Source organism: Homalodisca vitripennis, chromosome 5 (assembly GCF_021130785.1).
Source record: "Homalodisca vitripennis isolate AUS2020 chromosome 5, UT_GWSS_2.1, whole genome shotgun sequence".
NCBI lineage: Eukaryota > Metazoa > Arthropoda > Insecta > Hemiptera > Cicadellidae > Homalodisca > Homalodisca vitripennis.
The window spans coordinates 77,962,694-78,023,641 of NC_060211.1; the positions used below are offsets into that span (position 1 = coordinate 77,962,694).

The 60,948-nt window shown below is 32.2% G+C and overlaps 1 protein-coding gene across 1 annotated transcript; it reads left to right on the plus strand.

The window, feature by feature from the left end:
* Positions 1–12,885: 12,885 nt before the first annotated feature.
* LOC124362387 (glutamate dehydrogenase, mitochondrial-like) lies at positions 12,886–60,674 on the plus strand. The gene is made up of 9 exons (XM_046816828.1): positions 12,886–13,435; positions 39,597–39,797; positions 45,437–45,523; positions 47,550–47,737; positions 49,881–49,997; positions 52,049–52,210; positions 54,457–54,661; positions 58,366–58,520; positions 60,471–60,674. Exons 1-9 carry the CDS (start codon positions 13,030–13,032, stop codon positions 60,585–60,587), a joined length of 1,638 nt encoding a protein of 545 aa, XP_046672784.1. The 5' UTR covers positions 12,886–13,029; the 3' UTR covers positions 60,588–60,674.
* The last annotated feature ends 274 nt before the right edge of the window (positions 60,675–60,948 follow it).

Sequence of the window (60,948 nt, forward strand, 5' to 3'; positions counted from 1 at the left end):
GAGGAAATGGATGTTGAGGAAATGGATGATGAGGAAATAGATGTTGCAAACGACGAATTCCAGCCAGGCCCTTCATCCCAAGCAGATACGGTAAACCCTACATTTGATATCAGCGTCTGTTTCATCTGTGAATTAGCCATCGACAAGATAATGAAGAAAGGTGGGAAAAGACTGTTACCCGTATATACGATAAAGAAAAGTACAGTAAAAGAACGGCTGATTAATTTGCTATCATTACACCAGAATGCTGATAGTTTAAGGATACTCTCCAAGATCAAAGATGTTGATCTAGTCCAAGTTGGGGCTAAGTACCACCCGTCATGCCTTCAAAATTTAAGCAGAAAGAAAAGTCTAGTTCAAGGACAGACAGAGCACATTATGTCATATGTTGATGTTGCAATGGAGCACATTTACTCTTACCTTGAAAATTCCGACGACTGTCAGTTTTCTATAAGACACCTTGCTGAACAAATTCAAAAAAAGGATCGCCCTAGTGAAAGAGTCATTTTAGAAAGAATTCAATCGAAGTACGGCAATGAAATTCTGACATACCAAGTACGTGGGACGGGATCAATTATTTGCTTCAAAGACACCGGACGTCAGTTACTGTCCGATAATTGGTATAAAAATAGGTCGACTGACAATACCGAAGATCGAAAAAGAGTTGTGCGCGAGGCAGCAGCTATAGTTAGAGAAGAAATTCGTTCTCAGCTGTATTCAGCAGATGAGTACCCTGCGACTACTGAATTTTTAGTAGGTGCTGAAAGTGACGTCCCTGAAAGTTTGTCAATATTTCTGAATGATGTCATTATTCCTGGTAAAAGAAGAACATCGATAGATTATTGGAAAAAGCAGGTCACATCCATAGCACATGCGATTATAAAAGCAACTCGTCCTAGGTGTTTCATTTCCAAAGTTTTGCTGGGAATCGGATGCTTCTTGAAAAAGAAATTTGCTTCAAGATTTTTAGTTGATTGTTTAGCATCTATTGGATTTTCGTGCTCTTATTCTGAAGTCGAACTCCTTGAGTTATCATGCATTTCAAGGCAGCAACCACAAGTTCTATCCAGTGCTTTCTCTCAATGGGTTGCTGACAATGCAGATTTCAATATCAATACCTTGGATGGACGAGGTTCATGGCATGTAATGGCAATGATACAGTGTGTCACCCCAGATATGTCGATCAAGGTCGAAGGTCCAGTTACCCGAAACTATCGAGAAAGAAAATCCATCGATCCAGCGGAGATAGGGCACATTGAATTAGTTCCATGCGACAAACCCCCCTCTGTTGGCTTAAACGCTATCAAAGTTATGGATTTGAACAAATTGTATCCAATTCCAACATCAATCGTACCATCATTCATTGACTTGCTGTGGATGTATGGAAAATGGACTTGCGATGTATCACTTCCTGGCTAGAACAGTTTTATGGAACAGGTCACAGAAATGAAACCATTTGATTCTTCGAAGATATTATATCTTCCCTTCATAAATGCATCACCCACTGGCAATGCAACAGTACTGACAACTCTGCTTCAAGCCTGCCAAGTTAGTGAATTGAGCGGTCAGGACACGAAGTTTGTAACCTTTGACCAGCAACTCTACTGGAAAGCGAGAGACATCGTTGCAACAGCTCCTCCCGAATTAAAAAAAGTTGTTGTTCGTCTTGGTGGATTCCATCTCATCATGTCCTTCATGGATTCAATAGGCAACATAATGTCCGGTAGCGGATTGGAAAATGCGTGGACAACAATTTACGCCGAGGGATCGATACCGCAAATGCTTCTCGGGAAATCATATGCAAGAGCTGCAAGGGGTCACATGTTGACGAATTTGTCTCTGGCAAAGATTATCATCGACTCCTTGGATGAAGAGGAACCGGATTTCCTCGAAACACGTGAATTTCTAGACAGCATTTTAGGAGAATTGGATAGAACTTATGCCTTGGACCCAATTCACAAAACATCTGCCACATCGTTTTTGGAATCATTTGAAAGAAAACTGAATCAATTCGAACAGAGGGGACCAACAGCAAAACTTTGGGTCCAATACTTCAAGATGACATGTCTGTTAAAGCAGTTTCTTGAATCCGAGCGTTCTGGAAATTGGGATTTACATGTATCAACAATTAGAAAAATGCTCCCCTTTTTTCATGCTAGCGGTCACTTTAATTATGCGAAGTCAGCTCATCTGTACTTGCAAGATATTGCTTCGTTGGAAGACCAAATGACACCGGACGAGTACCACAAGTTCATTGATATGGGATACTTCACGATCAGGAGAAGCAAAAAATACTTCGCTGGGATATCCCCTGATCAAACAATTGAACAAACTGTTATGCTCCTGGCCAAATCGCGCGAGGGTGTCACAGTACCCGGACGTGGCATCACAGACAATGTCACGGCAAAATGGGCTTTAACCATGTTCAGCCTCGTTAACATTTGTGAACAGTTTGAGAAATACTGCGACGTTTACAGTACCAGTTCAGAGCAGCATGTAAGTAGCAGAGCAGCTAGGATAAGAACAGATAATGAGGACACTGAAAAGTTGGACACCTGGTTCTCATTCCACAATCCGTTCCCTGTCATTCAGGAATTAGTATCCATTGGTTCGGGAATTGTAGGCGACGAAACCATTGACTGCCACAAAGCTGAAGAAAAGGGCACCGACATGATGAACGCGATTGTAAACGATACGTTTGGTTTCCTAAAATTCGAAAGAAAGAAAACTGTAAAACCCCTATCTACTATGAAAAAAAAGTTGACAGTGAAAGACACTGTTGTGTCAATCGATCCGATGCTTTTGTTTCACAGGATAGTCATTTCCCAACCGTCTACTGAAGAATTAAAGGAGTTTCTCAAGTACGAGCTATCTCCTTACCCGATGTCTCTGTTCGACGAATGTGGCATGAGAAAGGGAAAGAAATCTGCTATCTATGACGCTTTCACCCCGCTGACTGCTGCAGTTCCTGACAGTCAACATCGTTTACATGTTTTCGATGGAGGTTTTCTTCTCCACAAAGTGAAGTGGCACAAAAAGACTTCGATTACAGACATCTGCGGGCTGTACGTTAAATATCTGCAGAAGCATTACTCTGACGGTGAAACTATAGTAATATTTGATGGATACCCTTCTGATGTAAACAACATTGGTACAAAATCTGCAGAAAGGCAACGTCGCTCCGTTAGGTACACTTCTCCATCAATTGACTTCGAGAGGGATACTGTTTTAACAGTTTCGCAAGAAACTTTATTGTCAAACGAAAGCAACAAGGACCGCTTCATAGAATTTCTCCAAGCGGCATTTCAGGATGTTGGAATTCAAGTTGGGCAAGCCTTTGAAGATGCAGATCGTTTGATAGTCGAGACGGCGTTAGAAAGATCCTCAGACTATGATTCAACAATCATAATTGGGGAAGATGTCGACCTTTTGGTATTGCTTGTCGCTTTGGCAAAGCCAGAATCAAAGATCTACCTTAAGAAACCGAGTCACGGGAAAACACCTGAGCGCCTTTACTCCGCGCAGTCCTTCAAGTATCTATCTTTGACACCATACGTGCTTTTCCTTCAGGCCTTTAGCGGGTGCGATACCACTTCCGTCCCTTATTTTCAATGAAAAATAAAATTAGTGGAATTGTTCAACATAAGCCCTACTCTGCAAACTGCCAAAATTTTCTACGATCCATTGAGCCGTACTGAACCCATCGATGCAGCAGGCCGGGATACTTTCACAGCTTTGTATGGTGGAGTTAAATGCACCGACTCACTTGCCACCCTTCGATTCAAAAAATTTACACAATGTGCGGCTAAAACAAAAGTGAATCTTTCTTGCCTACCGCCATCTCCACAAGCGGCTAATTTTCACAGTCGACGCGTTTACCACCAAGTCCAAGCTTGGCTTGGCAAAGACATGGAGCCTACTGAGTGGGGATGGAAGAATACTGATCGTGGCTTGATACCATTGGAAACAGACCTTGACCCAGCTCCAGAAAACCTTTTGAAGCTCATAACATGCAGTTGTAAGACTAATAATTGTGGAGCATCTTGCGGGTGCAGGAAGGCAGGCCTCACGTGCTCAGTTGCTTGCAAGCATTGTGGCGGCGAAAATTGCAGCAATGTCCCCGTTATCGACCTTGAAAATGATTTACTTGAAGACATTGATCTGGATTTCCCATCTCAAGTTGTTCACTGGCCTTCAAATGAAATGGACAATAGCACAGATCGTGGTTCAACAACTGATTCATCAACGACATCGAGTGAGACGGAAACTGATCCCAATGAACCACAAAAAAAGCAAAGGTGGCAAAAAAAAGTAAATAATACTATGGATTTTGGATATTGAATTTTTGATAGTGGAAAATGTCATTGATATTGTCAAAAAATTACTGGGTTTTGTAATAAAATAAACATGCACATGAAGGAAGCATTTTTTTCTTTTTCCCAGCCACGATTCTATAAACAATTTCATGCATTTTTTATGTTGCACGCTCAACAACAATTATCAGCACATTTTTGGAAGAAAGTAATAGTAATAAATATTAATTTATAATAACAATTCACTACTTACAAAAAGATTATTTGTTCAGTTTAGAGTAATGATTTATTATGTACCCGAACTAACATCGCCCTCGTCGGAAGCAATGGGAAATCTACGGCGTGACAGGTTTGTCACGCTATAACTTCTAAACGGTAAGTCGGAAAATAAAAATTTATGTATCAATTTTATAGGTTTTCTTGAGATGAAACAACTTTCTCATTGACAGTTGTGCGTTAAAAAACTTTTTTTGTCTGTCAAAAATCTAAAAAAAAAAACGCTTTTTGGTACTTTAGCGCCATCTATTAATGGTACTTTTCATCGCAGCATATCGACCCAATGAGAAAAAGTTGTAGATAATATTGCCCTCAACAATTTTCCGAAAAAACCAAACCATTTCCGAGATATTTCAAATCCAAATACTTTTTGAGTTTTCCCTCAAAATCGTCTTGACAAACCATCCCGAGTTTTTGGAGTTAAGCTTTTGGGATGCCTTTCTATCCATTTCCGCAAAAAAACAGCTCTTAGGTAAGTCGCCCCAAATACAGACCTTTTTTCGTGACAGATTGACTGTACTATAAGCTTCAGTCTATTTTGGCTTAGCATGAAACTAAAACACTAGACGTATTTTTATAGACTTGGTGTATTACTACTGTTTGAGTGAATCGTTCGTCATACAAGGTTATTATTGTGCCTTCCTTTCCGCTTCCCAAGATGACTGAAATCTGTAACTGCTATGGACATAAAAATGTTTAAGAGTATAGATGAGAGAACGATCTTTTTCTTTGACAATTTAAACCATTTATTACGTACGTCTTTATTTACCCACGCATGTCACCGATTCTCTTGCTGGCCAACAGTCAACCAATAAAATGCTTAAAATAGTCACGTGCCAAAGAAGCACCAACCAGAAAATTAATTTTGTTTAAAGAACTTGTATAACCTGTGTATCTAATTATTTAATCACATACTCTAAACCTACAGATGATACTACTAAAAACGGGTTTTCTCGTGCTAAAAGTATACTCAGAAGCTCTCAGAAGTTTTTATTTTCTCCTTATGGGACGTGATCTTGCAGAATGCTTAGAAGTTTACCAAAGTGCAACGAGCTAAGAGAAAAAAAATCGAAGATAACTTCGCACATCTACTTTAACCAGTTAATGAAACATCTATATCATACAAAAAAATAATTTTTATTTATAACTTACGTTGTCATATGTATTATAACACAATATATTCAGACAAAAACGACATACACAAGATGGTTTTGGATCTATAAAGCTTCGACAAGAACCTTTGTTGCTGAAGCATTGGGCTATGAACATGATAAGACCCAAGTTCCTATTAGCTTTAAAAAACGCACCTTAAGGTGCAGCTTTTTTTGCACTTAAGTGTTCAGAGGGCGGTTTTGAATATTTAAATAATCGACACCAATCTTCACTATGAACGTAACTTCGCATTTTTGGATTTCCATGGGTTAAATACAATTTTCAGATATTAAAAGTTTTTACGGTTGCCATCCTTAAATCGCTCAACATTTGAAAGCTTGTTTTGCACAATTTATTACATTTGAACATAAAATTTAAAATTCATAGGATATCTACGCATTCTATATTATAGAAGGGAAACACTAAAATATAAAACATCTTCCACGTGCCAAGTAAATACTGTAATTTTGCTTCCATTACAGACTACATCTCTCAATGTTAAAAACATCGATAATAATGTTGATTTTAGCTTTCTTAAAAGGTACCTCTGAAGGCTTAAAGTTCCTCGGCCCAAAAATTATGATCTGAAAAAATAATTTTTGTTTATTATTTTAACTATTTTGAAAACTCCTCCATTTCGAAAACCCTAGTGACGCTGATAATCGATTTCTTTCTTGAGAAATTCCTCTATCAATCTCACACATACAAAATGTAATGGCAGTCGCGGGACTGACCGACATAAGTGAGTACTGCTTGTGGGTTGTGGATATATATCTTGAAAAAGTAAGTTTCCTATTATTAAGTGGTGATTTTTTATATTTTAAAATAATATGAGACACTAAATCCTTTAAGGGGAGTCCGACTCCATAAGAACGCAATGTTAACTATATGTTGCATAACCTGAAAACTATTTAAGATAGCTTACTGCTTTTGGTTTTATTTTGAAGATCATGTATTTTTTCTAGTGCCCTAGGAGAGGTTTTTAGTTTTTTTCTTTTACTAAATCAATTATGAATTTTTAAACTTTTTGTGTTTAAAAATTAAAAATATTAATATATAAATATTTTTAAATCAAATTAGGATAAATTATATCCCAAAATCTCACCTAGGGCACTAGTATTTTAGCCAAGGAATGTGTGTTACAAATTTCATTAAGATATCTCAATCGGTGTAGGTTTTTATGCAACATACAGTTTTAAAAAAATTTAAGTTTCGGTTTAAAGAGCAAAAAACAAAAAAATATATGTAATAAATAAATTTTCTTACTTTTAATAATGTCCAGCACAGTAACTAGGATTGTCTGGATCATCTTCTGCCTCATACGTACAAGTCCTCTAACTTCCTTTTGGCAACATTTCTTGACTGTCTAATTTTTTTTCCATATCGGAAAACAGCTTTTTCAGCTTTGGAAACACGGTCGAAATCGAGACGTCTTGCAGTTTGAAGTAAATTCCTTCCAATTTGTAGGCCTAAGTGTTCCCATTAATTTTTACTTTAGCTAAGTGTCCATTGTTGAATGTCAAAACAGCTTCAAATACACCAAATTTCAGGGTTTCAAGATTTACAAATGTTCTTTTAGGTATTTTACTCCAGATAACATTGTTTCAAAGATTTATTGGGGTTTTGGGATATTTTTGCAACAGTTCTGGCTTGGCAAGATCCCTGAATATAGGTTTGATCTCTTGAAGTATCACCTCAGGCAAATGGAAGTGCTTGGATTGTAACTTTACCTTAGAGCTAGAAGTTGTTATAGGTTTATCTACAGCTTCTGGAGTGTTGGTAGGCCTAGGTTTATTTGTTTTCATTTGAGCAGTAGTCTTCTTCCTATAAACACTGTATTTTCCTTGTTTCTTTTTGTTTCCCATAATGTAGGCTAAACCAAATCTGTACTAACACTACTACAGTAACACTAAAAATATTTACACTATTATGTTGCACGTAACTATTGAAACAAAACTTTTATAAACAAAGCAATCACAAAGAACACAGCAGATTGAAGCAGAAGCTACAGACACTGACAAGTGAATACAACTGTCAAGTAGAATAGCCAACTACATAAAACTAAATCAGTTGATAAATGTATCAGTGTTACTGTATAAAGTGAGTCTGACTATAGTAACGGGGGGCTGGATCGACTTTTTGGTGTGCAAGGTTATTTTAAATACTTTTTTTCACTTATTTAGAATTCTCTGTACCATATGTGTTATATATCGTTAGAAAGAGGAGGTTCCAAAGAAAAATAAAAGTGTTATAAACTAAAAATCACACACAAAAAATTCCTTCGGTCAGACTGCCCTCAAGATAAAAAACTTTTATATTTTCTATTAATTTTACACATATTTCTGTAAACTGTTTACAAATATATATTTATATATTTAATAAATATTTATATATATATAATATGTTTATATATATCAATAAATTAATGCTTGCCTGTATATCCTTTATAGACTCATAAAATATTTGACCGATCGTTATGAAAAAACTTGTATGTATATGTATTTTTTCCGCATAGAAAGGTTTATATGCTATGCTCTTTGATGTAACTCACCACCAGGTACAAAAGTTATCATTATCGCCTGCACATTGTAAACTGCAATTAAGAGGCAGTTACGTATATTAAATAGCCAAAACACTATTCGAAAGCACTAAGTTTTTATGTATATTTGTTTTTAAAATAAATTTCAGGCTCAACTTTAAAGCTTGACTATAAGACCAATCTATAATAAAGTGCATGTAGGAGTACAATGGCTATAAACATACACTTTTTGACTGATTTCCTTGGTCGTGGGCAATATGGTAAACTGTATCGGCGTTGTAAATATAATGCACTTGAACCAAAAGAGCTCATATACAGGCAAAAATTTACGAAAAGAGTGCGAAGCGGCCGGAATTTTCATTATCATTGTTTATATTAATTTCTATAATTTTTTAAATATTACTTTCACTACAATCTTGTATTTCCGAAATAATTACTTCATTTCCAATTCCAGTATGCTCTAAAAATAATTTAATATCTAAATACTATGGGTTTATGATAACTGAAATATGAAACAAAAATATCTGGGATAAACCTCTTGCTAAATATTTTGTAATCTATTTTTTTATTAATATGTCGTTGTTCTTATGTTTTTATCGATTGAAGTGTTTAATTGAATTTATCTTTTAAACCGTTTATTAATGGTTTTGACGTTTCTGCATCCAAAATTTGTATTAAAATCTGTTTTTAAGCAATTTTATTGTTCGTGAATGTAAGGTAGAACCCAATGTAATTGAGTAAAGGTTATATAATCAACAAAAGACTAATTTTCTTCCAGTATTAATTTACACTGTGGCTTTGTTAGGGTAGAAAACATCTAATCAATGTATTTTTAAACCTTTAAACATAAATTCATAGGCCGCCAAAGGAAGTAGTTACTTTAACAAGAAGCGAAAGCACCTCTCACTTGCACGGCTGAATAGCCACTGAACTGAACGGAACAGAGAAACGCATTTGCATCAAAATAGCGGTTATAGTCCTGCCCCTAGTAGCTACAGAGCGATCATAAATATGCTTAACGTTCCGTGACGCGAAACGAAAGATTTTACCCCGTGCAAAACATACATCCATATCCCACCAAAAAATAGTCACTTCAAAAACTAAATTGTGTGCATATAGCATGTAAATCAGCTCTTTGCTCATGAACTTTTGGTCAAACTCATGATGACATTATGTAACTATTTCATACTACTATACTACATTACAAATTAACAAGCACTATAATTTAGGGATTTCCTTATTTTACTGTTATATTATTGTCCTAGCATGAACATCAAACTTACTTTTGCCATCGTTCAGTCAGATAAGAAATCAGCAACAATATACGTTTCGAGATCGGCAATCTGATCCCTTCTTCAGGTAAATAACTAACCTAATACATTATTACAAACTAGGTTAAAATAAACAAATCATACCAAAGCGTTATGGCACGCCTAAGTCAGGAATCACAACTACCATGTTTGTGTGAACTTCACTAACTCTAAAATATGCACTTAATAAAAAACTATACACAACACTAATCTTTAAAACTGAACTACAGAATACAGGTCACTATAAGTCTGCATTAGTCTACCAACCACCTACGACTGACCAGAGGCCAATATGAAATGGCAATCGTTACGGCAGAAAGAAACAAGATGGCGGAAATAAAAAGGAAGGAGGACAGGAATGGGCCTTTTTATTATTATTATTATTATTATTATTATTATTATTGGTTCATACTATATGAACTTCTTAAAACCATATTGTGACTCTGCATTGGTTTATTACAAATATCTGATCCGTTTGATACTTTTGATTTTCTTTTAAGTTCATTTTTTAGAATGGGCAACCAAAGCGTCCTAATCTCGACTGATGGATGGTCTGCCAATTTAATGTATGTTGCCTCTATTAATTTCCTTTTGAAGAAACGTGGTTCCCAATGTATTATGTTGGATTCATCCCAATTCACATGATGGTCTTCGGACCAACAATGGTGTGCAATTTGTTACTTTTCTGTGAGACCCTTTCTCGTATGTCCTTTGTGCCCTTTTATTCTTACCTTTAATGGTCCCGAGCACAAAGAATACGAATTCTCATTCACCGGTCCTCTAGGAGGTGAAGGAATCAGAAAGCATAAACACACCTCTCAAAGATGCCCTACGTTCAAATCAAACTGATATAAAATCATTTAAAATATATAGAACTTAAATCTTAGTACATCACCTACATAAAACGTAATCAATAGTTTACTTTACTCAGTACTAATATTAAACGAAATCTCAGTACATCACAAATACTTAAAACGTATTGGGTTTTTAATTTTATGCACGTTAAATCAACAGTGTGGCCAGCAACATCGGTCTCTTGAATATTGAAGGCTGATAACACGCTTCATTATCACTAATTCATGGCCAGTGTGTACCGTGCCTCCACCGCCTTGACACAGGCAGGCCGTGAGCTGCGGGACAGCATTTTAGAGGTTAACACAACTTGTATTGTTTACAAAGAATTTTTCTAATAATGGTATAAACTATAATAATAATGGTAATAACTTAATCAAATCTTTTGCCTTCTTTAAATATAAAGAAATACTATCACCTGTAATTAAAATTATATTGAATTCGAATAGAAATATAACATAATTCAACGAAAGGTAAATCCAGAAACAAATCAAACATACTCCATACGCAACAATACAAATACAACATACAAATAAAAAATTACATTTTAGATTATTCAGATTATCTGCTTACGTGGGTGTAAAATATTAATACAACTTTCTATATCAATTGACAGAGTAGTACTATCATTTTAGTCCATATAGTCCTAGAGAAATGTACAAGCCGCTCGCTGGGTATTTTCTGGAGTTCCTTGCTGGCCCAATTTTGGAACGATAAGCATATTATATGCATGCTAACATATCTAATGTTAACTTCAATAATATTTAACATCATTCTTTAAGTATAATGGAAATAAAGATTGCGGATTCTGTTTAACTGAAATTTTATAAAATTGTATAATCTATATAGAAGTATCAATTCTCTGGAAGAAATGTTTGAAATCCTGAACTCTATCAATATTTGTACGTTTAAATATCAGGGACTGGCTATCGATACGATACAGTATGTATCATCTTATATATTAAAAAATACAGATTCACATAATTCATAAAAACGCCTTAACGCAAAAATGTTCATTGGCTTCATATTTTCAATTAAAATACGAACCAAGGAACGACGCGGCATTTCCCTTGTCGGTTTTCCCGTGGCGACACAATTTGTGCTTTGTGTCGGTTTCTTTGTTTTCAGCGATGTACAACATGTGCAACTTGTTACGCAGTAATTGAAATTAAACCACTGGGACTAGACAGTTCTGCGTGGAATGGAGGTTATCTTGAACCGTAATAATTTAACAATGCGTTGTAAATATGAGCAACTGTTTAATAATGTAATTTAATACTTACAAGAAACTAGGAAACCTCTCATTTCACTTCATCCTAAAAGGATATTTGCGCTTGCTTTCGTAATGTTGGAACATTCAGGATAGGTAAGTGTGGTGGTGTGGGACCCTTCTAGTCAAATTCCCATGATGATGGATAGCGAGAAATATTTAAGCAATGTCACCTTGGAAGAGGGGCATGACAGGACACAACACTCCCTCATGCCCAAGCCTAGCAACAGTCTAACATTAAAGGAGCTTCACCCCAATATCTCGACATTTTTTTTTAGTGATATGCCGCTTTGGACATCCATTGAGTTGTCCAGATACAAATGACGCATCGGTTTTTGCTGTACCCAGTTTAAGAAAGACTGGAATATAAAACCATTTTGAAGTGAACCCTTCTGTGGAAGATGATGTCGTATTAAGTACTGATTTACCCCATCTCTACGGAGTGTTATTGTATTGTGCGTGTGAAAACAGCCAGAATGTTTAAATAATAAAAGTTTATTCGTATAGTTACTCATTTTATTTTTTTCCACAGATATACCATTAAAACCCATTCTTTACTTTACCGGGACTGTACATTTTTTAAACATCTCTTTCTCTAAGACAAGTGGTGGCCGAGACATATATTCGTTGGAAACCAGGAAAAAGGAATCTACTAAAATAAACTCACACAACGGTTAGTTTTTATACACATCCTCAAAGGCCGGTTTTCATTTTATCAAGTTTTCAAACTACAATACAGTAGTCATACAAAATAAAGCCCAAGGTGCTTAAACGTCTACACACCTGTTTAATCATGTTAAATAACACTTTGGTCTATTCATGGTGTACAAATATGTGCATTGAATATTATAATGGATATTACAGGCTTGAGAAGATTTTTAACCCATTTGACCTGTTGTAAGAGCAACACACTAACCAGATTGACCTACAAGCACTGAGGGGGAAGCACTCCAAGTTCAATTGTGCTTTAATTACTTAATCACTGGGATCTAAATTAAGAACATAATTTATATTCGACGAACTGAAATTGGCGTATTGATTATATCGGTGTGGAGGACTCACGGTTGCAGCTGTCGACTTGTCCATTCTTTAATCATGCCTGCTCGGGGACAAACTCGGCTGGAGTGGAGTCGTTTGTTGTGGCGGGGGAAGTTGCTCAAGTGCGCGCTCTCGCTCTGACGGCTAATTAAAGCCCGCGCGCCTGTGATAGCGCTCGGTCCCCTCTGCACACTTTTAGTCTCACTGCGGGTACCTCCTCTACAACTTTAAATTAGCTTCCTGGTCGCTTCTATCACTCTACTTTGATAGCTTTTCACGATGTTCCACTTGAAATCGGTGTCGAAATGTGTTCGCGGTTCGCCGTGCGAGTTCAACAAGCTCCTCAAGGTCTGCACACCCGCCGTCTTGCAAAGCAGCGGAATGCACGAGATTCCCGAGAAGTTGAAGGACATCCCGACCGCCGAGAATCCTCGGTTCTTCGACATGGTCGAGTACTTCTTCCACCGCGCCTGTCAGATCGCTGAGGACAAGCTGGTGGAGGACATGAAGGGGAGGATGTCCGTGGATGACAAGAGGAAAAAGGTGAAGGGTATCCTGCTGGGAATGCAGCCCTGTGACCACATCCTGGAGATCGCTTTCCCCATCCGCCGAGACAGCGGGGACTGGGAGATGATCCAGGGATACCGTGCACAACACAGCACGCACAGGACGCCCTGCAAAGGAGGTAACTCCAACAAAAATTGATTTAAATTAATCTTTTATAACCATAGAATGTCAAGTATTTTTTAAAGGACTCGATAACACATATGAAATTGAACCTACATGGACAAACTGGCTCGTGAAGTAATACCATTGTATGTTATAATAATAAGCAATATTTTCATATAGACAACATACCATTAATACCGAGATTTTATTAAGGATCCATAAGGTCCTTCATAATATCGTGACGTTGTCTGTATGTTTGTCCATCCTTGAGATAACTATAGATAGAAGAGTTTTGGAGACTTTAAATTTAGTACACACGTTCTTCTTGGTCCAAGGAAAACGCTACTGACTGTTGGGTCAAAAGGTCAAAATCAAAAGTAGAAATTGAACATACGTTGGTTTTATGTGTATACATTATGATTATGAGAAACAACAAGGCAATAGGTAGAATAAATAAATTTCTAAACAATTTTAGTAGAATTATATAAAAGTTTCTCATTTAGCATAGTTATATATATATATATATATATATATATATATGATAAAGTTACTTTATTGGATTTTGGTAACTTATGTTACCTCCTCTTGGATTTTAAGAAACTCAGCTTATGTATCGGTTTATTTATATAACTAAAGTTCTCAATTTAAAAATAACTTTGGTGAATAAGTTAATGAGTGAAAGTGTTTTAATTAAATTAAATGAGCAGGAAAAAAATAAATTTCATGGAAAACCAGCTGCGATGCTTGGACAAATGTCAAGGTAATAAAATGAAGTAAGGAAAATTGCAACAATCATTGTAACAATGAAAGCGACTCGAGTGTACACAGCTGCAGGAGGGGTATTATTTCAGAGACATTGGTGAAATGTGGAGGAGGCGGACATTCAGACCCTCCCTTAGCCTGAGCCTCGACCTCATAATGACTGCATGCCTTGAGAGACTTCACCCCTGTCTTCCTTGGAAAACTGTTCTATTTTAATATTAAAAATACAAATGTACTAGGTTTATAAACAGGTGAAACTATTTGGTACTTTCTAATCTAAGTCATGAAGCCCTCGTGTGCCAAAGAAGACATCGAAAATTATCTCTCCCTTCAAGAGGCTTGTTGAATAACGTTCAAGCAATACATTACATTAACGAATGTTAATTGCTTTCATAAAATGAATAAGTGGGTGGGAGAGAACTTTCAAACTAATTGTTCTATTTTGTAAACATTATTTCCAAGATTCACGTTATTTTTTATTTAAATCTATGTACATTCTTTTGGGAAATACTTGGTGTAACCATTTCAGGTAGTGTCTACATGAATAAATGTTCTTATAGCCACTGAACACTTTTTATGTAAGATCATTTTGTTATACATATTTAAGTATTTTTGCATTGTATTGTGATTACACATATTACGGTTAAGTGTATAAGTTTTTTTTTAACTCAAGGTCGACTATCAGAACATTTAAGTTAAATTACTGCCTAAACCCAGTTGCAAATGCTTATTGATCACCTCGGGAATCAAACACGGGATCGGTTAGACCATCGTATAGTTCAGATACGGTGAGAGTTACTTTTGTTTAACTAGTTTAGTTCTCTATTCACTTTAAGCTGTGAATCTATTTATTAAATACAAGTAAGATTGTAAAGCTTATTATATTTTATTTACACAGTTCGTGGGAATCAATTTACCTTGAACTGCTTATTGAATGACCGAAAATATTATCGATTAAAATTACGTATCAACTCGGTTGGTACTTTGTCCATCTATCTGACTGGCAATAATAGTCATGGCGTCTACGTTTAGCATGGAAATTCCTTTTACAATAGCGAACTAACGAAGTGTATATATGTTCTAAGCAAGAGAAGCTTTGACAAGAATCACTAGTTGCACACTTTGCATACTGTTAAAGGGATTGTGAGAGTAAGTCAAAATCGATGGTTACAAATCACATTCCGTACGTCACTGTATGTGACAAGGATTATATCTTTGCAAGTCAAATTGTATGGATCGTTGTGTACCTTATCGTTACACAATCAAATCGATAAAAGTATTTCTTAATATATTAAACAATAATTATTTAATGAGCAATTTTTCCCCTATTTAAGCACGATTACACACTTATATTTTACAGTTTTGAAAAATAATAATATAATAACTAATTCTACTAATACTAAAATAAAACAAACAATTGCAAGTGATAATTTGCTAAAATCGTATACAAACACAGTGTTTTAATATTCTTTTCACTATCATTCGTTATAAAGTTTGCTACTAAATGTGCAATGTTCATATATTTCACCCCCGCTGTAGAAAACCAATTTCAGTCAAGAGATGTTAAACTGAAACTGAACACCTAATACCTCAAGTTTATTTCATTCTTGTCATCGTTTACATATTAAAAAATATTTTGGTGATGCTAAAAAGAGTTTAGAGGACGTTTCAGTATATTGAGTATTAGTGTTTTTTAATTCAGTTTGGAAACCTGATAAAATGAACACCGGACTTTGAGAATGTGTTCAAAAACTAACCGTTATATGACTCCAACTTGGTATTTGTATCAACCTCTGATCTCCAATGAATATATGTCTCGGCCACTTGTAAGACATGATTCAAAAATGATCCGGTAAAGTCAAGAACTGGAGGTTTCTCGGCAGGACATTAAAAAAAAAATTAAAACATTATACAAAAAACCTTCTTTTTATTTGAACACTCATGTTCTCTGGCTGTTTGCACATGCACCATACGATACCACTCCGTAGAAATGGGGTAAATCAGTACTTAATACGCGTCATCAGAACCTGAGTAAGGTATTGTTAGTGATGAAAGACCTCAAAATATAAATGTCAGGAGAATTTCACGCAAACATTTGCAAACAACATAGCATAACATTTTCATTTGTTATTGTGATCATTTGATGTCAACCCCTGATCAAGAATATTCCAAGAACTTTTGAGTTGTAGACTTCTTTACAGTATTGAGTCTTCCATATGCCACAAACAAACTATAAGTATATAAAACGACGCTCCCGCAAAATTTATACCCCAAATTTATTTACATAAATTAGAAACAGAATTGAGCGGTGATTGATTTGACCTCTGAGGGCCGCCATAGGTCAAATAGAGAGCTACTACGTGGTTTGGAAAGATCTGAAATTTGGACAGCTAACTTGTATGGCTCATCAATGAAATACATAGGTGGTACGCCCCATATGCTATCTGACTCGAGTTTATTAAATAAAGCTTTTTGTCAACAAAGGGATACGTCTTAAAGTTTTTAAGAAATGTACATACAGTGGCATCTACAAGGTTGCGTTCCAGAAATGTTGCCAGAAATACTTATTTTTGCTTTTTATGCTTCTCCATTTTTAAATTAGTTAAACGAATCGCTATCCAGAAATAAATATTTTTTATTTTCCAGAATACTACCCCTTCTTCAACTGATTCAAGAACTAAATACACTACATTATACAAATAAAGAATACTTTTAGTCACCCAGGAGGTACAATTGGTAGTGATATTCAAAGATTTTAGGCCATGTTTACCCAAGATAACCTCACAGTATGTGTACGTAACCACCTTAGAGGCGTGTAATAGAATTCATTACGAGCTCAGCGGCAGGCTAAGTGGGTCGGAATGAACCAGCTACGTAATCATACCACCAATTGTGGTTCATATACGTGTAGTTATTACTATGCTTCCTCATTATCTCATTTCACTATGAGTAAACTTGTCAGAACCTGTTATAATATTTGTTCCAAGCATAGCAGCCTCATTAGTGCATCTTCTGACACAGTGTATGTGACATTTTCTATTATAATAGCCGAATAAGGTATGGTTTTAATAAAAAACCTATTATGTTTGTTTCATTACCCCAATTTAATGCATGGACGTGTATTATTATAAACACAGTCTTCTTTACATAATCTAAACAATACATTCGTTAAATTCAAACATAATAAAAAAAATAATTATTTTCGGCTGTAATAAAAATAATGTACTAAAAGTAAAGAGTTTAAAGAGGGCTACAGAGAACTGAAATGAAAATTTTTATGATTCTTGGTGATAATAATATTTTTTGGTCCTGTAATAAGCTCTTAAAAACTTTACAAATATTTTTTTTAATAAATTGAAAATTAAATTGATAGTTACACTTTCGAAGAAAAAATTTATATTCATAGGTTTTTTTGATAACATTTAAATGTTAGTCTTGAGGAATGAGTGGAAATTTTAAGGTAATTTTTTTATATACTATATTTTACCTTGCTGATAGTAATCAATGTGAATTGGTTATTTAGTTATTTCAACATATTATTCCTCAAAATGGGATAATTTTATAACATTACTTTTCTTGTTACAATGTATTCTTTAAGAAAATCTTGTTAGAAAATAGGACTCTTCACATCAAAACTCGAAAATAGTAGCGGTAAAATCTGAGACATGTGAACGGCTGCATAGTCCCTTACTGAGATGCCATATTTCTTTTTTGGAATATACAGGAGCCAGAATATTAACGTACTGTTTGGTCAATATTTATTGCATATTATATATAATTGATTTTATATACTAAACAGATGGAATTAGAAATTTTTAAGGAAATATTATATTGTAAAAAAGCAATATTACCACACAATAAATCCTTGGGTGCACTGTTCGGGGGTTTTAATGCGGTTGAATACTCTTAAACTACAATAAAATGAACATGCTATACAAAACTTTTATTGATTTTATAATCATACTTTGAAACTAATTTACAATGTATTATGTATTTATAATACTACATTTTGTATAGAGTACATTAAGAGAGAGCAGTAATCCCTAAAGTTTTGCGAACCCTCAACAAGTGTTATTCGAAGCCCAAGTGATCTCCCACGCGCTTATAATATATATATATATATATATATATATATATATATTATATATATTCATAATAATATATATATGTGTGTATATATATTATGAATATTTATAATAACTTATAATATTGGTACGGCTGTTTTTCATAGAACTATATCTTGTAAAAATATTAACTCAAGACATATAAACACTGTTATATATCAATATATCAAAAGCCCAAATATATCAATAAAAATTTACCACAATTATTTATTAAGATTTTCAGCTGTTAGTCGGGATAGTTACGTAAAGAAATAGGAAAATTATTTACTGTATCTTGTCAGTATTCATGAATGAATTGGAATTGAATATTTTGTAAATATACATTTTACGTATAATGGACTAGTAAATATACCCCGAAGTGGACCATTTTCAACATTACCATCTACATAACAACATGATTAATTTGATAGCACATTTTTGCATGTTTTATACCAGTTTTTCTAAGATCACAAATGTTGTAAAGCCAGCACTAATACTGTCAAAGGAAATGGCGTGAAGAGATCCTTTATTTCCGTTTTGGTGTCGTAGAGTCCACCTAGTACCTGAGCTAAATGCCAAATGGCTTTGTCACTGTACCAAATGTTTTGGTGTAGCCAGGTAAGCTATTGATAGACATCGTTATTTCATCTTACAGGCTGTTGGAATACAACATTTATTATTTCTGCTGAATCAATCAAATTCCAATAAGAATTTTATCGAACAAATTAAAGTCCTATTACAACTTATAACGTCTATCTAAATCTAAAAATAGCTCTATCAAAGTCCAAAACTCATAATAAAGTGAGTACTAGTATGTTTACTCACTCAAGAACTATAGGCCTTTACAAGACGCCAGCTACTTTCTGAGATTCCTTGCTCCCCCAGTATTAAAACTAAGAGCACATATGAATTATAGGTAACTTCATTTGAAACTATTTTGAATCTATAATTCCTATGCCGTAGCTAAGTTCTACTAGTATTACATTGAATGGCTCATAATCGGCGACAACCGTTACATTTGTAGCTCATAGATCTTCGGTTCGATGCAGGCAGTAAGATTGAGTTAATAGTTGTTAATACTTTTAAACAAAAGTTTCCAAAACATTGAAATTTCATAAAATGTTTTAAAGCTTTCAAACCAACCTAAATTTGTTTCAAAAGTACATATTTCTTTTATGTGTGATTTATTAAAAGATTCTGGCTATTAAGACCAATCGTTTACACCAATTTATGCATCTACAAACGTGTATTTCTGAGTTTTGCTGTACTAATATTGAGCTACTTTCAGAAATAATTTCGTTTTTAATACCCTGCATCCTTTCTCAAACAGTTGTATTACACAATACTATTGAGTAATGAATATTTTTCAGTTGCCTGGTGTAAAAATAAGTGGTTCTACTATAACTGTACAATATATATTTTGGCCCAGCACGAAGGACACACGCATATTGACCTGTTCGCAAGGTTGGTCGCGTCGCTCCGACTATTTCCGTCTCACCCGCCACGTTGTCTGGCTCACATGACCCGGCCCGCTACTCTCCACCGTGTAAACAGGATAAAAATATCCCTATACAGTTTTAATATACAGTTTTAACTATTTACAGATAAAATAAAGGTGTTCCTACAACAAAGACATCCTAGAAGACTTACAATCCACCGACAACTTTCTGGAGCTCCTTGTTGTCTCAATACTGGAAATATGGGCATATATGAGTTAGTTCTGCATTTGTATGACGTCGAACACGTCAGTTTTGGAAGCCAGATTTAACATGTATATAACATAATACATTAATTAACATATCGATAACATATTTAATACATAGTTTACTGATGAAATTTGACTTGTGTAGAATTTAACATATTAATATTTTATAATATTTATAGATTTAAAGGTAGTGACTCTTACTATCCTAAATATATAAAAATATTATTCAGTGACAGATTAACTGAGAAAACTAAATGTTTTGAAATCAATCAATCTGCTTTGATACAAAGGATTAAAATCATTAAAAGGTGGATTTACTAGCGGTCATCTTTAATTGTTAAACATCAAACACTTGTTCGGCCATCTTTTTTTTATTTTTTGTAATTATGGAAGACATCTCATTTTAAAGATAAAATTAATACGAATTAAACTATTTTCAAATATTAAAAAACATTACTGGTTAAAAAATGACTACTCTATTTAATTTATTGTTTAAAAATAATAAAAACTTAGTCTTTTTACTCTACACAATTTACAAATAAGGTCTATTAATGCATTAATGAACTTTCATAATTATTTGGTCAAAGATAAAAGCGTAAAAGCATTCGAAGATATAAAACTCAAGTTCGTTCTACTAAAGCCAACTAATGAGCAAAACGAAAATAAACAATATATGGTTTGTTTGTTGTTTGGGGTAATCGGCGATTAAAGTCTTGTTCCTATTAGTAAACAGTTTCAGTAACTGTTTGGAGCTGACTTGACCATTAGGGAATTACTTTGCAACTGTACATGAACCCTTGGACGTAAACAAGATAATTTATGAAAACGTTATCTTACTCCACTTCAAGGCTTCATTTGTTACGACTTCTCTTTCTTATAGCAGACTGATAAGCTGTGAGTAACAAATTTTAAAAAGTGAACAAATAAAAATGTGTTATTGTCGTTGGCCTGATATAATATTTATGAGACACTTCAACGCGTGCACGTTATAATATATAGGATGAACAGGATTTTGATCAAATAAAAGTGTTTTATGGACATAAAAATACAATAACTGTTATAAATTATTAACATTCTTTGTATAAGCAGGGAGTAAGAAACGGCTTTCTGTGATCTCTTTATAAATGTAAAATTTAGTAGCGTGTAGGCTATGTAGTAAATGGCGCTGCTATCCAAGACTATTATAAAATCATAACATTGACGGTTGGCCGGTATTCCCCATGTTACCAAATAGTTACCACAATAAATTGTGACGATTTTAACTACTCGTTTATATTTGCATACTTAATAACTTTATACTTTTTAAAATCATAAGAGCTTCAATTGAAATATACATTTTAGAGTCTTTGGGTAATTTGTTTGATATTTTGTTTTTTCTTTAAAATACGCTTTTTAGAGTGATTTGTATACATATTTCTACATTTTAGTCACAAATCAAGCTAAAGGAATCTTATGAAAGTTGAAGGCTCAAGGGCCGTTTCTGACTATCTAAATGCTTGTTTAATATGCATGCATGATTCACTAAACTTCTTTCCCATACTTCCCTTCTTTTCCTAGGTTCTTGTTTATTTAAAAAAAGTGTAATTAAAATAACAAAACATTTAAGTAGTGTTAAATATTCTTATAACGTTTGAGGACCGATATTTGTTCTAATTTTAGGGGTGTATTCTAAGACATGACGTTGAACAATTGTTAAAATCAATAAATTAAACAATATTGCACTGAACCAACGATTTGAGTCCAAATGCATGTTCTAACTTCAAAGTAGATGGCAACGTATCACGAGTACCATACAGAGTGACAAGATCTGCACACGGGCAAGCATAATCGTATTGAGCCCCAAAAGTGTCAAAAATTGGCAAACGAGGGGAACAAAACACAGATTACAGCGTATATGAAGGAAAGGTTCATAATTCATTTTATTTGAAAGGGGACTTTTTTAGTGGTATATTATCCGAGGTTCGTGTTGCCAATCCTGTTGCGGATAATTGAAATTCCAGTTAATAATAAAATGAACCGCCAACAAAAACGAGCTTCCGTTAAAAAATGTGGATGACTCCATGCACAAACATTCGTAGCTACAGCGAGGGTAGGCATTCGCTGTTTATAGTTTTAGAATGTAACGAAAAAGTAACGGAATGCAAGCTAACAGCATGACAATACATGCAATACCAACTTTAACTCTTTCATGTGGAAAGGTTTATACAATATTACACATGTATTTAATAAAACGTAACAATATTCCGGCTCGTACACTAACATATCGATACGGCCGATAACACAGTCTGACTTCTACTTAAACAGTATAGTATGTTTGTGCTATAGTATAGTATATGCTATATATACAAGAACTCATACATTTTTGTAGAGTAACTTTCTGTTTTAAAACGGATTTTTACCAATAAGAACTCTTTTAAGAAAACTCTTTAATTCTTTTGTTGTGCTTTGGATAGTCCGGAAATACGGATTACCACATTTCGGATATCGCGTGCCAAATTTATTATTACTTTACCGATGAAAAACGCTCATAATTCTGTTACAAATTCAAATAAAAAACAAGCAATATGACTATGTTACCCAGCCATTTCACTTGCAACTGTAACAATGATAACGTGGTTTTGCTCTATACAACTGTTTACTGTAGATCAGATAGAACCCCCACGTTCTTGTTAATATCACGCCTCAAAGCACTGAAATGTCTCTCTGTACCGCATTGCGCCACGCTCCATATACTACGGTAACATTCGTTACTACAGCGAGCTCATAACATCGTCTCACAAGAGTTAAGTATTAATAAACTAACGTTGTTCATCATGGTGTATGGCGTTTGACATCAAAGTGCTCTGTAACTTTACTTTGTCAAAGCGTTATTATAAGGTAACACATAATAAAGTGGTTGTATGATATTATGTTGTAGTTTGAGGTCGTCAATGCTATAGTGGATTAATGCGCTCGCTTCAATATTTATAGTTATAAATATGAAAGTATAGGGTTCGTAATTAACAAATATTTTACCTTATAGCAGTCCAGGATATCCTAATCTAGCCCTCCTTAAGTGCTTGGTAATCAATTTTCTCCAATTATTTCGGTTATATCCTAAACTTCAAAGCCAATTTCACAGGTATAATGTGAATTTTAGCGTAGTTAATGAATTTAATGTAAACTTACGTAGCCAACTTAAAAATGTAAATAACAAACATTAATTTTGGGATATTCTTAGGATTTTAATGTTATAAAATACCGAGTAATTCGTTTTTCAAAAATGTGTAGTTACAATGGATCTAATTTTTTGCTTTATCTAAAAGCACGTGCTTAACCTTTTTTATTAGACAATGAAGAATTCAATATAATAAATATATTTTGCCAAAAATTGAGCGTTATTTTTCTTACTTTTTTTCATTTGAATAATCACACATAGACACACCTTACTCTCGCAACTCTATTATGCCCGGAAACCCGTAGCTCCTATCAGGATTGCCTAGTCCTTAACTCCTGCAGCTTCCCGCAGAATCTAACTAGTACCATGGCAGATATAATGTTTCCATTAAAAAATCAAGAAAACTAGTCTATGCACAGCATAAAAAAGAGAACTAAACTAATCCCTAGAAAATGCTATTAATTGATTTTCAGTTGTGCTTATATTTATTGTTTTACATGGTACATGATATAATAATTATTAAGCGTAGCTGTATATTTTAGGCTCTATCGAGTCACATGTTATTTGTTCACAGACATACCTGCGAAACCAACGGATTTTTAAAATTTGTCACACTTGTAACTTTGTGTAATCTATTATGATTAATTTTTAATGTTGAATTTTTTATTCATATGAAAATTGAATATCGTACCTTGAAAATGTCTTATATGTTACTTAGTTATTTAATTCATGTTTAATGTTCAAAGGATTATTTTATACATTTGTAAATGTATTACTCTTCCATCTTTAATGCGATTAGTCAAACACGTAGCCTCATAATGTATGTGCATATTGGTACAAAGATGTAGGGTTATCATGAATACTACTCATTGTTAGAAGATTAGCATATGTTATGTCTGACAAAAGGTTACATTGGTCAAATTCAGTGAGCTTCCCATAATAATTCTTTTCTATCGTTTTAACTACTGAAATAGTAATGTAACCAAAAAAAAACATCTTAAACTAGATTAAACGAGCCGATGGTGTTGCCGTAGCCCGTTCAGTTGGCGACGGGCGGAACATATTCCTCGAGATAATGCCTATCACGTAACAATGACAATCATACGTTCACAAACTCCAGATAGAACTATCAATTATTGTAAACTCATTTACAAAAATATATTTTTACTGAAAAGGGTAAAATTTAACGTGATGATAAAGTAATTTGACATTTTGCCTTATTAAAACTCTTTCAAACGTATAATCTAACGATCGTGGTACCCTATCATTGAAACTCAATCCTTCAATCACAAAGCCATCATATTACCATCAGCAGTTATATCAACACGTTTAATCTATGCCAATTCTGGTTGATAGTAAACATAACAAATATCCCTATATTTCGATCCTTGTTTAAGCTAGCCTCAAGCTATCTCAAACATTATTTAGTTATACCAATTACAACAGATATATGTCATGAAATGTAATTACAGAGTTTTATGTAAGTGGAATTGTTGTAACTCTTTACCAATACGTCTTAGACGTAAACTTACAGTTATATTTTTAACGATAGTCAAATTCCCTTTAATCCTAATTCATTCCATCGTAATTGGTCATTAGCCTGTGCGAAAATCTAATCTAACAGAACAATAACGATAACACATACAAGGTGCATGGTACTGAAAAATTGTTACGGTCACGGACAGGATTAGAAACCATCCACTGTCTCTAATTCAAATTCAAATTCCGACCATCAGCTGTTCCTCATTTGAAGTGGAACACGAATTTAACTAGTTTTATTGCTAACATCTGAATTTTACAATATTCTATGTGAAGTCCAAGTTTGTACATTCGGAAGGTCGTAAGGTCACACGTGGCTTCAAACGGTCAAAGTGGAGATCAGTTCATCCAAACAGATTCGTACTATTACAAACACAAAATCATCAAAATTCTTATCGTGCTCTCGTAGTAAAATTGTAGTATTGCGTTTTATCGAAAGTATTCCCATCAGGCTACCGAACATTATATTTTGCTGTGACCTCCAACCAGACTTCGCACATGACTATCTCTTGCCCAAGTACTCTACGTCACAGTGAACCAGGTGGTGTGTCAGATGTTTTGTTGGCGGGAGGCCCGGCATGTGTTGTGAGCCCAGAATTGCCAACCTACACACCTCCTCTACGTCCGTTCCGTACTCGGCCAACAACCATATCACTTGTCGGCTGTGTTATTATATGCAACGCGCGTCTTCCTCTCACAACTTAAAAGTAATGACTTATGACGGCGAATTCTAAAGAAATATACAAATAAACCATATTAGCATCTAACTCAGTATATCGTGAAGCTAAAGTTAGAAAATGTATAGTTAAACTCTAACTTATGCAATATCTATTTTTGTTTTAAAGTAACCCAAAAACACCACAGTATGGAGGCTTAAATTACTTAATGGCACAAATTCAAAATATGCAAACCATTTAAATAACACTAGCTATACATACACAAACATCGAAAACAATCTTGAAATTTTACACACATGCAAAAAAGTCACTTATTGACAACTTTAGAACATTTTGAAATTTACAAAAGTGCCAAAATTAATCATAATGTATTATTAAATTACAAAGATTTTCTAACAAAAAAATTATTATACGATAGACTTTTAAACAATATAAATTGATCTCATATAAAATTAAATACAACAAATTTAGCAACCAAGATAGTTAAAACATATGACAATTTGGTTTCAATTATTTATTTCCACAATTTACCTTAACCTAAAAGTACCTGAAGATGAATTCTTAGAATTTGAAATGTACATTGTACGAAATAAAAATACATAAAAAAGTATTAAAAAGGTTTATTATTGTTTATATATACTAAAATTACTTCTCAACAGCCTAAAATATTTGTTTGTATCTATCTCAAAAACTAAAAGAGTTGAATACCTTAAAACTTTTAAAACCAACCCTTTCAATTACTTGGATCGTCGATTAAAATGTCCATTCTATTTGAATCAGAGAAGGACGTTTTTATATAAATAATAGTATGCGAACCACCCATATGCATCTATAGTTTTCCAAGTAACTGGACAATAACTTAATGAGTCGTTAAGATTAGACAGAGACTACACAGAATAGACTCATTTTATATATCGTTCTTCTCACTTTAAATATTTTAAACGTTTGTAAAACTGGATATTAGTGAAATATGAAAAATTTATAATGAAATAAGACTAAGGAATGTGATTTGACAGTATTGCAGTAGGGGTATTGACATCTGATTACGTGTCACTTTTACTTATTTAAATACCATACTAATGCTTTCTGTAGTTTGTTTTACGATTGATGAACTCAAAACCGATGTTAATTCAACTTCGAAATTTTGGTAAGAAATTTATTATGCAAAACATAGTATTAAAAGATCAAACAGCTTTATAAGGTGTCAATCAAACACATGGTTCATCAATGAAGGTAACAGGTGTCACAATTCTTTGGCAAGAAAAGGGAACGATCAAGCAGCATATGCCAAACTGTACACCTGACTGTCAAACGTGTCTCTTGTGTCTCAACATACCAATTAAGACAGCTTAATTACACTCAACATCAAGTGAGAACTCAATATAACTTAGAACTTAATCCTTTGTATGCGTATTGCAGTATCGGACCTGGACGGTCCTTTAAGAAAAAGTTTACAAATTATGTCAAAGCTATACGTCCGTCCTGCTGCTAACTAAATTTCTATTTGCAACGCTTTCAGACTGTAATATGTTATAAGTTGGTAACGTAATGTAAAAATGATCATATAAAATCTTCTTTGGAAATTATTTGAGGAGAGCGTGTCACCAGTTTGACATTCAATTAAATTTGCTCCAATCTTCCCAACTCACGCGCCTGTTGTGGTTGATTTTCACTTTTCTGGGTTTTCACAACTCAAATTCCAAATTTAAATTTCAAAACATTCCTTTTAATTGTTCTATCTTTCCTATATGTAGTTCACTTCTACCAGTATACTATTAAAATTGTACACTCTATGTTTCATATCGATCTTGATTCATAAATATTGTGCTCGAATTATCAATACTTCTTGTCGATAAAATGACATTAAAATTTGGTACAGTTTGGCATTTTAAAGTATCTAAATCATAGAAATGTATTCTAATCGCTACTTTCGCCTGTTTCTTTACGCGGTAAATTTTTAGGTTTTCTATGCATATGTTCTTATATGCGAAACGAAAGATACAATTATTTAAAATAGGTTCAACTGCTTTCTCTATTTTGTCTCCTAACGGAAACTTATGTATTATGTAGTTTAACTTCTACCATCTTAAAATTTGTGATAAGAAGGGGCTAACTTATAAACTTATCCGTGAAACAATATTATGTTAGTTGTTTCATGATGGATCATTTTAATAGGTTGGAATAAGTAACAAATTATGTATATAATGATATATATATATATATATATATATATATATATATATAATTTGTTTAATTTGTTACTTATTACAAACTTTTAAAAACTTGTTATCATTATGTATATACACATAATAATCATAGTCTTTCGTAACCCCATTTAAGTAGAATGCGGAGCTGATAATAATTTTCTTTTATCCCAATATAGACTATACAAAATTATCGCGGCTGACGACTGATTTCTTTCTTACGAGATATTCTCTATCGATCTCGAAAATACAAGTCTGAGTTCCTATACAGTCCAAATTTTCTTTCCTTTCCTAAGCTAAAAGTGCACGACTCGTAACATTTTATTACTCTAAGTATTGTAAACCCATATTTTTAAACAGATATTTGCTAACCCTTATATCGGTGATAAGAATATGATAACGTAAGACATTTTGTCTCATTATATTCAGCATCAACATCAAATAGACAAGATTTAATTAACGTTATATATGAAAGCAACATGAAGACTGCATTGTTTTTTTTCTTATTGGAAGCCCACAAAAAAGAGGAACACCTAAATATCATGTACACTCCAATCAGTTCTTTGGGGTTTAGATAACTGTGAATACACTACTTAATTTTAAAACAAACACTCCAATATTCAATGATTTTCTATGCCTTTCATGTTCAAGGAATATATCAGACCAATGTTCATCATAAAGTTATGTTTGAATTTTCTGTTATGAGGATCTGATATGTGTTCCTTGAACATGAAAAGCCTCAAAAAATTTAATGATTATTGGAGTTTTTAAAATAAGTATTATATTCGAATAAGAAGAAGCTGGTAGAATGTATGAAAATATAATCTACACTATACGTAGTAATTTTAGTAAATTACGTCAAATAATAAGTAAAACATACTGGAAAAATGTAAGAATACTAAAAAAATCATTGAAGAAATATATTTAAAATAAAAATACAAAAATTTCGCGTTTTAAGAACTTAAAATATGAAATTAAACTTTATTGTCTGTATTAGAAACCGTTTCAATGCATTTCTTGATTAATGCAGTAAATTAAATTTCCAAGTTAACAAATTACAAACATGAATTTTCTGGTGATTTAACCTTCAATTGTAGTTCTTAATATGAATTTATTTTAAAGGTATTTCAACTAACTTGACGATTAGCTAAGAGCTAAGAGTTACAAATCCTATCATACGGGGGGCTAGTAAAATCTATTTATGTCTATCTTTTTACACGATATCTCGAGAATAACGACGTATACACTTCAAATTTTTGACAAAACTTCATTTCTATATAGGAAAAATTGAGTCAATTATGTTTCATGCTACTCTAAGTGTTAACGAACATTTTTATATTGGTCTTATAGGTAACTAGTATGGTAAAGAGAAAATCTTAAATTTATAAATTTTAAACAAACTTAATAAAATCATGACATTTTAAGATGTAACATAGTAACATATCTAGCTACACGCTTGAAATGTTGCATACTACCTCAGCGAAGTCTGTTACGCGATACCTGGTGTATTTTTGCATATGGACAAATTTCAAATAAATGACTGGTTGAAGCGGTAAGGGCGAGGAATTTGGAGGTATTGGATGGGAGACAGACAGAGAGAGAGAATAGACTCCCAGAATAGCTCTGTGTTGAGGCTGGCTGTTGTACCCTTGGCCGGTCACACTTCACTTTTTGTCGCTTTACGAGTTCCTTTCACTGCAGCATTTTACTTCTTGCACATTTTGGTTAAATACTGCAAATAAATGAGCGTCATACACTCATTCGTTATTAAAAGCTATAAATCAGGTCACACTGCATCTGAGTAATAACATTAATTCCATTACATTTTAATATTCAGATTAATTAAGCAAGACACTAATATTTAGCTGCAAAACAGTTACGGTATGATTAAGTAATTTTTAATTGCCTAGAATAATAAAATAGCTGTGCTCACTTCAGTGTAAATGTAAATATGTTTCTAATAAAATAATATAAACTACTGTTTCTAATTTTCAAAAAGAATTGTCTTTTATTATTGGAGTATTCACTTAGTGAGTTTGGCCGCTCTACAGAGTATAGTGTCTTACTTTAGTTAAAGTTTGTAAACCCGAATAATGAGTTTTGTTGAAAGTTTACTGCAAGAAATATTTCTTGTTCGTGATGAGTTTTCATCCATAACATCTTTCAATGTAGTATTCAACCATTTCGCGAAGTCCCTCATTGTCTGAGGCTTGGATTCGAAACTTTATAAGAACAAAGAATCGCTTCAAACGTCAGCTTTGCGACTATTTCAAAGTTATGAAAGATGCCAGATTATATCGCATTATATTTCTTGGTCAAATATTTTATGGCGTATTGATAAATAGAATGGCAATACTCTTTGACTATGAATTAAATTCTCAAATATACTAAAGTTTAAGTTTTAAAAGTTATACAATTTTTACAAAACCCAACTATAGGATAAAAGACATTTTAAAAACTCCAATGATCGTTTTTATAAGATCTACACTTATTTCTACATTCCACTATTCCATTTAATGGCCATTAAAACCCAATAAGTAGAATTCTAAGAATCCATCGCTCAAAACTTCTAGCACGGAAGGATGAAAATGCAACTATAAAAAATGTTGGTTTTGAAACTAGCTAATGCAGATAAACAATTACTATCCCTAATTTCTAACGCAATTGCTCATTATCAAAAATTTATATACCAAAAGTACTCCCCAAACTTCGAGCACAGTACAAGTTTCAGTGATAACTCCATCAGAATTAGTACTAGAGGCGTTACAAGAATCCTCCAAATGCTAGTTAGCATACTTTCTAAAGTTAATGGGATGGACTTGTCTTCCTATAGTACATTATACGAATATAGACAAACCCAGAAAGTTTTCTATTTTCTATGAGCTCAACTCTTTGATTTCAGTGAAATGATTGAGTTAGCTGAAACGTATTTGGTATACCCAACTCAATTTGTAAAATGTGATAAATTATCTCTTCCTCAGCTGCAGCATTAATGGTAAAGCGGAGGAGTACATCAATCTAATTATAATACTAAGGCTGGTTGGTTATGTAGTTATGCTTACAAATATACTGTTAAGATAATGTTTCACCCGATTTCAAGAGAAATTTTTTTTCCCTGATTTTGTAAAGAGTGCAAAGTTATCAAAAAGTTGCTAAGGGTAAGATACAATACATTTCATCCTTGAACGTGCTGTGCCATATTGAAATAATCCAGAAATTTAAAATGTACTTTATTGTAGCCTTGGTGAAAAAGCTACACCTAGAGGTCATCACGATCAAAGTACGGGACACTAAAACCCGAGCACACTTCGTCCAGCTCTTTGTTAATATGTATTAAAACCTGTTAAAATTGTTGAATTCTTCTTGTTAAATAATAATATAAAGATAGAAATAACTGTTTCAATTTCGAACAACCACAATTCTAATCTTTAAGCTATAATTTATCTATCCCATTGAAGGCTATGTTGATTTTATAAACCTGTTCTGATGCTATACTTTGACAGAATCATTTTGTTTGTTTATTTTTACAATTTACAACTCTTCTCTGCATCTTCTTATTTAAGTCTTCCAGCCAAAAACGAAACCATAATATTTCATATCTATTCAAAGCAATCTACATTAACATATACGTTCCATACACTGCAACATAACGTTTTATTTGTTACTAATAAAACGATAGTGCCCTCAATAGACTGTATCCTTTCTGGTAGTGTTGCTACAAAACAAAACTTAAAATAAAATAAACAGAATATGAATTTGAATTTTGATAAATTACTAATAAATTCAGTTATTGCTGAGCCTTTGTTTGATTCTTAGCAATTTTCAACCACTTTATTCCTTGAACTGTAACTGAAAGAAACCACAGTTCTGACATTCAAAAAGAGCAATGGTTGGCATAAGAAATGGTAAATTATATCATTTTAGAGAACGCCAGAAGGCATTTTCCAGAGGATTGTGATAAACACGACTCAGTGAGCAATAATGCACGGCCGTTAGGCCGGGATGAACGACATTCATCTCCGCCCAGTTTTTACAACCTTAAGTTTCAGGCAAATCCAATAACAGCGCTAGTCCTTTATCTCAACCAAACACTGCTTGTGTTATTAATTGTTGGGAATGGCGACTTTTACTTTATCCACTCTTGTTTTCTCTTACTACAAAGTAAACGTTTCTATTTCAAAACTTTGTTTAACCTTAGATTCTTTGCAATTTAATCTGAAATCTTCTCGCATATCGCTGTAACTTATAGAGAAAAAAACTCCAATTGAAAATTAGTATTAAAATATAAAATATGCAGTTCCATATAGTTAATCGTTCAATTTATAGAGAAAAAGAGCTTGCTGTAGACGTACTGTCAGTCCGGGTGTCAAGAGTCGATTTACACCTTGTTGTTTTTAGAAACCATTAAAGAAATTTCCCTTAAGAATTAAATCGATTATAAAATCTTGATAGATATTAAAATGGAAGAATATCAAAAGATTTTACAATTTTAAATTATTTTTTCACTTAATACTTTTCTCAGCATAATACGCTTAAAACCAACCGTGAAATATGAAATAAATACATGAAATACATTAAATAAATGTTAAATCAGGGTCAGCTAACAATATACAGAACATTAGTTAGCGACTCAGTCTCTTTATCTAGTTTCTCTCACGATGAAATAATTAGTTTTATACGTGTCTAGCGGTCGGCTTAGTTTACCTAGCTAAGGAAAAATATTATCTGCAAAAAATTATCGTTTAATATTTTAACCCTTTTGATAACCTCCCATTTCGACCTCTACTAAAACTAGCGTGGCTGATGATTGATTTATTTCTTAGGTTTCAATTAAAAAAAGGTTGTATAGTTTTTAACTCTCAGTTTCTATACATTTTAAACACCACTGTTAATAATAAAATAATGAAAACACTCGAAAGAACTAACTTTTTCATGTAACAATTTTCACATACATTTATTTCTTGCTGTTTTTTTTAGGAAGGAAATTACTAAACCTAACCAACAACAGGTGCAGCTGTTGCTGCTATTACATACAGTCCCTGCACAATGCAATAAAGCGAGGGTTTAAAAATTGCAGTAGTCGAGGCTGGTGGTGATAGGAATCCTGGCTTAATGTACTTTTATTGGCGAGTGCTGGCAACAGCAGGATACTACAACTATTAATTTAAAAACGGGTAAAAGGGTGAGCAAATTTTTTAAACATAACATTTAAACCTATCCTACAAAAGAACAAGAAGGATTGATATATTGATCAAGTATACATTGTTATGCGATAACATTCTAATTTGTGAAGCATTTATTAATTAATTTTATAGTCTAGACAATCAGCCACGTTTGTTTTGAAAAGTTTATGTGATTAGGATTGTTTATATATATGTTTGGGTATGGAACATAGGTACAAAATTCCAAGTGTTTTAGACGTCCGTAGGAGACTGTGCTGCTACAATCGAAAATATTGCATATTTTTGGTTTTTGGCACTATATACTCTTATATATATATTATTGCGCTTATAAATCTATAACGTGTTAATATTTAATTCTAGGCATGATCAGATGTATTAAAACATCGGTGTAAAAGTCTCAATAAGGATCTTAAATTTTTAATATGTACAATATTTGTATTTATGTACATAATTTGCAAATTCTACCAAAATATTGTAAAATTTTTGTTCTTTTACTGTATCCATTTAAGATCTAATACTATACTTGCGTGGTTTAACATCTTCTTATTAGATTAAAAACATTTCAGTGCATGCCCATTGCGTCTCATATATAACGACAAGGAACCGGTTGTGGTGACTATATACATTAAACAAAGTCGGGTTAGTTACACGTTGTATAACTCAAGAATGACCTTATCCCGAACAGCAGAATAACTATAAAAATATCGTAAAAGTTAACAGAAAACATCGGATATTGATCCTATCGAGGATGGAAAAAATTTGGTGTAATAATTTAGATTGAAAGAGCCTGTTAATTTTCAACTGTTCTGTGTTAACATTGTTTCATCTCAGCACACCAAATGTTTAATAAATTGAACTACTATTTTAAATTTATTTACATTTATAGTTTTGAAAGCATAGAGTAAGCGTAATAGTAAAACACTTGTTATTTCAACTTTTTATGCAACCACTGTTGGGTAATAGTAAGAAAATATCCAGATAAGAAATAAAACATGTTAGTAAAAATGTATGGTTAACTGTAAATTTTAGTAACTCTAAAAGTATAAAGTGTTTAGTCAATACTGCTATGCATATACTTATATACATAAATATTCTTGTTCGGGGAAACAAAACAAAATCATACATAAAACAGTAATACTCTTTATATATATATATATATATATATATATATATATATATATATATATATAGTAATACTCTTTATATATATATATATATATATATATTTATTTATATATATATTTAAATTTATAGATTTTTTCTTTTATATATTTTATTGACCGTGACAATAATTTAAACTCAACATTGGCTTCGGAAATATAATTCACTCGAAGCAGAAGTGCTCATACAGATACAAAGCCTAGAACATTGTGTGCGAAGCTACATATATATACACCTATAAGGAGATATCCTAACTGACTAATTCATCATTATGTTGAAAAATACTTTGTTAAATATGATCAGATGTTCAATGTAAACCGATTACAATACTCAAAACACCAATACCTCGAAAATATCGATAACTAGGTATCGACGAGTGTTGATACCGTTACTCATTTCACACGATAGGCTACCAATATTTTCAAAATATTTAATTACAAATTATGAATAAAATCAACATATTTTTGCTTTGAGAGTGACAATATTTTATTTATTTAATATTACCTATATAAATAATCATTACATGCTTTTCATTGATAAGCTCATCACCTGATGATGGCTGGACCGATTTTCTTTTTTTGTTGTTGTTGTAATAATCTACTTTAATACATTGTTATCCAGAGAAGCCTTCGTTATCCAGAGAAGATACAATTACCTGAATGTTCTTTTCAGTTCTGTTTTGATATTAAGTCCACACTGAGATAAGGTATCTCCCAGAACCAGAGGTATGAGGAATAATGCAACTTCTCCCAAAGCTGGTACAAGAGACAAAACACTGCTTTGCTGATCGCCCTACTTTACAAACGTCCCACGCAATAAACCCACAACCTCTCGTCTGCCACTTACACACAGTTGAATTCCCCAAACAAAAGCCCTTTAGGTCCTCTCGGAATCCAACGCCTAATCCACCAAGTGGCAAAGGCATTCAAGCTTCAAAACGCTTACCTGTATTTAAATTTTATAATTGAGTACAAACTTCAGATATTTTACAACAATCACTTTTTAAAGGCTGCATGTATATACGAAAATTTAAGACCAACACTAACCTTTTGAATATAAAATTTATATATTTTTCAAAAAATATTTGGAAGAATTTTTATTCGAAACATTGATCATCTTACACTTAATTTTAAAACATTCTTCCATGTTTAAGTTGAACCCATGTTAGAAGTTTTCAAATGTGTAAATAATTAATGGTTGCATCTACATTGTACAAAATTTATTTTCTTTTATTACGCTTTCCCTCAAAAGTCAAAAATTGTTACTCTATAATAGATAACATTACTGTTTTGCAGTAATTTATAGAATTTTTTAACAACTCATTTTCAAAATTCTAAGACCAGCATTAACTGTCCTCCACTCAAATTCTAGCAAATGTATTCAAGTTTAAGGAGGAACCATAATTTTCTACAAATGTAAATAGTTTTCAAGACATACTGAAAAATGTAATAAAGCACACTGACTGTTATAAATTTAATGCATTTTTTAACAAAGGTTTAAAGAGCTTTTCTTTAAAGTAGTCAGTTTAATCCTGTTTAATGTGCGAATACCTAATACCCAGGGAATAAAGAAAGATAATAAAGAAAATAGTGAGAAAATCTTGCATTTCATTGTTAACGTTTAACTATCACACACTCGCACTCCGTGGTGCATTCCTGGTTCACAAGAACAGGAAGTCCTATTACGGAGTAAATTTAAAATACGTATCAATATATGATTGTATCGATTCTACTAAACGCTTATTACGCAGATAGGGCCTTCTTGACATCTTGTTGTTATCTGACCGTCTGTCCGCCATTCTATGCGATGACTCTCTATAAAAAGGCCCCAAAAGCTTAAAATTTGGGACATAGCTTCCTTGGTCTACGGAAGAACCCTATTGATTTAAGGTCAAAAGATCGAACCTTAAGAGCAGTCCGTCGAATATCTGTCCGTATGTGCAACAACTCTTGATAGAAATATCCTAGAGACTTGAAACTTGGCGCATGGGTTTCTCTTGGTCCAAAGAAGAAGGTAATTGATTCCAGGGTTTAAAAGGTCAAAGGACTACCTTTGAGCCCAGACTACCTCAAAACTGCATAACTTTGTAGCAGACGTTTTCACTAGATCTAAGTTGAGTCAGTAATGCATATCTGCTTATTAACGTGACATTATTAATGGTAGGGCTGAGATGGATCGTGCACCATTAATAGCAGACTCCATTATTGCAGGTCGCCAGCTGTTTGGTAATTGATTATAAATAAAAAAATTCACAAAATTTGTCTCAATAATAATTACATTTCAATTGCGACATCAATTCTCAATATATGTAGTCATTTATTATTTATTAGCTTTTGGCTTTGTAACTCCTTAATTAGAATATATTACATCGGCAACTAACTTTATTACTTAGTATTATTTTGAAATCATGGATAAAATCATGATAAATATTTTGATTTGAATTATATCAGAAATCATTGGAATTGCTTTTCACTTGTTATACCATCTGAATAACGATTCTATGTTAAAATCTCGCAACAGCCACGCTTTATCGCTTTAGTTAGATTAGAATAGCAAGCCTGTATCTTTCATATAACAGTGTACATGTAATCTTCAAGTTATCTGTTGAGAGTTCCAAGACGAGAACAATAAGTTCAAAGGATTAAGGTACGAGAGATAGAATAAACCTGCGCTGCGTGGATGATGGTGTGGGGGGGAGGGGTAGAATGGAAGGGTGAGTTATTCCCTGCCACTGCCAGACCGCCTTGGACATATCATTAATCATGGCAAACAAAGCAGCTTCAGGCATTAAACTGATTTAAAGTATTCCCGTATCATATTGGACCAGTGACGTGGAATACCTTAACCTACCTCTGAGCAATTCTTTCCCTCTAAGTCTTCTTAGATTGTACATTTTTATTTTTTTATTCTTTAGTACCAGCTATAAAAACATTAATTTTTTATTTTAATTGATAGTTTTATGCTGAACAATTCATTAATAATACTATGCTATCTGTTACGTAATAGCCTTTATTATAGAACGTACATGTTGTAAAGACTATTCAAGTTATGTTTGTTTATAGCTTAGATCAGTTGATTATGTTCAATCCCAATTGAGATTAAACTGTGGGGTCGTAGGAACGAACCTTAAAATAGAGTCTTTAAACATTATTCCTAACGTCTGATGAAATCAATCAGAGATAGTAGGTGAACTAGATATTGCTCAACACAGAACGAGGGCAGCCTATGTACTTAGCTTGTTAATATAACATAAACTATTGTCTAATGGCGAAAAAAAAAACCTATTAATATCTTGGAAATATTACATAAACGTGGTTTTACCTCATTATAACATACTTCTCTGTGTTGTAATACACTATTTCTTAATTTGTTAAGTAGGTATATATTACGTAATAAGTTCAGTAACGGTCTCTATTGCTGTTCATGTGAAAAACTGCACAAGTAGCAGAAGCCTAAGTTCAGGTAATCCATCCTATTGCTGTATACAGATTGTACATGTGTTAAGTGGAATATTTCATAAAATATAGTATTAAAAATCCTTCTTAAAACAATTTACAGGTAATATACGTAATCGTACATTGTATATATTCATGAGGTTTGATACCAGAGAAAAATGTTCCGCAGAACTTATCTGAAGCAGCATTGCGGATTTGAGGCAATTAAGAGGAAGAAAGACATTACAGCAGCAGTCCATCAAGCCCCACTCATCATGCAATGCACGTTTCCGCCCTTCTTAAGAATTCTACTAAACGTTGCTCCAGATCTTACTTTCTTCCTTCACTTGTGATTGGAGTACGAGTGGAGTTTCATTACTTAATTACTCTTACTACCAAACGTAAAAATACTAATTAATTTAATATATTTTGGTATTTATATATTGTAAAATTTAAAAAATAATATTATTTTATGTTTTTATTCACATAGTATGACTCTGGGTGCGGCGTTTTAGAAAATGTATCTTTTTTATATTTAAGGCTAGCGGTATTTTTAAATTGTGTTAATTAACAATTCAAACTCACTCTTTGGGATAAATAATATATAGAATGAGTGTGGCTGCCCTGTGTAGTACTGTTTGGTAACAAGCCGTATTTGATGATCGTAGATGGTACCTAAGGTCCATGGAAAATGCAACAAATACACAATTTTGTGTCATAAAATTATTGACCAGGGAACCTAATGGACACAAACTTTAACGTGGGACCCGAACCACTGAAAATGGGTTAAGCTGCATCAACTAAGTGGTAGGTCAATTCAGTTCTCGCGCTGTTCAAGTTCCGAATAGTCTATTGAACTCGTGCACGCTAGACGCCTCTATTTGGGTCCGGGAATGATAACTGACATATGATCAATACGAGAATACCGTAGCGTAACCCCAACGCTTTATATGTCCTATCTCTCGTTGCTCAGCTGCAGGCTATATTACAGCGCTACGTCATGAGTCCAAACACCGTAATATAGATGTATCGAACAATTTTGCTTTGTTAATAAAGAATAGAACTTCATTATGCTTTCGAAAATCTTCACCATTCGAAAAATTCAGAAAGTTGGTTTTATTTGAACTAATTGATGATGCTAAGTGAGGGTGACGGTTTAAGTACACACGATGACAGATTGGTATCTGTCTACCCGTAATGTAATTAGTAGCGCTTCTTGGTCAAAGACTTATTAAATTTGTCATAACCATTATGCACTGTTAACTGCAAGTCTAAAGTCTAATTATTCTTGTGAAAATTACAACTAAATATCAGTAACATTGTCTGAATAGCTGGAGTTGACAATGTTAAAATCTTAATTATTAGTTATAAAAAATTAATTAGTTTGCTTTTAGACGAAGGTTTACTTAACAAAGCGTGGGGCAAATATTGAAGTAAATATGTTTATCGTCAACTGCTGTAAAACATATATTTAAAATGGTTTAGGTAAAGAGAACCGTAAAGCTTATTACTTTAATTAAAGTTGTGGATTAACGAGAACCCGGCATCTGTAATTATAATAATGCTATTAAACTTGCGAATTTGGTAGATTGGCATAATAGTGCACTTGCTAATAGCATGGGCTAGCTTAGTTAAACGAAATTATAATGGCATAACTTTTAATTGCACATTGGAAATTATTTTTATTTCATAAATTTTATAAAATCACCTCACTTATATTATTTACTTCAACGAATCTGATCACTTAGTAAACAATATATATATATATATATATATATATATATATATATATATATATAAATTTTTTTTAAATAAAGACTAGTAGAATCGCCCACGACTCTTCCATCCAAGATATTATGTTTCTGAAAATACTGAATGTGAACATCTAAATAAAGAGATTCATCAAAAAAGAAAGTTGTTATATATTGATTTTCAACGCCAGATTGATGAATAACAAATTTATCAACCTTTTAAATTAGAGAAGATTTTACTCAGAGGGAAATGTATGGGTCTCGGGTGAAGAGAGTACTCCTGAGTAAAGTGACTTTGGAAACATTCGGGTTGTAGGAATTCTCTTCTCATTCTTTTCACGATGAATTTTATATCCCGTCTTATATGTGTTGGGGAATTTATAGGTCAATTTATCCTGTTAACTCATAAATGCTTATAATCTACATCCATCAATCCATAATTTTTTTTATTATGTACGTACATTTTTTGGTTCACAGATCTAATTCTGTTACTATGACCAGGTATCCGATTTTCCTTGGACGTGTCACGTGATGAGGTGAAGGCCCTCTCTGCCCTGATGACCTTCAAATGCGCCTGCGTGGACGTACCCTTCGGCGGCGCCAAGGCCGGTATCAAGATCAACCCCAAGACATACAGTGAGCACGAGCTGGAGAAAATCACCAGGAGATTCACCCTCGAGTTGGCCAAGAAAGGATTCATTGGTAAGACTTTCACTTCAGTGTACGATTTCAGGTTCAGTGACAAATTGTAAAACGTATCTTAGCTCAGAAGTATTGGCATGTCACAAATCTACTTCCAAACATATATTCCATTTCCAAATATATAAGGCCAATACATTTTGATATGGAGCAAATAAACCCTGTATCTATGTTTTTTTTCTTGGATTATGTTTAAATATTTTCCCATAAGACTGACAGAATGTAATTTACACCTCCTACTTTCCAAACTCAAATTAAATCCCAAAATTCTCGAAATCTATCAAACCCGTTACATAACATGTATCCGTTGATATACATTAGCCTGCCTGTGCCTACTCTCATTAGTGTGATTCGCTATATGCACTGCCAAGTAAACAGTTAATATATTAGGAAAATAAATACCAAACCAAGCCTAACCTAGACGTCTCACTGGGGTTAGTAACCAGGTACCACAGAATTGAAAACTAGCTAGGTCCTATCAATATTAGCACTAAGCCTGACCGTCGGATTGCGCTGAGAAACCGCTGCTACAGTGAGACTTGTAAGATTTTTTCTGATAAAGTCCTATCTGTGCGATTTCTAATTTTAAGCTGGAGTGGAAATGGCTAAAATAGGTCCACAAATGTGCATTTTTGGTGTTGATCCCACAAGTACTGTACATCCAACCCTGCTTTTCCCATTCTAATTATTTTCGGTAACGTACTTAGCTACAATAATTCAGAAATAAAAGTTTGTTGAATTTGAAAAAAACATACTCAATATAGTATCAGTCGTGAGTCAATACATAAATTATTTTAACTCGATTTAAGTAGCACATTATCGTTTATTGGATTCAATCACTATTATTTATTTTATGTTTGCCAATATTCTTTATTAATTTATTTTTTTTTTAGAAAAGTAGCTATAAATAAACTACCTAGTATTTTTTATTATCTTATACTTATGTCTAAATATAATTATGTTTTGTAGTTATTAGCCTCTGAGTTTTGAGCTTATTACAATGTTGAATGTAGAAATATTCAGTGAAGAATATAGGAAAAGTTAATATAATATTAATACAATTTTAATTCAACACAATGAAATTTAGGACGCGTTAAAGGACCCATGAAACGGGCCAGTTTTATGGAGCGTGTTCAACTAAGAAGCATTGAATATAAAGTCATTTTATGTCTGCAAGGAAACATTTCAAATGTTTACTGTCGTATCAGTAAATTGTGAATGTATACATCGATATATTATATGTTGTTTCTAAATAACAAGTTTAATTTTTCATGATTGTGATATTTTATAAGACAGTTAATCTCGCCAAAAAATCATGTATATAACCACAGTCTTGGGGCTTCAAAGGGAGTAAATGCTGTTGTTTTGCAGGTTCATTATTAAAAGCTTAGAGCAGTGTTTCTCATAGACAATTTTAAAAGACAAAACATTGAGATATCACCCAGTGAAATAACCCAACACTCCATCTTCATCTCATGCGGAACTTAGAGTGGCCTCTTCCCAAAAGTTATTAGGAAGTCGGCAGTTACTAACCAACTGGTAGTCAAATCGCTGATTGTTGAGAGAGAGAGAGAGAGAGAATAGTAAATGTGTCGGAACACTACAGACAATAAATTAAAAATTATTGTTATGTTACAGTAATGATTATTTCAAGTAAAAAAGTTAAATAATTTGAGAGAGAGAGAGAGAATAGTAAATGTGTCGGAACACTACAGACAATAAATTATTGTTATGTTACAGTAATGATTATTTCAAGTAAAAAATTTAAATAATTTGAGAGAGAGAGAGAGAGAATAGTAAATGTGTCGGAACACTACAGACAATAAATTAAAAATTATTGTTATGTTACAGTAATGATTATTTCAAGTAAAAAAGTTAAATAATTTGAGAGAGAGAGAATAGTAAATGTGTCGGAACACTACAGACAATAAATTATTGTTATGTTACAGTAATGATTATTTCAAGTAAAAAAGTTAAATCATTTTGTTAAACATAATTTTTTTCAAATATTTTACTTTTTCTATTATTTAAAGAAATTTAAAAACTAAATATAAGTAAATGTTATACAGCAAACGTGAGAGAAACTTTTAATTTTTTTTTAATTTTTTGCTACGTGAACAAGATTATGCAGAAAACAAATGAGACCGATAATTAGATTCTAAATCATAATTTACTAGTGTGATATGTCATAAGATCGCTATTTGCTTAGACAAACGAGCGTTGATTGCAATACAACATTCTTAAACACTCTCATTGTTCTAATTTATTGAAATTTACATTATTTGATTAAACTATCTGGTTCGGCAGCGTTTCCTACATTACCAAAGGCTAGACTCAGATTACTATTAAATTTAGAAATTGCAATTTCTAAATTGGAAGTTGAACCCGAGCTCATTCGCAGATAAGCTATTATGTTAACCATTTCACAATCACGGACAATGCTGAAAGTACTGTAAGTATACTTACATAAATGTACCTACACTCATGAAACGAAAATAAAATTTTCATATTTAATACACCACATAAAAATAGGTTTAACATTTTTAAACTGGTTCCCCTATATAAAACAGGTAATTATGTGGAACCGTTTAAAAAATCTTGACGTTATAAAATGTAACGCTTACTCTCAGTCAGGTATCAGTTCACGGATGATTCACAGGTACATTGAGCCCATCCAAGCGTACAATGTATTGATATTGACAGTGGCAGTTATTGTATTTTCTCGTTCGTTGAATCAAAACTTGATTATGGCAATAATACCAAACCAGATGCGATATTCCAGGCTGTTGTTCAGTGTTAAATTAGAGCAGACATGTGAATAATGATTTTAACCGTTAAAACATTTCAGGGATGTTTAACTACTGTTCCCCATTGTAAATTATTAACATGAGGAATTATCAGGAATCACATTATTTAAATGTTTTGTTAAAACATCACAATTGCGTTGTTGCTTTGCAGAAACATACAATTATATTTACATAACTATTACATGTATTTGTTTTTAATTTATAATTATGTCCTTAAAAATATATAATATTACATACGCTTTGCTTTAGAGTATTATGAATATTGTCGATTTGTTATTGATTTTAATTATATCAAATATTATATCGGCTCTATATTTTTTTAAACTTCATTTTATACTCTTCACAATATTATACTCGTTTTACTAAGGATCATAATAATTGGTATAAAAATACTATTTCAATCTCTCACAATAAAAATCTGATACAAGTGTGTGAAAAAGAAAAACTGGCTATTTGAGTTAAACCTACATAAATACCTTCAAAATATTTGGCATATATAATACTTACTTTCTTTGTATTTATATTTACAAATTTCTTTAAAAATCATATTAATTTCATATTAAGATACAGCTATACATTAGTTGCAAGGTATTTTTTTTCTTATTAAAGCACAAGAGATAAAAAGAAAAGTAACCATTTCTATTAGTTCGAAAAAGATGCTTTTTTAAATATGTTGATACAAAATTTCACAAAAACCGGTAATAATATTAAAGATGTTTAAATAATATAACTATATCCTAATATAGACGATATTTAATACAGATAAGATACAATAAAATCAGCGGGATATTACTGAAAATTAAGTTTGCGTACCGTGGAGCTAACAAATCTATGGGAAATTTACATAAAACTTACATGTATTAAAACAGTAAAATGACATTTCCTTAGCCGTCTTCTTCTGATTCTGGTTAACAGGGTTAAAAATCTCAGATATTTTTAAATTAAAGCATGTGCAAGTTGTGAATGGTTTAGTAAGCTTTACATAAAGACAAGACTGGCATACGAATAAATTTAATTTTTAAACATGTTTCATTGTATATTATATTTAAAACATCCTCCTAAAATATGATACGAGTTCCAAAATTTATATATATTTATATATATATATATATATATATATATATATATATATTATATAATTATTATAAATATATATATATATATATTTATATATTTATTTATATTATATAATATATATATATATATATATATATATATATATATATATAAAAGATTCGTAGTTGAACTAAAAAAACACACACACAAATGCCAATAAGATATCTGTTGGAGTGAGAGTCCGCCAATAACCTGAGGTAAGATGTATTACAACTCGCTGCTGACGGTGTTAAAGGCAACGCACGTCCTCATAACTCATCAGAGAGGGAGAGGTGAACCTATGATTGGGCGATCATGCCAGATCCCCTACACATACCAATCATACCCAACCGCAATAGGGGGCTTTTTCATCTTAGGATACTAACACCTTGGGATAGTGTTCCTGGATTATAATAAACATGACAAATTAAATAGTCTGCGTCATATAGTTTTGTTTTCTGATGACCATCTCTCTCTCTCTGTGTGGGTGTGTGTGTGTGTGTGTGTGTGTGTGTGTGTGTGTGTGTGTGTGTGTGTGTGTGTGTGTGTGTGTGTGTGTATTTCGTGTAACATTACAATACAACTTATCGTTAAAGAATTTTAAATTCTTTCAAACAAATTTTTGTATTCATTTCGCAAGAAAAAATTATTCAATTCCTTTTTTTAATATTTCCCATTGCTATGACTTTGTTTAACAGATTTAGTCTCACATCAATTTGAGTTCTTGAAAAGTGTTTATTTTGAAACCCGTGTGTTTATTACTTACAAAATTAAATATTTTGAAACTTACTTTTTGAGTTTATCAAAACAATTTTGATAACTTACTTTATATGTATATATATACAAAGTAAGTTGTCTTTGGTAGGTATATATATATATATATATATATATATATATATATATATATATACACAAAGTAAGTTATCGTTGGTAGGTATTATATATATATATATATATATATATTTATATATATATATATATATATATATATATATATATATATATATATATATATTTATATATATATACATTAAATTGTATAAATGGCAATAGCCTTATTTAATTTCAATAATAAGGCTCCGCCGGGAGTCGAACTCGGATCTCTCACTTGCCGGGTGAAAGTGCTACCATTACACCTCAGAGCGCTTACTTTTTCCGATTCAATTATTTTGTATTTGGCCGTATCTGTTACATACGCGTTTAAATAAGCAAACTAACATATGATCGGACGACCAAATACCTGTCAGACGACTTTTATTTACATTAAATTGTATAAATGGCAATAGCCTTATTTAATTTCAATAAACATTGAATCACAAAAAGTACTTGCTCCGCCGGGAGTCGAACCCGGATCTCTCGCTTGCCGTAATTTTTGTGATTCAATGTTTATTGAAATTATATATATATATATATATATATATATATATATATAATTTTCCCAGGATCTTGTCAGGATTAGGCCCGTACTTTCTTTCCAACTCTGAGTATAAATATTGTATCGTTTGAATCAATAATATACAGTATGACGAATAAAAACACACAGAGAGGAAATGTAATGGAAATGTGTATATATATATATATATATATATATATATATATATATATATATTGAATTGAACTGGTTTATTTCAAAAATCTTACATTTCAATGGCATATTAAATTATGTGTTGCATATGTGAAATGTATACAGTAAATTACAAGGCGGAAGTAATCAATTTTGATGTGTTTGGTGTGTAACAGGACCTGGTGTTGACGTGCCAGCTCCCGACATGGGCACTGGAGAGAGGGAGATGTCTTGGATTGCTGACACTTACGCCAAAACCATCGGTTTGTATCTTTTTACACTTACAAAGTACCAATATTACAAACAAGACAATGCATATTTCTATTAACCAAGAGCGTATATTCATATTTACTCTGTAAAAGAGGAACTTCTACAGAACAAGAATATTAAATATATGATACAAACATTATTACTTATAATAGAAGATTCGATATTGGTAACAAAGTTCTAGTTTAAAATCCAATATTTCCTCTTTAAATATTAAGTTAAATAATTAATATTATTGAAATCTCTAGGATTTGTTTCAGAATCTTGAAATACGAATGGGTATCTCATATAACAGTCCCTATATACAATGTCGGTTACGCAATCATATCAAGCAGTAAAGTAAACTCGTAACAATGTAGAATAGTCTACAGTGAGCAAAATTGTCAACTTCATTTGTTTTTAAGACAGTTCAGAAAGTCTTAAGCAGTTCCTACTTGGTGTAACTGGAACTATAAAATTCCGATTTTACGAGTCACTTTGCAAATAACCAACTGAGGACTTTTTGAAGTATTATTTTTATAGAAGTACATAAACTCGCAGACCAATTACCAAGTTAAAACGCCGAGATATCCGATACTTGTTCCAAAGTGAATTGTAAATTGTGCATAACAAGTTTGAAAGTTTAAGTAAGATAGATTTGTTTAGCAAGTAGTTATAAAGATTTAAGTGGATTCGTGGCCTAATAACATGCAATAAGTCGAAACCACGGCACTTACAGTCTTGTATGTATTATGTTGTGCCAAAATATATTAGATTCAATACCAAATTACGTTTTCTCGCCACTCAACAACATGTGCATGGAGGATTTTTCATTGTTATATAATTGCTAAAATATTATCAGGACTTACTTTTTCACTATGTCCAACATGTATCTGCTTTTTGGCAACCACTAAATATTTTTTATTTTCAACAAAAACTTAAATATTCCAAGAACTTTTTGGAAAGGTAAGGGAATAGAATATTCAGATAGATTGTTGCTAATGTAATAAAAATAATTAATACAATGAACATGAACTCATAATATAAAATATTTCAATAATTGACGTCTCCTTGTCGCTTGATAACGTGATCTTCCGAAGTGTAACCTCAGATACTCGGATCCTCCTGATTTTGATTAATCCTGTCTGGTGTTCTGCGGTATCTGAACTTAGATATCCTTTGATTAGAATTCTGCTTAATCACTTCAAATGTTCGGTTACGACCATCCATGTGGTAGATAAACAATAAAACACTAATTTTGTTGTAGAAATAAAATACCCATATTTGGTTTTCTAAACGGACCTTATATAGAGGTTATGTATCAAGAGAACGTAACATCAGACTGAACTTTAGCTAGCTTACTACATAGAAATAGGGGTGGTTATCTAGCACATTCTGCAAGCTCTATAGAGAACTCAAGTATAGGACTTGGCAGAGTTCCTCTAGCTGTCAATACAACCGACAGTCAATCTGGAAAATGCCGGTTTTCTTAAACATTACTCCTAGTTTGACTTATTGATATAAAGACATCGTCTAAAAGTAGGATTTACAAAGTGGTTAATACTGGAGTAGTTATAATAATTTTATCGCACTTATCTCTTCAGTGACATAGCATTTATTTAACATGTTTATATCCCTATTAGTTAGTAAAGGGGTATAGTTTAGCATTTTAAATTAAGTATCAGATTCTATCGGTATAGCCAAGACCTGACAACCCAAGGTTACAAATCCAGATGGTTCTGTATTTTTTTATCGGAATAATGTTTGCATCGCTAAAAAAACTGGTCTTGGTTTTAAACAATCACATTCACCATTTTACTCATAATGCTAATATTGTGTATTTATGGACACGGTTCAAGTGTTAGGTGGTGAAATTCATTTAAATATTCCAATTTTTCTAAGAAACTGTACGTTTGCAAGGCAAAATGGGAAGATGGATTTAAATTATACAAAGTCCCTCAAAACCTAATAAAACTTTATTGGAATAATATTTCAATTTCACCATTCCCATTCTTCTAATTTCATTACTATACGTTTATAAAGGCCACTTGGACATCAACGCACACGCCTGCGTGACCGGGAAGCCCATCAACCAAGGAGGTATCCACGGACGAGTCTCCGCCACTGGCCGAGGAGTGTTTCACGGACTCCAGAACTTTGTGCTGGAGGCGGGTTACATGAGCATGATCGGTACCACTCCAGGCTGGGGCGGCAAGACTTTCATCGTGCAGGTGATTACATTAGCTTTTTATCTTAATATTTCTGTAATACCCCGTGATATTTTCTTTTTTATGAAGGAAAACAGAACTGTCTAAGCGAGCAGATGTTATTTGTAAACTTTTATAAGTGCTCATTAATTTATAATATGTTTATATTACGTCATTGGTCCTTAAATAACGACTGGACATCCCGCATATAGTGTCTAACTTAAAATGATATATGTAACGTCAAAATGAACAGAAAATGTCGTTAAATACGTATCTTATTTCCCTTCATAGTTTTGTTTCTCATTCCCATCCGTGGGAAACTAGAAAGTTGAAAGTTTTGCTTGAATATTTCCCTTACTAAAAATTAACGTCATAGGAATAATAAAGCTTCACTGGTCGAAAAGATACGGCTGTTGTTTTTGCCTTTTTAGCGTTTCTTTGACATGTAATTTCAAAAAGGAACCTAATCACACACAATAATGGTTAGTAAATGGTAAGGTTAACAAAATAACTTTCAATATTTTTTGCAATTTAATCTGGGAAATATTTAAAAATTTATGATTGTTTGATAGTATTTTTCCAGTTATTTTAACATTTTGTCTTTATTAGACTACTTATATACGAGAATCCCAACAAATTTTATTATTGCGTCAGTAAAGTTTACATACAATGAATGCTCTTACTAATAGTTAACACCTACTACTACAAATAGTATTTACTTACAAGTTATTACTTACAATCAAATCAAAATATTTTAAGCGATATTATAACATTTACATGGACACACTGGTAATATATTTCAAACATTTATTTAAAAAAAAACATATTTTAGTTTAACAAATAGAATTACTGGAATTAATTAGAATTTTACAAGACCATTACTAATAAAGCTGTTATTATATATAGCTGTTACAATAGCTTGGCTACTCTAAACATGGCGTCTAGAAGGGATAAAGATACCTCTTGTACATACGTGTTTATTATATACAATGGTTATAACAGAACACTTAAAACAATGCCCAACGGTTGTTTTCACTGTTGCCTGTCGATTGGACGTAGATCGCTTGCTTCATTGAGTGGACAGGGGTAGTATACACAGAAGAAAATTCACAGTTTTCGGTGTGTCTCTTGGGGTTCTTACATTTTTGTGGGTAAGTTTTTTAATTCTGAAAGAATTGTCTAAATCTTTTAGCAGGGAATAATTTAATTATAAGCATATTAATATAAGCATAATTTTGCTTTTATAATATGTTTATATTTTGTAAGTTTATGTATGCTTAAATTTTAAGTTGATATGTTTACAATAACAACAATTTGAAGTATTTGAATTTTGATTCATAAAATTGCACTTTGAACTCAAAAGCCTTGGATGTTGCATATATACAATAAATATATTTTGAGCGTTTTAAGACCTTTTGATTTGATCCAATGTAATTAAGTACCGATAAGGTTCAATTTAATGTTTTAAAAGAATCTTTATTGTTTTATTTGAATTTTCAACCGTTCAATCAATAACAATCAAGTATAACTACTGTGACACTGTTACAACGATTACATGTTATGTAATAAAAAAATGTTCTTTTTTATGCGCAATTTTGTAGGTTAGAAATTTTGCATGTTTTTTTTTCTTTTATTTAAAATAACTGTTTAATTTACACTAATAATAGTTATCAATATGACACTGTTTTACTTATTATTGAACCTACATGTGGTAGTTTTATCTGTACATAACTCCACTAAGAGCCGTCTTTAGTGAACAAATCTTGACCCATCAAATTTAGCAAACCCATAACAATAATGTTTTAGATTTAAAACATTTTTGGGCCATTATTTCGGAAATTATAATTACATGAGGCTTCTCATTTTAAAGATACAATTAATATGCATCCAAACCTTTTTTACATTTATACAATGTTATATTTTTGATATTTTACCAAAAACGTAAAAACAAGTTTGAATTGTTTTAAATAAATAACCAATAAGATTTATCTAAAACTAAACAAATTTTGGTGCGTATTAAGTATATCTTTAAAATCTCCCATAATTATACCACCACAGATAGTGGCTCATAAATGGTTGACATTATTCTTGTTGGACTAAAACCAAGATAGCCAGCTCTTAAGTGATAATTATGGAATAAATATTATCAATTTTCTGTAACTCCCAGGGATTCGGTAACGTGGGACTGCACACTACCCGATACCTTTGCAGAGCGGGGGCCAAGTGCATAGGCGTCATCGAGTGGGACGGATCTATCTACAGCCCTGATGGAATCGACCCCAAGGTATAATTTTATTATTGAATACTAGCTGCCAAACCGTTAAAAACGATGGAGAAAGTACGAGTTTTAGGCCAACCTTTGACTTTGTGGGTTATAATTTGCTCTTCGAAAGAAAGAGTAGCTCCGAAAGGCACATTTGTATTTTCCTGCTAACATAGATTTGAAACCAGTAACTGATTGGATCACTAATTAACTTATATACAGTGTTTGAAAAATCAAAAGTTGTTTATAATATTTCAAAAGTTTCGTATTTGAGTATGGAGTTCTTTAGCTACAGTGATGTTTGTAGCTATAACTTAACAGCTTTTGTATAATATCAAAAATGTAGGTTTATTGATTGAGTTCAATATAAATTGGAATGAACGTGTTTATATTTTTTAACTACCAGATTACGTTTGCTAGAGGAAACATTTATTATATTTGGTAATACTCTGACAGTAATATAAATGCTGTTTCAATTTTAAATTAGATTTATTTAAGTAATTTTTCATCAGTAATATCAGTGTTAAACTTTCTCCATTTTAATATTTTTTTCCAAACGCTGTTTATTTTTTTTTCTTGGACCTAAATAGCATAGAGTCGGGAGCCAATATGTTTTGTAAGTACACAGTCTAATTTTAATTAAATCAAAAGAGGAATTTCCTCTAAGACTTATATTGATACTATGCTAGTAGAGACGAATTTCTTTCTCAGATCACACTTTGTCTACTTCAAAACAATAAAACAAACCGCTGAGTACGTAATAATCCTAAATTAGTCACCCAACTCAGTGAAGATACAGTATTGACTGAATTTCAGCCATTATCTATTTATTATTCGAAATTTTTATTCATTTTTATATTTTTATTTCATACTTTCTCTAGCCACCCGCCAACAATGAAAATTGTAATTTTGAAACTTCATAATCTTTATTGTAATCTCTAGATTACGTAATTCAAACTAATAACCATTCAAATTTCTTGATTTAAAAGTTTTTATGCTTAGTATATTTATTTATGTTAATAGATTTATTAACATGTGAAGAAAATATCCTGTTTTCCTCATAATTCTCTCATAGTCCAAAACAAGCTTTAAGCAATGAATTATGTACTTATCCAATTACTATACTATTATCATTAATTATGGGACTAAGTGTTCCATAATCTATATATATAAAAATGAATGTTTGTGTGTTTGTCCTTTATGGAATCGTACACTATTTGACCGATCGTTAAGAAAATTTGAATGTATATGTACTTTTCGGCGGAGAAGGTTTATATGCTATACTGATTTATAAAACTCACCACGAGGTGGCGCTGCAAAATATACAAGTTTTCAAAGCGCCTGCACATTATAAACTGCAATTACGAGACAGTTACGTATATTAATTTGCCAAAGACTATTTGAAGGCACTAAGTTAGAATATATGTTTGTCTTTATGATAAATATATGGTTGAACTTAAAGCTTGACTGTTAGACCGCTTCATAATAAAATACACGTACGTGTATAATGGCTATATAATAAGCATACACAGATTTTCTTGATCGTGACAACAAGACAAACTCTACATCGGTGTTAGAAATATAATGCACTTGAACCAGAAGTGCAAATACATGGCCAAGGCTTACGTAAAGCGTGCGAAGCCGCGGGAAATAGCTAGTAATTTATATTTTAAAGAAAAGAAAGGGGATTCTATTTTACTATCTTCAGCAACTTTTAACGAAGTTTATAAGTAGAGGAACCCTTGTAATTTCAAAGTTGTTGTTTCTTTAAAATGTCTATCCGTGAAGGACTCATTTTCAGTTGCAAGTTTTATAACGGTCGATTGAAAAGTTTGGAGAATTACTTCAACTGAAGTTTTGGAGGAATGTTGTTTTAATCTACAGAAAATGGACTAAACACTATGTTTTACTGTTACAGGCAATATGATACTCTGTTGTTTTTCAAACATTTATATTTTAGATTATTGTGTTGTTTATAAACACAACGGATTTAAATTGGAATATTTAAATTCCAAAACGAACAGATTTATATTTTATTGTTTCTTATTTTAATTTATTTTGTAATTTTTCAGAAACTTGAAGACTACAAAATTGAAAAGGGGACCATTAATGGATACCCTGAAGCTAAACCCTATGAAGGAGAAAACCTCATGTTCGAACAATGCGATATTTTCATCCCCGCTGCTGTTGAAAAAGTTATCACATCGAAGAACGCAAGCAAAATCAATGCCAAGGTAAATGATCTATAATATACTACATTAATTACTACTTTGTTACATATATATAAGAACTATATATAAGAAAGTACTGTGATATTCGATGTTATTCGGTTATTCAAAGTCATGTAACGGACAAGTGCATTAACAGATATATTTGTTAAATAGTTTGTAAATAACCTTAAAAAATATCTCACAACTTATAATAGAATGCACAACTTAAATCAATTTTTTTAATACGTCTTAAGTAAATCAATTTGTGTGCTTAATTTTTCTAAAAATATGCTACCACTCACTGGTGAAAAAATGAGCGCGATAATAAATGTTAAAAACCTTGGTATGCGGGCTTTCTAGTCATTTCTAGTCTTAACATTTTTTTTTATTTAGAAGATTTTTTATATAGAAGACAAACAAACAAGAGCTGACTCAATTATTCAATCCGATGACGTGTCATGTTTAGCATTTAAAGCATGACTAAGAACTAATTTTAAAAAATTATACAATTAAATTTATTAAAAATATGGTATTTTAATTTTTTTTTTTTTTAGAAAATTTCACAGACATTTTATGCATACCAAATGAATTGTAAGATTTGTGTTACATTCAGCATTTAGCGAATTTGGCAAATTGTGGATAAGTTCATACCATCATCAGATTCTTAATATGATTTGCACTTTTAACCCATTTTATCCTAAATGCATTAATTTTTCTACAACAACTAAATTAAAATCTTTTAAATTAAACTGTACTTACACTTTAAGTAATTGAGTATCAAAACCATATTCCCAAGTTAATTTGATCTGTCATTGCGTTACAATAAAAGTTATAAATGACTTCAACTATTTCTTGCTTAGAGTCTATTATAAATATACAAACTTAGGCTACTCAGAAACTTTAATTGTTTGGGCACCTCTAATATGAATGCAATCACGCCTGCTTGAAATAAACTGTGAAACGACTTCATTGATTGCTTTTCATTGTCAACAAGCAAACATTCTGCAATTGAGCAGACATCATTAATTCTTGGTATTACATACACAAGTTATATCATCAATTAAAACTTAACCGTACCTGCCATTTATCAACATCGCCGGTAAATGTAGGTTTTAGACAATATGAAATTGGTATTAAGTAGTTCTTTCAAAAAATACATTTTATTTCTCCTTGCATGTACCCAATATTTGTATTAATTATTTAAAAAGTATCAAATTTGTTACACGAAATGCTCTAAATTTGTAATTAATAGAATAAGAACTATAAAAGAGTGAACACCTTTTAAATAATTCCATTATCGAATTTTAAAGAGTAAAAAATTTAATATTTCAGTATACGAGTAAATTAGCATTAATGTTAAAACAAAAATATTTATCATGGGAAAGCGTTTATTATTTACAATTTATATACAATCGTCACCGAAATTTTTCTTCCTCAAAATCATTACTGGAGCATGGTTCAGTTTGAATCACACACATAGTGAGTGTGTAAATATATATATATATATATATATATATATATATATATATATATATATTTACTTAACTCCACATTACAGGGTTATCTTTATATTAGTATAATGAATGGTCAACTAAAGACCCTTTTTTTAATTATTTTATTCGATCGTTGAATAACGAAACACGTGTCTGCGAATATAATAATTATTTAAAGGGACCAAGTTGACCATTCATTATACTAATATACATATATATTCGTAAATACTTTATTAGTTTTATATATATATATATATATATATATATATATATACAATGGTCCTTATTAGCTCTAACTGTTGTTAATAGTCACAAGTGTCTTATGATTCATAATTAATAACTTACGATATCAACAGATTTCAAGAAAACAGTTTTCTCACTTCAGTCCAAATTTAAATACTTAAATAAAATAAGTTTTATTTAAATAGAAATTTTTTTTATAACTCATTTCTTTCTATATTTCCAGCTTATTAGATCCAAAACACTACTTATTAACTGTTGTGTTTTTTTTTTTTTTAATATGCATTTTTATACTCACACGAAAAACATTTACTATATATTACATTACAATAACTTTTAGTAAACAAATCATTCTTGAACTAACTTCCTCGTATCATAAGTTTTAGTAGCATAAACAATATTTTATTTAACAAAATAATCTCTTTTTCTCAAATCCGTGATAAGGGTATAGTTGTTCTTTTGGTTGAAAATTTTGCTGTTTTGCTATTACTGTAGTTCAATTTGTATATTTTAATTATTCTTACATCCAAACATCAGATTATAGCTGAGGCGGCCAACGGACCCACGACCCCTGCGGCAGATAAGATCCTGATAGACAGGAACATCCTGGTCATCCCTGACCTTTACATCAACGCTGGTGGTGTCACCGTCTCCTTCTTCGAGTGGCTCAAGAATCTCAACCACGTGTCTTATGGCAGACTCACCTTCAAGTATGAAAGGGAGTCTAACTACCACTTGCTAGGTAATCAATTGCTTCAGTCATAGTTTAAATTGAATAAGAGTAGTTGATAGAAATGTACGAGTACTGACCGCAGAAGTTAAAATGTGATAATCTTTTTTCTTCATGTATTAAATTGCTTATATGATTTGTAATTATTTATTCAACGTTACGTCTTCTTTGTGTATTAGTACACAAAAAGAAGACCATGATTTGGAAGCAAGTTTAAAAAAATTGTTTCTATTAAGTTGAGCAATGAATTTCCTGGAGTTTACACCACATGGATTAATTATTCTTGACGCCAAATTTCACCAAAATTAGATTTGATTTTGTACCTAAGATAACATTAACGTAATGAGTATTATTTAAAATTCAAGCCCTTGTAGCTTGTGAACCACAAATTTGAAGAATGTGAATGGTACTTTTTGTACTAGAAAATAGTAGTCTGGATTACCTTGAATTGTAAATTATAAAACAGCAAAATATTAACATTTTCGGGGGAAAGGAATAGACCTTTCGTGGCACAACGAACTATCAAAATTGCAACCTTCAATTCATACATTCTGTTTTAGTTTTTAGAAAACTTTTTATTTTTTGGCCCAATCACACCCCTACAATAGACTTAGACAGACCGTACGTGTCCGAATTCGTGGCAATTTTGTTTTTCACCATATGTCTGTCTGCAAACGGAGAAAGTATGTATGGACAAATTGGCAAACGACGTTATTAAACCTAGAATTTGCTCTGATCTCTAAATCAACACAAAAGCAGAAGAATTCTATAAATGACTACCAAATATAATGGTTATTAATACCTTGAATATGTTTATGCAAAGATTGCCTTAGAACAATAATACAGGTGTTAACGAATCAGAAAATTTACCTTCTTCTTTGTAGGGGAAATTCGCATCCTACTCTGTATTGGGAAGCGCTGTGTCGGATGTCGGTTAATGTGGTTTTCTTAGTTGCAAAACTGTAGCAACAAACTAAAAGGAGGGTTCTAGTTCTGTATTGCCCTGCATGATATACACTTGATAAGCTGAAACGCGTAATTAGTCATGTGAAACCAGTGAAAATATTTTGTTGAATTAATGATGGTAGGCTAGTAGCCCTACTCAGTGTTAACACCTCCCATTATCATCCTTTGCCCCTCTTCAGCTCAACTGGCTTTGCATACCTTATGAGGTTTTTTGTTATCTTTCCTGAGTGGAGATATCATTGAGCTCAAAATTCCAAAGGATAACGCTAGCTAGCAGATAAGCATTTAAAAACTTCAACAGTGATATACCACCATACATCGTGATACAAATATCCCTTACTCTGTAAAAACTGTAATTTAAATAGTACAACTCATTACAGAAAACATCATGGCTAACGAATGAACACTGTTTGCTGGAAAACCATTTGTTCGTACTGCAGGCGATACCTATTAATCCCAGACCTACTATCATCATAATATTTCTCTTTTCATCGTTCTTTTTATTTCTCTGCAATATTACTAATTATCAGAATTCTTAAATGATATCCATCATTTAAGCTAACTCAGTTTACTTCTTTTACTTTACAATTTAATACAACTAATCCACACACTATTCAAGATAAAAATCATAAACCTAAAATTTTCAACTCGAGTCAACTCACAGGTAATACACGTAATCTAATGTAAATGTGTTTTGCTTTGTAATTATCTCTTTTAATTTCTAACAATGGATTAATCTTTTTAATTTGTTAGGGATTACGTTCTTTCATTTAAACGATTCAGAATTACCATACCATCATTTTGTATCGAAATTCGTCATTTTTTTACTCTTCAAAATAAGATATTTACTTCTGTATATTCTGTTATATATTTTGTGGAAATAAATATGATTTTTATTTTTATTTTCATTTCATTTGCTTCAAGTGGTAATAAAATGTCCATTTACCAATTCGGGTACGAAAATCCAATCTGATAGCTGCATTCTAGAAGATGTGCGTGCGTACCATGCTTATATTGATCTCCATCTTCATCTTCCACGGTCCAGCACTTTAAGCCCCAGATGTACAATTTCTTAATGTGACCTTGGAATCTTTATCTTACAAACGTTTAGAGAATAGTTGTAGCTCACTTTATAATTTCGCCGTTAAATTATTATTGTAGCACTATTAATAAAAACTAATTTCGAGTCCAATGAGTCCGCTAATCGTTTCCAATCATTTAATCTTGTTAATTTTTGTATATTGAAATACAAATTCACATATACTATCAACACGTTATATCTATATAAAGGCATATTCAAAGGTTTGAGCCCATTCGAAAAGACTTGATTTAAAATTACTACATCTAGTAGTGATGATTTAAATATTCCACTTGTTCATTAACTCTATCTACTTACTTCTCCTAGTACTCAGTAAATGTAAAAGGATCGAAATTTACGAACCATCATTGAAACTTAAACTCAATACGGTAAAAGTTAAGAAAGACTAGATAATTTCAATTAATCATATAAACTACTAAAAAGGATGCGCGGTTTATCCAGAGACGCGAATAACCGTAATCTGTAGCGCAAAGGGCGGTGTCTACACATAATTAAGGCCAGCGCTTGCTTGCATGTTACCTCCGAGAACATTAAATATAGACCATCCCCGGTGATATACATGAGCCTCCACTCATCTTACCCCCCACACGGTAACCTTTATATCCCCACATTAATATGCAAAGCTAGCCAAGCTATCCATTAAACGATCATTTGCTATTAAACGTGATTCTCATATAGTGTTCAGATCCCTATATTGTAGCTCAGCAGCTCAAATGTAATCTTAGGAGTTAACTAAATGTATTTTAGAGCTCCTAACGAGGGCTAGTATTCATTACCGTTAAGTAACTGATGTTTCTAGATGGGATTTTATGATATTTTCAATTCATCAGAACGGAGAATTGATATATGGACTTCATCAAGGATCGGTTTTAGACACACATTATTTATCTCATACTTATAAATCATGTGAAGTTAAAATATGTTTATACAATATGTAACTACTCTCAAATGTATCTGTTGGAAATAGATACTTGCATATAGTATATGGAGCACAACCTCAACTCCTCAAGAAAATAACATTTCTTGAAATATATTTTAGCAATCTTGAAATTCATCCATCGTACTATCAGCATTCAAATTTAATAGATTATTATTACAAAACAAAATTTATATACCGAAAAACTAATAGTCGAAGAAGTTAATTCCACAATAACATAATTAGACAAATATCTGTTTAAATATTTTTGTGATTTGATTTTTTATGTATCTACATAATTACATATATGAATGTAGATATTACACTTTACTTTTTATTTATTTGATGTCTGAAAATTACCAAATCCTAGACTTCAGCGTTTTTTATATGTAGAGCCTCTAATACTTATCACTGTCACGAATTAATTCATGATTGTTTAAATAACTTAACTCTCTGATTCTGACTGCGTACCTGATATCGGTGAGCTAGGTTAGGTATGGTTGGCTAACCAATAAATTATACATTTTAACTTGTTTTTTTATTTTTATGTTAACATGAGCATTTTATTATAACTCTATTTTAACATCATTGTCGACTCTACAGAGGAAATAAATATTTTATATTATTTTACAATCGAAACCGGTCTCTTGAATAAACATATAAACACAAAAAACGAGGATTATTAAGGTAACTACCTTTTTGTCATATGAATTAATTATATTATTCTCGTTACAGAGTCTGTGCAGGAGTCACTAGAACGTAGATTTGGAAATGTCGGTGGTAAAATTCCAGTAACACCTTCACAATCATTCCAAAAGCGAATCTCTGGAGCCTCCGAGAAAGACATCGTCCACTCTGGTCTGGACTACACCATGGAACGTTCGGCTAGGGTAAGTTGTTCTAAGAACCCCATCCACAATTGTTATTGAGATTCAATGGGATTGGCTACCAGATGTCTTATTCCGAAAGTGTAGTGAATATTACAAAAATAATAAATCATACTCGTTTAATATGTTTATCTTTAGTAGAGTAAACGTGTCATAAGTGAACTAATGTCCTTGTTTAAAGTTTATTATTGACAGTGGATGATGACTTTACAGGATAACAGGGTTTCTGGAGTTTCCCACCGTCAAGACTACAAACGTAGAACACTACATTTTGTATATTGGAATCTATCTTCTTCAGATTTCATAAACATTAAGTAATAAGGTTAAGCATATACAAAGATTGAAAACTAATCAAATAGTGATGAACTCTGAAAAGTCATAATTAAAAACATAACAAATCGTACATCAAACAAACTCAAGCTTTTAAAGCTACGATCATGTCACTCCATAGTGTAAGCGTACCGGTACTGAACACACCACACACACTAAAAAAGTTGAAAGACTGAGAATTGGGAACTGTGCCAACTGCAACATGTTACAGATTCAGTTTATATGACTATGTGATGGATTCTGACTACTATAAACTGAAATAAAATATTTCTTATCAAAGATTTAGTGTCCCTACAGAGAGAATAAAGTCAAACTAAGAGATTTAGCACTATATTTGTAACTTACAAAGGTACCTACAATATGTATCCATGAATCTGTAATATACACTAAATAAAGAACCTCGTATACAGTTTACAATATCGAATAGAACAAAGAGAAACGCCGGAGAAATAATGAAGAAACAGACTGTGTATAATTAGATTTCGGAAATTTTCCATCGTTATTTTCTTCATACCTGACATACATTTTCTTCACACTCTATTACTCTTTCAAACATTCCACCGTCAATAACAGACTTTGAACAAAGAAGTTATAATTGTTTAAATGCAGTAAGTCCCAATCACTGCATTGGTGTGATGGTTTATTTACATCAAACTTTTATTCTAGCTCTCTGTTACTTTATTCCTGCTATTTTATAACACAAGCATCTCGAATACGTAGATTCATTGTACGGAATTATTCAGACCTACCATGATTCTGAAGATTTTTTTTTTGAAACTGTGGTTTAGACTCATTACCTTTGCAATTTGAAATTCCATTCTTTTGATACAAGTCAACAATTTTGACTGTGAAATTTATTGTTTATATTATATATTTTAAATATCATATATAAAGATTTTATATTTTTTTCTTCAACGGTTTTTCTTTCGGCAGGGTTTCAAACTTACTTTTTTAATATTTATAATTCCCAATGATATAATCTAACTGTTTCTACTTCTCCTGTCATCAGGGATGTTAAAATTGGTTATAAATCTGATATTTGTAACTAACCACACCAAAACCGATTTTACCTCCTTAAGATAAAGAATATTGTGACCTCCCCTCCTCCTACACCTCTAATACTTGGCTTTGAAGTGTACTCGTATTAATGAGCCTTCTCTCGACTAATTACTTTGATCTATTCTAATTTAATAAGATGCACTTGCATAATGATCGTTGATTTTTAATGAACCAAGCAGGAGGATTTAACTGAGGTGGACATCAGCGTGTTATTATGTATAAAAGGAAGATGAATAACGCTTGTTTGTCTATTACTAACTGATTATTTATTTGTTTTAGAGTTAGAAACTAGATACACTATTTAACTGTGTAATAACTTTTAAAAATCTATTGCAAAAAAATATTTAAATGATAGTCACGCGCTTGTTTTTTTTTTATTATTGTATTATAAAAAAACAAAGGGACACACATTAAGACGTTCATTTACAGACTTGCAGTTCAAGTGAATAGAATGAATTACGTACATAATTATTTGAAACGTTTCTCAAATCACTTGTTTAATTATTCACAAATATTAAGTTGTGATGGTATATTTTTCTAATTGAAACTTCGTTTTTGTTCCAGGCCATTATGAAAACAGCACAAAAGTACAATCTTGGACTGGATTTGAGGACCGCAGCCTATGTGAATTCCATTGAGAAAATTTACACAACTTACAGAGAAGCTGGCTTGGCATTTTAAGACAGATTTTGTATTTGTAAATATTCTATTGGATCAAATTAACGTGTGGAAATGTTCAATTTGTTAATTATACGAAAATTCTAATTATTTGCTACTTGTAATCTTTCTTTTGTGTCTGCGTACTAGAATCACCCTCATGAGAGAATTCCCAGAAAATGTACCATATGTTTGCAGATCATGATCCCTTTATATGCAGATCATGATCCTTTATCACAAAAGTACCTAACATATTGGAGAGTCAAATATACCGGAGTAACACCACCTACAATAGAGAATACTACCATTCACAAAGCAATGAAAATGTGTTGCAAAGGTGTTGCCCAAGAGATTAGTTTAGAACCAACACTCGTCCACCAGTAGG

Excerpts from the sequence above, each read along its gene's own strand:
- LOC124362387 (XM_046816828.1), top strand. The coding sequence starts at position 13,030 with ATGTTCCACTTGAAATCGGTGTCGAAATGTGTTCGCGGTTCGCCGTGC. Across the intron at positions 39,798-45,436 it reads GGCCAAGAAAGGATTCATTG|GACCTGGTGTTGACGTGCCA; the intron begins GTAAGACTTTCA and ends GGTGTGTAACAG. Across the intron at positions 54,662-58,365 it reads GTCTAACTACCACTTGCTAG|AGTCTGTGCAGGAGTCACTA; the intron begins GTAATCAATTGC and ends TTCTCGTTACAG.